At 36.1% G+C, this 72,089-nt stretch overlaps 1 protein-coding gene across 1 annotated transcript; it reads left to right on the plus strand.

Annotated features, from left to right (window-relative positions):
* Positions 1-13,187: 13,187 nt before the first annotated feature.
* Positions 13,188-49,834, plus strand: LOC149793907 (uncharacterized). The gene is made up of 12 exons (XM_089967853.1): positions 13,188-13,420; positions 22,956-23,143; positions 25,143-25,307; positions 26,172-26,319; positions 27,141-27,287; positions 28,418-28,774; positions 29,330-29,401; positions 43,534-43,872; positions 44,610-44,690; positions 46,374-46,470; positions 47,046-47,413; positions 48,255-49,834. The coding sequence occupies exons 1-12, from the start codon at positions 13,309-13,311 to the stop codon at positions 48,305-48,307; spliced, it is 2,127 nt and encodes a 708-aa protein (XP_089823979.1). The 5' UTR covers positions 13,188-13,308; the 3' UTR covers positions 48,308-49,834.
* The last annotated feature ends 22,255 nt before the right edge of the window (positions 49,835-72,089 follow it).

Genomic DNA, 72,089 nt, shown 5'->3' on the forward strand with positions numbered 1-72,089 from the left:
TAAAAAAAATAATAAAAATTAGAATCGGAGATTCTTGAAATTTTTTTTTTTTTTTGTTGATAGAAATTTTTAAGAATCTTCGATTCTAATTTTACTCTCATCAACCAGCTTTTTTAGCTGCCTGACGCGCGAGCTGGTAATTTTTCTCGACTCGTATTCGTCTGATAAACTCGACCTTACTTTTTCTACCAGCGTTGATAATTTAACGAAATCCTCGATTTGATCATCGCTGACAGACGCAAGCGATTGATACATCGCAATCTGGATTTTCTTTATGAACTTGTATTCAGATGGTAGCGTGTACCTGTATTCGAGTTTTCCTTGGACAATCGTTTCAAATTCGGACCGGATTTTACCTGTGTCCAAATCCGAAGGTAAATTTATATTTTTATTTTTCAGATCCTCGATGGCCTCGATGATGTTGTTTACATTTTCCTCGTTCATTTATATTATATTTGTAATTTTAATTAATTTTCTTCGGATATTATTGGAACATAATAAAATTCGAACCATGTACCAAATCGGTAGGAAAATGTCGCGTTTATTATTTTTTCTGTCGCACGTTGCACCGATGCTGGATTAATATCAAAATATTTTGCAGCGGCACTCATCGATGTGAATATAATTTCCTCGTTTGTTTCTCGATTTACTGATTTAACTGCCTTAGATGGTCGCCATACGCCACCGGTATTACCAAATTTGGAATTTTCACTCGGAGTTACCGCCCGAAGATTTAACAGTTTGTTGGTAAGTTTATCCCCGTCGATGTGGTCGATAACAAGACCGACTTTTATTGGTCCGTGAAAACATTCAAATACAAACTTATGACTGAGATAACTTGCGCATCTTTGTTTTTTGCTTTTGTTGATGGTAAAAACAAGATAGCCTGAATTACAAACCCTACCGACCCGATTCTTCGTTTTGGTATTTCTGACAACACCATCCGATGTCGCCTCGTATCCAGTGATCGTTGGGTGAGATTTAAACTCGCATGTCATTGTTGTTTCTGGAATTGCTGACTTCAGACTCATATAGTAATATCTATATGTTTAAATCGTTATTTGCTTTGAATCGATTAATATAATCTTCTTCGCATGTTATGACCGACGAGGATCTTTTTTCATAATACCGCCGCAATTCCCGATAATTTTTTCCTCCACAAGTCAGACACAATCGAGTTTTTCCTCGCGTGCCAACTTGACAAACTAAACATCGCTGTGGTCCTTTACTGCCACGCCGAATCGCATGTATGTGAGCGCCGCAATAATCGCCTCTGCAAGATTTGTCACAATTATTTGTTGAGCCGATTAGTATCCATTTGCAATGCATATAATTTAAAAATATGTCTAAAATATAATCATGGATATATTTGATCTTGATGAGGCAGAATATATTATACCTGAAGTTGATCGGGCCAAGAAAGAGTTCTTCGATGATGGAGCGATTCACACTTGGTCGACATGGAAAACAAATTCCATCGATGCCACGATGAACCTGGAGCGAGCTAAGAAAATAATCGAGCATATAAAAACAGAACACAAAGAAGAGCGATTTATCTTTGGAATAAAATATATCGCACAAATGCCTGATGATACCTGGATTATTCGCGATAAGCGAGATCCTGTGCGTGGTGGTAAGAAAAACGTTGTTTTTGATAAAAATTCTAAACCCGGATTGTTACTGGGAATCGATGGCCCTTATTATGCTAGATCCTATCCAGCCAGCGCTGTTGTTTATGGAATTTATCGGCTTAATAACAATCCGGACGTAAAAAACCTACCTGCGATGAAAGAATCACCGATGATAAATTGCGTGGCTGAGCGCGTAATCGAACATATGAAAAACGATCGACGTGGATCTGTTTTGACCCAGTTGAGGCTAGATAAAATTAACGCGTGGGCGAAGACTGTCGCTGATGGTGCATCGGTGGACGATGTAGCTGCGTTGAGTAAAAAACTTAAATTTCCAATCACGGTGAAAACGTTATCGGGAGAAATATTATACTCGTCGCCGTATAGATCCCGAGGAGCACCAATCGAGATTGTCGATCACAATTCCCATGCGTGGTCGCAATCGGTAATGATATTTCCGCGGGATCGTATGGTCAAATTTTATCCCGTGGATGCCGCGAAAGATAATTCCGATTCCATGTTCAGATTTATCAAAAAATTAAGCGCATCTGATCCAATATCGATATGGTTGTTTTCGAGTGAAGAAAGATACGATCAGTTTATTTTGCCATGCGGTGATATTTACAGGGACGAAATATTACACGAGTCGATGAAAAAACTCGCGGTGAAATATTCGTCGAATCCCGATCAATTATTAACAAATTGCTTTACAATTCCGTCTGTTGCTGCTCACGCCGCTAGAGAGAAAAACTCGTGGAAGCCTACGAGGACCGAATTCCTCGCTGATATTCAACTTAGCTGTATCGAATACGGCCATGGCGGATTGTGGAATACCAAGTACGATTTCGAAGATATGATTTCCGTTGACATGAGCGCGTGTTATCCTGGAAGTTTCCTTGGATATGGCGATTGTGCAGATTATTTTGCTAAATTCGGCCATCCTACCAGCGAGATGACAAGAGTAGCAATTAACGGACCATTACCTGATTTTGTCATGACCGGATTCGCTTGTGTAACGTCGTTTGAGTTTGCTGAAAATTTGCATAAAATCTGCTATATTTGGTTCGGCAAGCATTTCTCCCAGCGTCGTTGGGTTCCTACGGTGTTATTGAGATATATGCTAGATTCGTCGATGTTAGTGTCGTTGACGGTGAGTGAGGCGATTATATCTTACAAAAAACAGATCGAGGTGTGGTTGCCGACAGACTGTGACAAGGCGAAAGATATAGGAAGAAAAATAATCGGTAAATTTACTCAAGGTGGATCCGTTGATCACAAACATCGACACGCTAGATTATTTATCAACGACGCCGAGATGGATTTTATAATCGCCGATACGGTATCACGAGGAATATTTTGCAACAGAGAGAATATTATCATTGATGGAGCAAAATTAGGTACCGTGATTAGCTACCTTGACGGAGAATCAGCGCAATATACGCATTTGCGGTCGTCGATGCTCGCCTATGTAAGTATAAATTTACTCTCGATGATAAATAAATTTTCTGATATCGCAGTAAGGGTCGCGACGGATTCGTTTTATATCGATAAAAAATACCAAGATAGGTTGGAAAATTTAATCACCGATGGTAGCTCATGGGGAACCTGGAGGATAAAAAACGAGGATATCCTAGATTATTGTGAAGACGCCGATGTCGAAGATTGCGATGAATTTCATCAAGGTAAATTTGGAGAATCTTCGGCGGCCGCATCTGCGTTCGATCCAATTTCACGCAGCAAATTTGTTTACCTAAATGGGCCTGGAGGTAGCGGTAAAACAACGCGAGTAATAAACTTATTTGCGAACTCCGATATGATCGTATTGACTCCGACACATAGATTAGCGCGAGAAATAAAGCAGCGCGGTGTTAATTCTTGCACGTACCATAGCTATTTCAAATACAGCGGTGGATCATGGGACTCGGCACGCATGGGCGATAAATATATCAACAAGATCATAATATTTGATGAGATTTGCACGGTGAATTTAGATATATTAAAATCGATATTAGCTTGGCTGGGAGGGAAAAATACCGCCGTAATAATGTGCGGCGATCATGGCCAACCTAATCCTATCGATGGTGAATCGCCTCACGAATGGCTCAGAAGTTTCGTTGACTATTACGAGGAAATCGACGCTGATTATAGATCGACAGATATTTTGTTGACCGAGTTTAAAAAATTAATTCGATTACAACCAAACAAGATTCAATGTGACGTCATGAGGAAAATAATCGACGAGACTCCGATGAGCGATTTTCTAAATTTGTGGCGTCCTGATCATCTGATCGTTGCTAGTAGAAAAATTATTCGTGATATTATTCAGGAAATGTTATTCAAGCTGCATTGCGAGAAATTTCCAACACTGCAGGTACCGTTATGCTACAGGCCCGCTAATACTCGACGACAAAATATTAATATTACTTTGCCATGTGGAAAGGAAAAGATTTTGGTTCTGAACGATATTATCTTTGTTGATATTAGTCTTGTTAATGAAGCGTTAAGTGCAGAAAAATCACCGTGGAAATTAGGCTACGCAACAACGATACACTCGTCGCAGGGATTGACCGTAGATGGACAAGTTTGGATCGTCGATGATATAATTTCTTGGTCAAATTTGGTATATTTAGCCGTGTCGAGAGTAAGAAAATTATCTCAACTAGGACGAATTCGAGTAAACTACATTAGTGACGCTGGCGGTAGTTGAGTATCTTCGGGTACTATTTGTAATTCTTCTTTGGTAAATCCGCGTTGTGGCGCTAACGAATCTAGGATATAAATCGCTGGTCTTCCTGACGATCTTGTTACGGCGGATATTTTGTGAGTTGTGACGCTCCAGGTTGGATCGGTTGCTCTTTTTCTGCCTCCTTCGGCCTCGCCTTCCTTATATAAATATCTGACTGTGACGCTACCTAGTACAGGCTGAATTGTGGAATCTCGCTTTAGGGGTATATTCGATTTTGTAATTGCAATTGCGGATTTCATTGCTATTGTTCGAGTCGTCTCGTTATTTAGCGCGTTAATTACATGAGGCAATCTTGATACCCAATCGTGAGATCGATTATCTTGAATAAACTCACGCGCGTATTGGTATCCAAATAATCGTTCTGCGAGAGTTTTATTGAATCTTTCGACGATAGCTTGATTGTGATGAACACCTACGATACCGCGTCGGATTTTCACATTATTTTTTTTCATCAATGAAGTAACCGCGCCGAGGAATTCTCGACCTGGATCAACCTGGAGAAGATTCGGCCATGTTAACGGGGATCGGGAATAAATTTCGCTAAACGCCTTAACGATCTCCGTTGCTGTTTTATTCGATAATGGCTCTGCTTCTTTATACCTGCTAGCGATATCAACGATGGTCAAAACGTATTTATATGTGACTCCGTCGACGGTATCGTGAGGAAGAAACATCAGATCCGCTTGATGGACCTCATTGGGGACGCTGACGGTGAAACTCGCGTACGGTATTTTCTTGGGCGGAGGGAGATATATTTGCCAAATTGCCTGTTTTGATAACCACGATTCAGCGACGGATTGTTTTACTTTAGCGGCTTTAGCGAGTTTGGCAATTGCTGATTTTCCTCGCCAAAATCCTCGCGGAGAGTAATATATTTGCTCCATATTATTTACCAGCACCGAATACTAATTTGCCTTTCATCGCGCCTTTTACCAGCCAAGTTGCCAATTTTTCTTTGAAACTTTTATTAGGAATCGCGTCTAATGCGTGAATTAGCTTGATATCAGCGAGATGTCTTTGTTGTAAATCTCCCCTGCGATATGCGAGGTCGTGGTAGTAACAAGCTTTATCGATTGCGTTTACCGGATCTTCACCTTGCTTTGGTTGGTCATTATCGTCGAGTCTGATATCGAGCCTCGTTCCGGGTCCACAATAATTATACCCTGGCAGATGCTTTTCTCCGGGATATTTTGCCCAGGGGGTCCCAGGTAGATTTGTCAAGGAGGCTGCGATATCTCCTCCGGTTCTTCTATTTTTTTTTTTACAAATCTGAACTTGCGTGTCTTACAAACTTCGCATTCTCCTGCAATTGCGTTCCTGTTGTTACGTGTAACGATTTCAGTTGGATTTATCGTAGCTGTGTGCTTACGGCACTTAACACAATATAGATCCATGTATTTTAGTAACATGAATGTAATTGATTTTTCAGCCACGAAACGACGCGAAAAGGTGAAACATCATACGGCATTACCGAATTCGATCAGAATGATAATCATTGGTCCATCTGGATCTGGTAAGACACAATTGTTATTGAATTTGATAATGCGATGGCTAAAATGGGACAAATTGTATTTGGTTGCACCATCCGTTGACGATCAACGATGTTATCAAGTGCTAAAAGAATTTAGCGACAATACCGACGAAGGCACGATCGAATTCATCACAGATATCAATGAAGCTCCATCCGTGGAAAATTTGGACGGCGATGTTAATAATCTTGTTGTTTTCGATGACGTTATGCTGGACAAGCAGACCAACCCGGCTAGGATATTCTCGCGTGGCAGACACAAGAACACCGATGTTATTTACATGACACAGAGATATACGCAGATTCCAAAGGTGATTAGGGACAATTGTAATATTTTATCGGTGTTCAATGGCGTAGACACGCACACGCTGAGAAATATTCATCAGACCTGGTGCAACGGTGATATGGATATAAATAAATTTAAAAATTTGTTCAGCCGCGCTCAGGCAACGCCGCATGGTTTTATTACGATAAATCTTCACGATCCACGAAGTCGGTATCGAATTGGTCTTGATCAAATTTATTCATGAAAAAGCAGCCCCACGTTGCAACAAAAAAAATAACACAAAAAATTATTCCCTGAATTTTATTTTTCCTGTCTCGAACGCTTTATTTACTAACACACACGGCGCGACCACCCGATGCACTTGGTCTGAAATGCATGAAAATTGATCTCCGTAGAAGGCGTTATTTTTGATTTCTGAGGCTTCTACGGAGAAAGTTCGCGTAGGAAGGTTTATTTGGTCTGGAAACAATGGTCTGTTAAACTTCCCTGCTGCTGAATTTTACACTGCATGTCGACCGATATTCATTTTCAACTATACTACAAAACATTTCCAAACCAATCCTTTATTGCTCCATATCATTCTTCAGTCACCATGGTTCCCCGGATGGCCAAGCGGTCTAAGTTGATCGAATACATCACTGACATCTCACAGATGTCCGTATGGGTTAGAGTCTTGGCTCAGCAAGAGTGGGCATGTGAGAAATGTTGACAGTAGCTTCCCCTGGGTATGTGGTTCTGCCCTGGTTTTCTCATGGTTCTTCCTCCACCAATATATACTGGCCGCCATATGTTGGTTATTATGTGATGAATCGTGGCGTGAAACCCACAAAACCAAAATGAAACCTGATTCATGATGATACAAGTGTTAATAAGTCTTCGCAAGAGCTTCATCGTGCACGACCAATACAAGACATGTTAGTATCTGGGGTTTTCAGATCAAACAATGCAATCAAAGAATTAAATCAAAAGTTCTGGATTACTTTGTGCTATTACAGTAATGCTTATAATACTTGGGACTGACCAATCTACTGATACACTTAAAAACATACCTAATAGCTATGGGTACAGAGTTCAATAAATAAAGGCACGCCGTTTTGTAAGATTAATGAGACACGGTATTAGTGACACCATCATGAATCATATAAAGAAATAAATTATAAAAGAAACAGTAACTTCGAATTCGTAGGTTTATAAATCTGATGCTAGATTCAGTGAAGATGGTTTAAATCAAACCTTGGGACTTAAAGATGTTTTAGATACATTTCAGTCAATCATGCCCCAAGATTATTCAGGTCACGTGACTACCTAAAGATAATGAGAAAATGATTACCGTATGCACTCGCTTATAAGCTGTGTCCAAATGCAAGCAACAAAAAATCGGTTCACGGCAAAATCCAAGAAATAAATGATTTGGATCTAATCTTGACCTCTTATATAGGCTACCACTTATTTCAAGCCTGTATCATTCCGCACACCTTAATCCATGGCATTTTAAATCCTTTCTTGATATCTAGAGAACATGCGTTTTGATGCGTAATATATTTAGTTAAATAGTCCGAATATTTTGCTACTAGTTGAGCTTGTCAGAGAAATAAATGTTCGCATGTAATTATTGACAAATCATCGTGAAATCACGTTTTTCAATTTCGTGTACAAGTAGTTTGACAGTTTAATTGCTGAGTGAATATAAAATATATTCTTTTCGGATGGCAGCTTTACAAACTTTCCTATGTGCCAAGTGCAAGGCTGCGGCTGAATCTGATCAGGTACTAGATGTTTTCATTAGAACATGAAGTACTTTATATTGAAGAGTACTTTGTGGTTAAAATTGAAAAATGAAGGATGGCCATCTGCCAATATAAGATTATAGTAAAATCACTTTCAGAGATGAGTCATTAGGTCGAAACTTGAGATTATGCAGGAGGTGCTAATGTGACTCACTTCCAGATTGCCGTTTTAGATGAAATGCTGAGGCTTCACCTCTAATGCCAATAGCTTGTGAGCGAGATTTCTTGCCACATGATTGTAACATGGCAAAAGGCCATATATACTCAAAACAAACAAACAAATAAAACAATGAAATTGGTGAGTGTAATGGACGAAGCCCACAGCATTTCAGGATTTTGATCTTAAACAAGCAGTGGAGAAGTTTGTGAAAGATTGTTTAATTAAAAGGTGACTACAGTATGCTGTGTTGAATAAAAGTGAATGGCACGTAATCAATATTGGCTTCATCCAGTTTCTTGGCATACGTTTTGCACCCTCTTTACAGAAGTGATTTACTTTAATCAATATTTCATGGTTCACCGACTGTAGCATATTATACGTTTTATACAAGTTTCTCGAGCTCTGCATACTCTCAAATCATCAGACTGGGTGATTACATGCATTTATATTATTTCCACATCCATACCACACAAAATAATGCCAACTTGATCTAAATTTCACATTTTAAGATTTCAGTTAGGTTTAATTTTTACATTTAGCTTATGACGAGATAATCTTTTGCATCCTGCATTAATACTATTATATCAATATACATAAAAAGTGTTGAGGAAATGCATAGTATCGAGAACTACCCTCTCACAAAAGGTAGGTCACTGTAACCTATATTTCATGCTTGACCGACTTTGCTTGATATTTTGTGTTTTTTTTTCTCAAGCTCTGTTTAAGCTAAAATTATCAAATTAGATAATTGTATGCATCTATGTCAGTACCACACCATTGATACAAACAAATGATGTGACCTACATTAGGCTAAGGTGTCACGGAATTGTATATATTTATCGTTTATTTATTATTTGGATTAAATGCATGTACTCGGGTTTCGTTTTCTTGTGTACAGATTTACCCGAGGGTGGTTTATATATATCATATATTATTTCGAAATGGTGAGTTCTGTTCACCCTTTGCTGCACAATGGGAAAACCGACATACCTAGAGCGCACAGGCAGTGTATCGTACATGGCCTGTGTATAAATTACCTCATCGTAGAGTAAAATATCACATTACGACAAGTCTTGTCAGTGAGCAGTCATCTTTATGACGCACGATCTCCATCTGTAGAGGAATGCGAGTTAAATATTAATTTCCTACTTGTATTATAAGATATAAACTGTTTTACTATCACATTTCTTTTGGTTGTATTTTAGGTAATTCAGACATGTGTTGCATAATGCCATGTTATTGTCTGTTTTAGAGTTTATCAGTGTGTCACTTAACAGAACGATTATGTTCGCAATAATGTTGTATTTATTAAGGAAGAGAAGGTGTTACGTTAAGTACTCTCAGATTCTTATCAGATACAGGTTCACTTCTGAACCTAATTATCACCTTGCACAGGCGTTCCGATAATATAATTTGTATGAAATCAACTCAAGTTTACATTACATGACGTCATTACGTGCTGTTATACATGACCGTGTTATTTGTAGTACACGGATTCGGATATTATATTTTCAGCTGACTGATTGATCACTGATGACTGATTGATGTTTGATTGATTGATGGCCGTTGACTGGTGAATGGTAACTGGTGAATGCTGAGTGTAGGGCTGAAGGAGCGAAGGAGGAACGGGTGTGACAGTGTCCGTATATGCACCGTATTGTAGGTGCTGTTTAGGCGTGGTGCTAACTTGGGTTCTGTTATACCAAGTTGTGCTGCTGTCGATGGTGACGTTGGCCCGGGAGAAGATAAAGATCACCACGTGGTAAAGAACCAAGGCTTCGGGAACAACGGGTCTGCAGATGACAGGAGATTTTACGGATCTTTAGGCAGACATGGAGGGTCAAACCGTTTGTGGTGGCTCCTCAATCATTCGACAGATATATATAATGTCCCAATGTTTCATATTATATTTCACTATTTTAGTGAAAACTCGTCAATCATGTTTCACTATTTGAATGAAAACTAATATTTGTTCACTTTTTGAGTGAAAACGTGTCATATTACATGATTTGAGTGAACTATATCATTTTCTTGTGGAAATTGTCATTGTTTACGTATTATCATTTTTTCATTGTGTGGAATCACTTTGAATCATTAATCATTGTATCTTTTTACTTTTAGTTTTTTTTTTCTTGAATAGCAGTACCCATTTAATTTAAATCGCAATATTATCTGGTTCGTGCATATTTTGTTAAATATCCAATATTTGGATTTTAGGGGCTCACGAATCGTACAAGTCTTTATTTATTGAATCATTCATCAACAAATATTTGTGTTTTTGTCACCATCAAAAGTGGTCTGCTATAACCCGTCCCCAACCCGGTTATCTTGTTACATAAGGCTTATTACACCATGTATTTCGTCAATGTGATTTCCGTTAGCATTGCATAAACTAAAGATTATAAGTAATTCTGACTGAATGCAGTACCTAGATTGCATTGTTGTAGTTAGAAATAGGTATTGCTAGTTAATCTTCTGCCAATAGAACAAGTTCTTTTTCTTTTGTTTTATAAACTTTAAGAAAAATTGACGATGTCCAAAAGATCAAGATTGTCGTTTGAATTATCTCCGGAGACAAGTTGTAAAGTTGCAGTAATTGTGATAGATGTTACAAAATTTTTATTAAACAAAATGTTTACCTATATTCACCACCGCTACAAAAATGGTCACCTATATATCGCCAGTGTCCTAAAAATGGTCACCTAATATCTCGCCAGTGTTACCAAAATGGTCACCTAATATCTCGCCCATGTTACAAAAAATGGTCACCTATATATCGCCAGTGTCACAAAACTGGTCACCTAATATCTCGCCAGTGTCACAAAAGATATGTCACTATAATTAAGATATTAAATGACGATTTGAAAAACGTATTCGTATTTAAATTCATCTTATGTATTCTCTGGAATATTATGAATTGCAACGAAAACTCAAAGATAATCTCTCCCTCTTCTCTCTCTCTCTCTCTCTCTCTCTCTCTCTCTCTCTCTCTCTCTCTCGGGGGCCCCGAGTGGCCGAGTGGTCTAAAGCGCTCTTCGTTACGGATCACTGCCATCTCACCTCTGTCTGCGGCGGTTCGAGTCTAAGATTCAGCCAATGTGGGCATGTGAGAAAGCTTGCCAGTAGCTTCTCGTGGGTCGGTGGTTCTTTCCGGGGGTTTTCCGGGTTCTTCCTCCACCATTAATACTGGCCGCCATGTATAGCCTATCGTGCTGAAAAATGGCGTTAAACCCAACAACAACAACAACTCTCTCTCTCTCTCCAGCGACTACATTTTATGGAACGTTTATAGGTGTACAAAACGGCCATAAACCGTATTTAAATCTTCACTGAATATATATTGTCTGCGACGGTCATCACTATTTGTAACATTTATTAAAATCATTGATGAAGAAGCATACTTACTGATGTGCTTAGCATAATATGCTAATAAGAGACTTGGAACTGAGCATGCTCAGATTTTCCTAAGGTAAAGGCGAATGTATGATTCTATTTAACCTATGCTGCCCGAGCGGTATGCTCGTTTTTATTCACAGTATCTTTCACTGTATCTTTTTAAATTTTACACATATTAGCTCCGCCACACATTTTCTATGTGAGCATTTCGTTAAAGTTCTAAAGGATACAATATACTTGCGAAAATAAAAATGCATATGTTGACACATATTTATTGAAAACGTTTTAAATATTATATTTATTCTTACTGGTAAACCCCCCCAACCCCCCCCCCAAAAAAAAAAAAACAGTGAGATGAAAAATATCTCTAGAATCCCAGTCCGATAAAATGGAAAACAAATGACGCAATACAATGCTTAAAAACTATAACTAATAAAAACATTTACATTTTGGGGGGTTGCAAAAAATCTGCAAGTTTTTACGTCTTTCCAAATAAACTGCTGCAAGGTTGCACAAAAATTTAAAATAAAATAGCAAATGTTTCTAAAATGTGTGTGTGCTCTTCTATCTAAATTTTTTCAGAAAACTCAACATGAATGAAAGCCAACCAACAACTAATACTTTATATAGTTTGTTTTGATTATACAAATATAGCATCACAATTTTTCATCAACTTCATTTAAGTTATTTTGTGTGGTACAAAGGTATTTTCATGTGGCCACAACATGTGATAATATAAATGGAGTTCAGGTGTCGCTGGAAACTATAACAGTAGGCACGAAATGGACAAGACACAGCGTGGTTATGATAATAATGCTGCTGGTGTTTTTTCAGTGATTTGAAGAGTTAAGTACTACAGTTACCATGCAAATGCTTTCAAGTGGCCTGCTCCCCTCACACACACTCTCATCCTCAATGTACGGAAAATCATTTTCCGTAAACAAAAGTTACTATAAATACAGGCCTCAGCCGGGGTGGGGTGGGTGGGTCTGTAACCTCATGACGTCCCACTCAGTCACATTATCCAGACACCAGGCTAACCAGTCTTAACACTAACCTCTTAATGCTGAGTGCCTAGCAAGTGAGCTGTTAGTATCATAGAAGTCTTTGGTATGACTCGGCTGGGGTTCGAACCCGCGACATCCTTCATCTGAAGCGTACGCTCTAACTAGTCCACCGGAACGGTCATGTGTACAAGCATTAGATTTATTGTTATTTATTTCGTGCATGGCGTATAATCTTATAAGGCGATATATGCAGATAATATTCGTTTAAACCTTTTAAAATGAATCAACGAAAATTACAAACATTTTCTGATGCATATACTCAAGTTTTGTGTAATAAATTGAATGTCGCCAATCACAAGTGATCACGACTTAACGAGTAGCAATCAGGATCCGTGGTGTATTTTGTCTAATAAAGTAGATATTATTACGAATTGCTTGATAATATTTATTTTCAAGGTGTCATATTTAATTTTATATTATAGCTTATCCTTAAATAGTTATTCACTTATCACACTGAAATAAATAAACCAGGATGTTGTGGAGTGGTGAAGATACAAGTGCTTTCAAATGAAAACTTTCAGGACCTAAGAACGGGTTTTCAAGTGTATATACTCGTGAAATAGACGTAACAAAGTAAGGCGACTGATGTAGGAAATATACATATAGGAACACTAACCTGGCGTACTTACGTAAAGCGACAACTGAACACTTTAGACAAATTCACACAAGCAAAACTTTCCAACAGATTCAAACGGAAGATAAATTGAATGCAGTTTGCAATGGGATTTCGACATAAATCAACAGTCTTCTTTTTATTGTGCATCTTACTCATCAAAAGGTTTCATGCCAATGATATTCCATTCACAATACCGGAACAAGGTAAACTAATGCTACTTATGAATAAGTGTTTCCTTGTTCAGTATGTACATGTATATTATGTATGTTTGTTCTGCTTTACCACATTCTTAAATTACTCAATTCTTGTCATTCGTTGTAACGAATATATTCCAGGCAGATTGTGATTTTTACGAAAGAGGGTTTTCTGTAAGAAAATCATTATCTTCTCTTAGAAAAGAACATAAACGCAATATCGACTAACCAATAATATTTCGAAAATTTTACAATGAAAGTAAATATATGGAATATTCCATTGAAGAAACGGATCACTGCATGGCAGGTTTAGCTGCAGAATTTTATTATTCATGACCCGTAACATAAGTTTTACTAGGCAGTCAACAGTACAGCTAAGTTTCTTTCTAGACTGCTTGAGCAAATATTTCTGCAAGCTAAGTGTATATGTAATTGAACCTATAACTATACAGCTGTTTCTACATGTAAGCTCAAATACAAGATCTTACTGTATGAACAGAAAGGTCTATATAACACTGGTGTCAAGTAATTCTCGGTTCCGTCTTCTTTGGACATTTTTTAGTTATACAATTATAGAGTTGTATGAGTATTTTTAAAATATTACCACTATTTCAAAAGCATTTGTGCTTTATTTCAATGCACTAAAAAGGAATCTGAGTGTGCGTTTTAATGCCATATCATGGAATGTGCGCCTTCCATGACATTATTTCTTCTTTTTTAAAAATATTTTTTCTTTTATCATGCAGTTGCTGACTGTTTAGAGCTAGTAGTAATACTTAAACAACACTTTAGTGAGTATGCTAGAGTAGTGGTTTATGTAAGCTGTCTACTACGACGTACGTGGCAACGCCGGAAACGTTTACACTATTTTAATTTTAACTTGTGAGGGAATCGTTTAGTTAACCCATTGTTTTGTGCACGAACTATGCATATATTCAATCAGAAATAAATGAAATGCCAGATATCTTGGTGGCCAACGAGTTTGATCAAAATCAGTCTTCATAATATAGACTGAAAATGGCGCCCATGGCGTAGTTTCTCAGTGATTGATATGGAAGTTTCGAGAAGAAATCCGTAGCTTCCCCATTGGTTGCGTGAGGTCATATAGTACGTCTTGACTTAATGCGTTTTTAATCAATAGTGTAAGTTGTCATATGGCGTCCATTACTAAATACAAACGCAATTTACAGTGTATATAAAGAGAAAGTGAATCATTCAGTTTCATTCCGATTTCTGGAGTCATTCACACCTTTTGTGTTCCTGATGTAAGTCTGCAGCCGTATTTTATGTTGTACTTAGATACTTTTCGAGAGGAGAAACATTTGTTTGGACTGTTCAGTGGTGATAGAAACTGCTCATTATTTGGACGATAATATTATTCTGGAACTCTTATAAATTATTCGAAATAATTCTGGACAAAGCCATCTTGACAACGTCACGGTTCTTATAGGACCAGTACATTTCCGGTATTGAACTTACATGGGACTTTTCATTCGTTTAGGACTTTCAAAGACTTTAATAAGGTCAAATTTGGATTCACTTCATTAAACTATAAATTCCTCTCACATTGTATTCATTTATCACTTTAATAAGTAAATACTTTGTTGAGTTTTACAAAATTTGGTTTTGCTTCTTTTCTGCTACTTAAGGTACACAACCAATACATATGTTAAATTAAATAGATTCTAAACACACATACACGAGATCCACAAAGGCCAATGAGATACAAAATGAATATTTAAAGTCTTCGGTTTAATAGATATTTGAGCTGTAAGTTGATCGATGTGTGATCAGATGCAAAACAAACATACTGAGCAAACAAAAAAAATTCATTATTTTTATATGACTTAAATCAATTGGCGAATAATACAAGCCAATTGTTTTTAAAGGCCCTGGTTGCATTCCAGTATCTTACGATATGTTCAGATAGAGTGTAATAAGTGTATCTGACGTAATGACAGCAAATTATAGCGCAATCTCTGATACATAGTAGGAAGGACAAAAGTGTTTCGATTTAGACGAAATTTTTCACGCAGGTAAGGGGAAATTAATAGAAAGCTTCAAGAGATAGAGAAAGGTGCGTGACAACAGAGTTAGCTCATATAAATGGCATAACATCAAAATTAACTCTCAGAAAGTCTGCAACAACGATCAATTATCTGGTGAATATTTCAGGCCTTCATGTAATAACTGCATCGAAATAAATGATTCATCCCACATTTTATTAATTACTTCTCTCGATATGTCTCATATTTGTTCGTAAAGAAGCCGGTGCATTTGGGCCCAGAGAACGATGCAGACTAATATTACTGATGAAAAATACAATTGATTCAGTCATGACTTCATAGTTGTCAAGTGTAATAAGAATAAAAGAAATACTTGTAAAAAAAACAATTAGATTCGTAGATATTTATCGCTTCGTTGGACAATCCCCTTCAGCAGATGGCTAAGAATTTAGATTACACAATAAAATGCAGAGACAACAAAACATTAAATTCCTACGAAAGGACATTTATCCTTACGGCTCCTTTAACTTATTGGAAAGATTCGCTGAGACCGCAGATTGCAATTGAGATTTGTTATTCGTCACTGTTCACTGTAATCATATCCGATGATGACGAATATGTATATAATGTACTGTCACAATGTGCACTAAACATCATATCTGACCTTCACAACCATTAAGTTATTGAGGCGAACATAGGGATCATTTCAGTATAGGAACATCAGTGCAAATATGTACTGACAAAAACTAAATATGAAAAATGCAAAACATATTCTATCACTAAATATGAAGACTTACAAAACAAGCTCTATCAATTTTCAAAATGTGATTAGTAGCTACAATCAACAATCGTATGGAGAAATAAAAATCTACTTGAATGACGAATATCTAATTTTATCAGGAAAGCTAAAAATACATAAGAACACATCAAAAAGATTACTATTAATATTATTAGAGAATTGATCGAATAGCAAAAATTCAACTTTGCAAAGTGAACTATGAAAATAATATGGAATAAATTAACAAGTCTGGAATTTAAAAAGTATATAAAAAAATAACTGAACGTAAAAAGGAAATATTTGGTTATAAGACCTGGATTTAATAGAACATGAAATCTGACCAGTTTTTTAGTATATGGCTAGAGTTCTTGAAAGTTGCATGAGAGGAAAGCATCACATGTAGATCGGTTATTGCCTCTTTCAAGTATTAATCTGTTTAGTGCAAAGGAACATAGAAATTGGTTGAATGGGATAAATTAATGTATTATGTTTGCAAAATATAAAATGTAATTCAAGAAACATTAGAGATAATAACATTCCATCAAAAATTGATAGAGATACAAAACGTCTAGCTGGTGAGTCTGAAGCGAGAAAGAATAAGTTCAGTCTATAGTAATTGCTTTGATTGTACAAGCATAACATGTACACAGTGCAAATGAACAAAGCGGCCCTACTATACACTGTAAAAATAAGATATATATCATTGACATGGTATATACGTTACCTTATTATATTTAGAGATGAAGGCTTGCAAGGTTTTGCCTCTATCAGCATAGCGGCTCAAAGTGTTTGCTTTTGAAATGTTTAATTATTAATTATGTCAACTTTTTAAAACATCAATTGCATACAAAATGTCTGCAAAGTTGATGCACCTATAGTTAAGGAAATGCCAGGAGAAGGACAAGCGAAGCAAATGTAGCTGAACAACCTTTCAGCGGCAGGTACACAATTAAAACCGTACCTATATTTATAAAAGACGAAGAAAATGAGCATAAAATCATCCACGAAATTCAAAGCTAAAAGAATCTTCCAGGATAAATAAAATGTCTGAGTTAGTTAAAATTTGCAAGTGACTAACATGTGACGAATTTATGCTTTCTGTAGCATAAAAAAATCTGAAATTTTGTAAAAGAAAGCTGAAGCATGCATGTGTGCTTTTAGTTCTGGGATAATTCATTTTATCTCCGATATGTCATATTTGTTGCCTTGTACGTATTTTGAATCTTGAGTTCACCATCTCACAGCAGATTTAAGAAAGAACTGTCGCGCTCTGTTACGTATTTAGGCTTTATAAACAGTAACAAAGAAAACGTGAAGAGAAAAAAATTTGTAAAATTTAACAAATAATTTATTTCCCTAGAAAGCAAGGTAAAAATGAGGAAAAGAACATACAGTTTTAAGAATCAAATCCAAAAATAATCCAAGAATAATCCAAGAATTAAAATTAGAAGCACTAGTAATAAAATGTTCTAATGAATTTGAGTTCAAGTCCCGACGAAAATCCTAAATGAAAGGCGATGACGTATGCTATAGCCAGTATAGTCTTGACGTGTCAACAGTTCTTTGTCGATCCACAAACAATAATAATCCGGTGTTTGAATTCTGTATGAGCACTTAAATAATATTTCCAGGGAAAAGAATTACTCTCTTAGAATCCAAATAATCTGAATAAAACTTAAAATAGTAAACTCCAACTGGTCACAACAGAAAAAAAACCACTTGACGTCGAAGTGTTTTAAAGTCCAACTAACTAAATTCTCAGAACATCCCTATTATATCTGACTACTGCTAAATTCCGGTAAAACCAGAAGTTCGAAATAAAGGCTATTCAAATGCGTAAAGTCACGTATACCCTCGATTCCACCCTAAAATTCCACACTAGGAAAATAAAAAAAGAAGTTTACTTCAATTGTTACTAATTTTGAATCAAGGTCAGGAATAAGGGCAGCATTAAGATACCAAAGTTCTAAATTTAGGTGTTTACGAAAATACAGACAGGCCAAGCTAATTTCTGGAAAATGTCAAATTCCAGTAAACAAAATTACATTACTATAACATGTTATGGAATAATAAAAGAATAACAAACAATTAGTTTTATTCATACATAAATTAAATCAACAATACATAAAACGCTGTTATACACAGTGCATAACGTATTGCGTTTAAAGTTTAAATAGGGGAAATAATATGTATACATCAGTATGTGCATGAACAGCACTTTCCTTCGTCTTCTGTGTACAAATAGCTATACGCTTAAAATAGAACAGCTCTAAAACGATACTCAAGAGTTGAATTAAGAAGGGACATAACTGTGTCAATCTGCGAAACCTCCATACACGGGTTACCTCCTTTAAATTTACGATTCTTTTTGAGGCTCTCCTCGAAACATAATCACAACTGAGGCATCGATTTCACCATGATCGACATACAAAAATTGTCAATTACATATTCAAATATATTACACGCAATAATTTTTTAATAAAAAAATCTGATATCTCGGCTAAGATCAATTGCGTTCTTTCATCTGTTAGGAAAATAGTACTCGATTCCCTTTGCCATCACACATCCACACTGACTGGTTGTCACTGGCAACTTTTATTGTGAAACTGAGTGTTACAAGATCGTTAATAATCCGCCCTCTTATGAGGTCTATCTCTTTCAAACATGGCTCTATGTTTGCTAAACTCTTCAACATGAGTGATTGATAAAATTCAAAATTACCTTTGTCGAATGTCTTATATATGTGAAATAAACTATATCTTGCTTATTAAATGCAAATTTTCTTTGAAATCTCTTGTTTTAGGACAGTTTCTTTCGTGAGCTATCAAAGTTAAGTTTTGAGGATATTGGGTCTGCAACCCTACATCAATCTCATTTTACTGGATTTTCTAGCAACTTTTAAAGGATTAATGCCGTGTCATAGGGACTTTACCTTACTGTTACATTATTTTTTAAAAGAGCCTGGATTCTGATCCTATAAAATCTGGGTGATCCCTTGTTGATTTATTATTTATGAGCTTGATTCGATTCAATATGGTTTTCAATTTATAACCTTCTTCATATAAAACTTAGTACATGATGATTTTGCTCCTGCGTCTCTCCATTGACATGATATAGCAACCATCTACATATTGGTGAACTGTGCTTATACCGTTGCGTTATATTGTTAACTAGTTTTGACCTACTATCCATGTGAGCCTTAGAGTTCAATTCAGAACAGAACCAAATCAACCGTTATGTATGACCAATCATTCTGGTCATACCGAGACGGCATACGAAAGCGCCAGCACTGTTAATTAAATTTAAATGCGATATTAGAATAAACATAGTGAATCACAAGTTGAAATATCACTTTTCGTTTAAATGTAAGGAACACAAGTACCTAGTCAAATCTGATTATTGCAAAAAGAATACTCCTAGCAATGTTTGCATATGTGGTTCTGGCACAAATTTCGTAAAGGGAAGCACAACTCTACGTACTCTATCATGTTTTCGAGAGATGCAATTAGTGTACATAATAGCCGTTATAAAGTGTACAAAAGTTGGTTGAAAACGCATTATGTAACTTATCCAATTAAATATGATTATAGTTAAATGATTGGTATTGCACAAATATTCAATTAGTTCACATTGTGTCTCCAACAATAATTTTGCACTATTATATCAATATTTAAACATTTAGCCATCATTGTTGAAGAACTTTTGCTAAATTTTTGCAAGCTGGTTACTTGAAAATTCGTTTTATAATTCTGTTTAAACAGGGACAACGAATTAATATATGTGGCGTGTCGGGGTTTGTTATGCCAACACTGTGGTAGGTGTGGGGTGGGGTGCTTCAAATATGTTTTAAAATTATTATAGAAGTCCCACCCAGGATTGAGATTGGTTGGAAGTTATATTAGTGAAAGATAGATGTAAAGCTCTGAGCCCCCAGTCAGCAATGCCGACGGTTAAATGATTGAATATACAAAAAAGTGAAATTCAACTAATAACAATTTAATGACAATTCAATAATCAAATGATTAAAATTTACCAAGTACTCTCCTTCCACCCGACCCTGTGATAGCCTATTGCATCATTTGATTCGTAGTGTGAGATAGCTTACCACCTGTCCTTGTATTCTACTCATCTGTGTATTATTCTCTCCTATTCCTCCAGTTCCTCTCCTCTTCCTCCCGACTTTCTCCAAGTTCCTTCTTCTCCTAGACTTCTCTATATTTCTCCTCCTTTTCCACTTTCCCTTCCTCGACTCCTTTTCCTCCTCCTCCTCGACTCTATACCGACTAGACATGTCGACTCCGACTGTTCTGCTAGTCTTGTTGCCGTCTCACTTCTTAGAGACTCGGGACTCACTGAACCGGAAGTTCTGTCCCCCAAAAAGCTTCCTGTGAAAACACAAGGATGGTACGATCTTTTCCTAAGCCCTCTCATCTCCCACTACACCCAGCCTATCATCAGATAACGGCTATTCAATTTTTTCGGTCATGCATTCATTCACATCGAAATACTCATACGTTCGTGTATGGTAAAACAACGTCGTAATAAAGGCAATGCATCAATTATTTTTCATACATACATCAATCAATTGCGTCACATCAGTACATATTCCAAATCCCATTATACTAAACAATATCACAGCAACCAGACACAATCCTTTAAATTGTGAATCATACAAAGTACACAAATATTCAAATATCCATGCTCTGATATATCCATGCATCCATTTTATCTAATCTTACATGCTTCAACCTTTTTCCAAATTCACTACTCAAGCATGTGTAAATTCTAACATATCATATGCATAAATGCACTAGTTTACTAAGAAGTAACCTATTAGCGAATTACAAAATTAAATCTGACTACAAGCTAACAATCTACTTAATTCTCTATAAAATACTCAAACTCTTTTCTCAAATACGCATGTAAATTAAATACTACAAAGATAATTCTACGTACTAAACGATCATAGTAATTAAATATACATACAACACATAATTACAATTACAATGCCATAAAATTCTGCAAAATCGAGGAAATAACTTACTGACCTTTACGAAGCTTTGTCTTTCCTTAGAATCTCCACTCTAAGTTTCCCCGCCAAATTACGAGTGGCTTTCTCGGAGTAATTCTATTTGCTCAACAATCTTCCAGGACAACTGAAGTTTCGCTTGCTATTTAGAAGTTATAATTCGGATCGATATTGCTATCACACCCTCCGTCTCAATGCCGGTTGGATGTCGCTTTGAATCGATCCAGTAAGACTTAGCAGACAATGTCCTTCTTGCTGTCTGTCCACGTGGGGACGGATTTAGAACACGCCCCAGTCCTCGCGGGTTCCTCTGATCTTTGTAACACATAGGAGGGAACGGCATGTTTAGACATCAACATGGCTTGTAATAATAATACTTTAGTTTATACATGACTTATAAACTGGGGTTGAGCAAACGTGAAAATATATAATCAACGAAATTAATTCGTCAGTTTTCGACATAATTTCATATTTTACAACTCCCTTAAGCTGTTTGTAATAAGTTCTTTCACTGTGTAAACTGCAACTAGATGAGAGGAAGCATGTGTTCTCGGCGTGAGGGACTGGAAGGATAATTTCATTCAAAGTTATAAAACATATAAGAGCTTCGATTGCCAAGGGTCATCAATACGATTCGATACACGCCGACCGCTGACATATGCAGCGAGTAGAAACATTATAAACTGATCCAATCAAATCGCTTATGAGTTTACCTGGAAAAGCAATTATAAATATTAATAACAGATTCCCCAGACAACAGGTATCACCCATGAGATGATCCAGATCAAACCGCTCATATTCAAGCTTTGTAATGAGTTAAGGCACGTGGACATCGCGGAAGTAATCAAATTGTATTACCAAAATGTTTATTTATACGGGGTATGTAGCACTTTTAACTGCATGACGGTATTTGTCCAAAACACTGTTAGGTACCAATTGTCGAGGTGGAACTAAGTTTATCGACGACCCTTAGCCAGCAAAGATGATAAGAGCTATAACCGGTAACCACACAACCCACAGAAAATGCTTGCATGTATAACCGGTAGAACATGCGTCGTATCGCTAAACATTCACTCCATTCTATCTAAACACGAGAAATAGAATATGTTTATCTAAGTTTATTATATACTGCCATCAGATTCTATTATATAACTTAATCCATTTAAATATATATATATATATATATATATATATATATATATATATATATATATATATATATATATATATATATATATATATATATATATATATATATATATATATGTGTGTGTGTGTGTGTGTGTGTGTGTGTGTGATTTAAATTTCTTATCAATGATACTTGCTTATATTCCACGAAGATTTTATTATGATAAGTTTACCGTCATCAACTATATTTGTAATTTAAAGAAAACTTAGCATAAGTACAACAAAAGGCTGAAGTCATTTGAAAATATTTAATTCAGATTTAGAACTCCGTCTTAAATGCTTATATATTTGCACATACGTTTGCATGCATTTTGGTTTAGGATAGGTAAATATGTAAGCATGGACTTGATGCATTAATGTATACATAATAGACTGAACGAAAAAAGAATGTATGTATGTATGTATGTATGCATGTATGTATGCATGCATGTATGTATGTATGTATGTATGTATGTACGTATGTATGTATGATTTTAGAAGTATCGCTACCAGGTATCCGTGAGGTAATGATTATTTCTTAAACGATTCCTTTTCCAAATTCAGGCTCCCAGATTTGTAACGTCTTCCTCGTTTCCGGAAAATATGGCGTGCCTGACAAACATCTTTCGGCTTCATCGGAATATGATAAGGAACATGCGGCCAAATACGGCCGAATTAATACTACATTCGTAAAAAAGTCCCACATCGGTGCATGGGCAGCTGGGAATGCAAGTAATACAGAATTCATACAGGTATCCCTGGTTTTCAATCATATACTCAAGTATAATGGAAACATTCTAGTGCTTATTAACATAACGCTCATCTATCTCTGTTAAAAGTCTTGATTGAATGCCATTGATCCATTTTATTCTTCTAAGACGTTATTTGTATACTCTTTGTTTAAGAGATAGAAACTGCATCACTTAAATCTCAAAATATTATATTTCTTTTTTTCTGGGTTTCGTTTGTTGTTGAGTGTATATTGGTTGCTATGAAGGAAAATACACATATGCATGTATATGTGTGCGTGTGTGCGTAACTGAATACGGTTTGTTTAATCGGAAACGTTCGCCTGTGGCCGAGTGATGATTTTTAAGAGAGGTATATCATTATTGTTAAAAGTCAATAACAATCCCACAATAAAGAATTTTTTAAATAATATGTATTGTTGCTGTTGTTGTTGATGATATGGTTTTAAGGCCATTTTCAGCACGTGGTTGCAGAAGATTTTGTTGTAAGAACAACCCGGGAAAAACCACCAACACAAGGGAAACTTTAAGCAAACTTTCTACGTATCTTCGTTGGCTGAGCAACTTGACTCGAATCCACGCGGACAGGCGAGCGCCTGAAAGCCACTTTGCTGCCTGAGACCCAAACAGTATATATTAATAAATGTAGCAGTTAAAAGGCTTGAATGTCAATTGTGTCGCAAGTCAATCAGAAAGCAATCATGATTCTATGAAATATGGTTAATATTTTTATCCAAAACTTGCTAATACGAAGCTCCACTGTAAACATTGAAATTAAACAAGAGCACAAACGTACAATCCAAAACGATAGTCGAAGTTAATCAAGGGCCATAACTCTGTAAAATAGTCATAATCGATTGAAATTTACGATTGTTCTAGACCTTCTTGAGACGAAGCTTTACTGCTAATTGGGTTGAGATTACACAAAGAGAAATGTAAGTGCTATAGTGTTCTCAGGCTATTGGTGTTTTGTTTTTGGTAGAGTGTTATGAAGCAAGTGGGGGTGCTATTCTAAGTGGCGTATTCTCAAGTTAATGGTGCAACCATTCCTTGTCAACCAAGAACCAGATCTGTAGAATATCGTCAAAATCGGATAATCATAAAATTCATCAAAATCCTTGCCAAATATTAGATATCACAGCAAAATAAGCAAACGCACCCCGCTCGTCTGAAAAGAAAAACAAAACCAAAACCAACGCCTCTAAATGCTGAAGTATTCATCATTTTGCCTGTAGGATGCCTATTTGAGTCGAACAAGGACCACATTCTGTACTTATTGACCAAACTTTTATCATCATCCAACTCATGCGAAACCTTGTTGTCTATAAGCTTTATGCTTTATCATAAGTTTGTGCAAGGATGAAGGGGGGATGCGGAAGAATCGACAGATTCTTGGACGAATGCTGTTCCTTTGTATTTATACTCGTATTCTGTCGACATGTGCAACTCCGGTTCATGAATCGTCCGAGGATTGCTAAATATTTTAATAAGTTTCACTGGCATCGCGCGTGTCACTGACGTGACACATCATCTACGTCACAGCGATAATACATCGTCTGTGTCACGACCGTGACACATCATCCATCTCAGGCCATTATTCATCATCCATGTTACGGTCATGATACACCTAAGAAACAATTATTTCAGTCTAACTTTTCTTGTTCATTTTACTAAAAGACAAACCAATAAAGACTTCACATAATTAATATATTCTTGGAAGCATCCAAAAACGTTTGAGGCCGTGTTAGCAATAACAGGCGAGTGTTTTGGCGTTTGTGACCAAACATATGGCTCGACTTGAACCACCACTCAGATTGTTGAGACCTTGGTCCAACTGCATTATAAACATGACTATGTTGTCTGCTTGGTTATTTTTTGTTCTAAATACGGGAGACAAAACACAATCCAGGTGATACATATTATCTCGTATTCTATATTAGGAAACTGTGTTGTATTGATCAAAAATCAATGCATTTCTAGTAATTCAATCTACATTTTACAGGTGCAACTGGGACAACTGAGTCTTATTCAAGCAATTCAAACACAGGGTCGAAACATTACCGGGGATAACAGGGACTACACTCAATATGTCAAAAGGTATAAAGTTTCTTACAGCACGGACGAGAAGAAATGGTTTTTTGTCAATGACCCCACAGGAAATCAAAAGGTAATGTTTTAAGTCAGACGCTACCAACAATATCCTAGAATTATCCTAGAATTATCTTTTAGTTTCAAATAGGATTCATCCAGTGAAATCTAAGTCCAATTGTATTCCAGTGGTATTCCAAATAAATTCCAATACTGAATGTGCTGATGTGCCTGTAGTCTCAAACTTACTAATGTGCCAATGGTCTGGAATGTGGTGATGTGTTAACAGCTTTTTTATGTATCAAAATAATATCATCTAAAATGTCCTTGTATGAAATATAAATTCACTATATTTCTAAATTAATGTTTTTATCGAAGAATAATAATGAGCGCTTGTAATTCCAATGAATAATAAATCCGCCCAAAGTAAACATTGAACACAACAATAAGAATGATTCTGCTTTGGATATTCAATCAAAAATTAATAATTTTCAAATGAACGACATGATATAAAGAGCTGCGAGAAAATAATGAACAAGGATGTGAGCCAGTTTCCTTCCTAAAACATTCAAAGTTGTCAACAAGTTTAGGAATTTCCAAGTGAAAAATAAATATCCAACATTCGGATAGATGCAAACATGTTTCCTTTTCCATTGATGATGATCAGAATAGTCAATCTATACTGACAGACAAATATTAACTATATATTATGTTGTTTACAAAGTCAGTGTCACTGGTCAGGCACACCATTAACTTGAGTTTGGAAAAAGGTCACATACCAAGTACATATATGCATAACATATAAACACTGAGGAAAGCCAACAGACTATACAAAATCAAATATACATAACACTATGTATTTATGTTTGTCATTATGAATCTCTAAATATTTGTGTTGATGAATATACATATACCAATAAGTGCTGGATAATTTTTACTTCAGCTGTTTCCTGGAAACATTGACCAGAATTCAATTCAAATCAACCAGCTTGAGTGTCCGGTTGAAGCTCGATATATCCGGATTCATACATGGGAGTTTAATATACATCCATCAATGAGATTTGATCTGGTCGGCTGTTTGTTGACCGAAGGTACTTTATACTTGAAACATCAAGATTGTTATGGTTTAAATTCATGCCTATACAGGAATTACAATTATATTTTCAGTTATAAATTTTTTTCACCAATATGACAAAGTATATCACAGTTTATACAGTTACAACCGAGAATATAACATAAATGAAAACAATACACACACACACACACACACACACACACACACACACACATATATATATATATATATATATATATATGCAAACACGAAAAACTGAACCATTTTCGCAAACTAATCCGACGAAGCAAAATCCGTCACGTACGAACAGAGTACCTCCGAAACACAACACTAACATCTTCATCGTGCTTTTAACTCGAAAACAAAATAGCGTTTTGTTTTTATAATAGTCGAACCAGTAGATTTATTTAATTTAATTCCCAAGCACTGTTTATATATGTATTAGCGAATAAAGAGGATTTCTAACAGCAGCTGCGAGAGGTAAGAACGTAGTATTAATAGGGAACAGTTTATGAGATGAAAAAAATCCGAGCCACATAAAGCGAGCACAGCAGCTGGCAAGAAGCCATTGACTTTTGTAGGTGACTACACTGCGTTGATCACACAAAGAACTACCTGTTTCATCTAGATTTCCAAGACATGTTTTTAAATACATCCAATGACGACATTCAAGTAATGTTTCTAATCAATCAAAACGTTTACACAAGGTTTGCTTTTATTTGAAATAGCCAAGTATAAGATGGTTATATTGATCAGCATAATACAAAATAAAGCAGTGTTTGTTCTGCCAGGGTAAGAGTAACCTTCCCTTCGACAACCTGTATCTTATTATTTTAGAGAACTCCACTACAGATTGTGATTTTGAGGATGGGCTGTGCGGCTGGACACAAGAAACGGGAAATGACCTTTTGTATTGGACAAGGAAGAACTACACGTGGACGGAAGAGCCTTCCATACCAGTAGAGATTCAAGAGTTCTGTGCAGGTAACACAGGAATTGTTTTTTAGGCTCAGTCATGTCTCATAATCGTAGCTTATTAAAAAAAACTAAAACAAACTCTCTCTCTCTCTCATATATATATATATATATATATATATATATATATATATATATATATATATATATATATATATATATATATATATATATATGTGCGAGTGTGTGTGTGTGTGTGTATGGACACTTTTGGCTTTGAACTCGGGCCGTCAATTATGGGATTCAATCATATCAACCATTCGACTACGCAAGCTTAATAGTACAGATTAAATTATTTTGCCTATGTGTATTGCCTGCCAGTGAAAAAATAATATTTTCAATATTATTTTAATAATATTTGTTCACTTCGGTGAAATATCAAGATTACTTCTTTCATGCAATCTTGCAATTCACGTTCTAGCATAAAATAAACTACATTATTTCTTATTTTCAGTAAAGATTTCTCCTATACAGAAAACTTTTCTATCTATCTATCTATCTATCTACCTATCTATGTATGTATGTATGTATATATATATATATATATATATATATATATATATATATATATATATATATATATATATATATATATATATATATATATATATGTGTGTGTGTGTGTGTGTGTTTGACCCTCTCAAAAATGCAGTCTTGATTCCCAAGTTATTGCCCTCTCGCGCACCACTCCAAGACAGCCATCGCTCACTCTGGCGAGTGGAATAGACTCGTAGCCTACTTTCAAGTTCTTCATTATACGCACTTTACACACTCTACGACCAAAATAAGGTTTTAAGTACGTCTTCATTGTGGTTGTGTTAACAAAGGAGAAACAAAAAACTGCCAAACTTTACATTTTTTGAACAACTATAAGAAGAAACGAAGTATCACAGTTGTAGCTATTGTTTCAAGTCAAGCAGGGTTAAGTTACCAACACAAACTGCTGCTACTTACAACACATCGTTATTCCCATCTCTAAATATAACTAGGCGTGTATATTCAGAAAACATTTCTTGCAGCATACACTCCCTCATTTCATTTGATTCCAAAATCGTCTGCTGGTTTGGCGTTTCTATTTTTAACATGGGAATGGTATTATACAGTAACCAAATGAACAAAGCCTGTTATTTATGTTTTAGATAACTGCTCGTATTTGGCACTCACTACACAGAACTATTCAAACTCTAACATCACACTCCGATCAGCAAATCTCATACAATTCATCTCGAGATCTTCCATTCCGCGTTGTCTTCGTCTCTGGTCTTCTGTCATGAACATCACCAGCGTTTTCATTAACCTGACAGTAGTTGGATGCTTAAACGAGTCGGCCATGGTTTCGTCAAAGATTGTCAATGTTTCTGAGCACGGATGGACGCCCGTAGCAGTGGATGTGAGGCATACAGATTATAAACTTTCAATAAACGGTGGTTGGAGGGCGGGAGATCAAGGTTACCTCGCAGTTGATCATACATCATTGATCGCAGGAATATGTCCAGGTGAGGGTTTGATGTATATCTAGCTTTACTATTTGTATGCCCCGCCATATTCAGTGGAGGTAAAATATTGTGTTGCCTGATGATCGAAACACATTTGGCCTTTTCTCTCTGATGCTAGAATATATGAGTCTCTTTCAACGTCGAATTTATTCTTTCTTTTGACTTTTAAGTATGGCCCCTATTTGACATAGAGTTTTGCCCATGGATATTGATGGTGCTTTCTTCCGTTGTGCGATAGGAGGGTGGGAATCCATATCGTATGTCATGTTTCCATTTACAAGGAAAGGTGAAAGGGAGAAGGAACATTTCTTTGTAGGGGTATTTCCCACAATAAAGAGGTCTTTCTATCAAACGTTATCATGGTTCTGCTATTTCCTTTGTGAAGGAAAAAATCAAATACACTGACTTCAGTCTTTTTAAAAGCATGTAAATCATTAACTACAAAACGGAATCTTATTTGTAATTCACCTTTCGAACATTTGAAGAGCATGTATAACACATGTATATAACGAAAACAGAATAATGATGAGATGTCTTTGTTCGTTTTGCATTCAGACTGTGATTTTGAAAACGATCTCTGCAATTGGAATAATACCGGCATCGTCAACTGGAATCTGACAACAGATGGTAAGACTCGAGGACATTGCTTGAAAACGAAAATTCTAGTCCTCTTCCCCTTCGTCATCATGCTTGTTGACCTCATCCTCTTCTTCCTCCTCCTTCTTCTTCATCCTCCTCTTCTTCTTCTACTTCGTTTGTGATGACGAATATAGACTACTTCACATATCCAAACCCTGATTTGCTCTAGTTTTTTTGTGGATTTGGTATGATGCATTGAATTTATTGCTAACACTACTGTCATTTAGCTAAACATGCTTGTAACAAAAGTTTTATGTTCTTAAATAGACGTTATCATATATCGATCCTTCTGATCGGTGGTGAATGCAATATCTAAAATTAGTAGTTACGAAGCGAATTCTTTTTTCATTCTATGTTTTGTTACGTAGACCTGGGAATCATTGAACATGTTCATTGTATCCATTAGAAAGTATCATCAAAGTCTAAACGGATAAATAACATGTTCATTGGACTCTGTTAACTATTGTTGAAGCTGATAATTGTAATTCGGCCATTTTGACTAAATATTCTGGTGGTAAATTTAAGTGCAGAAATGCCAAGAAACGTTGCTAATTGCTATGTTGTGTCCATATTGCTTCTTAACGAATATAGGATAGATCCGGATAAGTATTTCGTTGATGACGCTCATCACTTTAAAATTCATATATAGGAGCAGCACAGAGGGCGATCAACCTCTAATTGATTTACACTCCGTTTCGCAAATTAAGCCTTCCTCGAAAATCGCAACAACAAACAAAAAATCGCGATTGTCTTAGTACCTGGTATGAGACAATCCTGTCAACGAACTTAATAAAATCTAATTGACTTACCCAGCCTATCGCTGATACGTTTTTCTGGTAGCGAGAAATCGCAGGAAAAGTCAGCGATCGCGTCGGTGCCAAGTTGGAGACAGCGTCCTCTCTGCTGATATTATACAAAAAATGTATCCAGACCAATTCGATAACGTGTTCGAGGATCATGTAAATTTATCGTGATAAATCCATGCTGAGATAACTGAGCCTGACTAAATAAATTTCTAAACTTATTTATGTCCATATCACCGCTACACCAGGTCTAATGAATATTTCGTAATGTGTGAGTGTCAACTCCGTTAAACACAGCAAGAATATTACAATTCTCCATGATCACTTTAGGAATTTGTGTATACCGCTGGGTTACATAAATCACATCCGTGTTTTTATGTCTGCCTCGAGAAAATATTCTAGCTGGATTGGACTGTTTGTCCAGCATCGTACACGACTAAATTGTTAATAAACCCATCTATATCATCAATACCTGGTGCTTCATCGATATCAGTGATAAATTCAACAACATCGTCTTCGTTTTCATTTAACGATTTTGCATTTTCATTAAAATCCTTAAGTACATCATAGCACCGCTGGTCATGTACAGACGGAGCAACCAGGTACAACTTATCCCACTTGAGCCATCTTATTATCAAATAAAGTAACAGTTGCGTCTTGCCGCTTCCAGATGGACCTATGATAATCTTAAAGACAGAATTTGGTAGCGCAGCATGATGATTGACCGGCTCTTGTTTTCCTGTCGCTAAGAAATCAATTACATTCATGTTATAGAAATATAATAAATAAATATTGATTTATATTGTGTAAAATGCAGGGCGCGTACCCCAACAAGTGCATTAACAACTATTACAACAAAAAATAACAGATCAGCAGTTACAGGTAAGTGTGAACGATGCGGTACAAAGAAATTTAAATTTATTCCTCCTGACAAGTCAGGCGAAAGTCAGTGTAAAAAAAAAGAGGAGGTGATATTGCAGCAAAATTAGGAAAGTTACCCGGGATTCCGTGGGCTAAATACCCAGGAGAAAAACACCTCCCAGAATATAATTATTGTGGCCCTGGAACCAGACTTGATATCAGACGTGATAATCAAGATCAACCAAGACCTGGTGATTATCCAGTAAATAAAATTCATAAAGCGTGTCATCCTCATGATGTAGCTTATAATTGCAAATATATACAGCATAGACATATCGCAGATGTAAAATTAATTCATGCGGTAAATTCCATAAAAAAATAATTCTTTCAAGGAATCATTAGCTAATTGGTTAGTAAGATCCGCGATGAAAGGTACGCTTGTACTAGGAGCTGGTAATTAATCAACCGATTATTATTGTAATGGAATCAATTTATTATCCTCCATGAGGATATTGGAAAGGTTGAGCAGCGATTAGTAAACTCGCCGAAGCAGCAGGTGTCGAATGTATACTGCTGAGGCGTGGTTAGCACGACAGGCAATATGGTAAATGTATCCACCACCACCTAAACGAATTCACTTTGCACATTTTGATGTCAGCGTGCCAAATGAAGATCACAGCTGTGTTTTTCAATAACAACCAATCAAGAAATGTTTTCAATGTTTCTAACGACGCCGTGCATACCTCATTCCAAATGATGATCGTTGGAATATATTTCTCTCCCATTCGGTCAGGAGTCCATGTGCCACCGCTGTATCGATAAAGGCCGTGGTATGTACATGATTGCAATCCTCGTTGTTTCATTTTTCTCGCGAGTCTGTGTGTAGGTGTTAGCACAATCATATCATCTGAATTCTGTCGAAATAATTCGATCACTCGAGTCGTCTTACCAGAACCTCCCGGCCCGTTTAGATAAACCGTCTTGCGTCTGGATACCAGATCATACACGGACACCGCATATGATAATTCTGATATCTGATCCGTGCGACAACTATCTTTAATCGTAACATCCGCGGATTCTAAATAATCACGTAACGTTTCTTCTTTTATTCTCCACGAACCCCATGATGCATCAGTATTTGTAAAACGAGTCAGTAATTCTGAATATTGTTATCATTATAATATGAATTCGTGGCAACTCTGACCGCGGTGTCAGGAAATCTATTTATCGTTGATAATACATTTATAGAAATATAAGCAACTGACTGAACTGTAAAACAATTTTTTAATAATTGCTCAGTATTTTTAGAAAATTTTTGACCGAGTTTTCTCATCGTTTCGTGGAGAGATTCTTGACAGCATATTTCGCCTTTGGGTCGAACAAATTGGTCATATATTTTATCATATGAACTTAAAATAACCATACCGATACGGGATCGTTTTCACTTATTTCGTGAACAAAATCAAATATATTTTCTCTGGGTACAATTTTACAGTTCGATCTGGTGGAAATATTGTTACTGCGCTGGTCCACGCGTGCGCATTGCGATCAATAATTTCAATTGGTGTCCCTTTTCCTTTGTTCTTTGATTCATATAAAATCTCTCCGGTTAACGTTTCTATTACCATTGGAAATTTTAATTTACTTGATAACACAGCAACATCATTTATTGTAGCTCCGGTATCCTTAACCGATTCAGCCCGTATTTTTTTCCACATCGCTGATTAGTTAACCCTTTTCCACGTAACGCATTTGTAAAATGTTCGATTACTCGCTCGGCTCCACAATTCAACAATGAAAATCTCATTGGCGCAAGATCAGCAATTTTAGGTTTATCGTTTATATGATAAATTCCATAAACAACCGCGGTCACAGGATACGCTCGAGCGTAATATGGTCTGTCAATACCAGTCAGTGTTCCTGGCTTGGAATTTTTACTTAACACAACAGTTTTTCCATTAGCAAGGACAGGGTCACGTTTGTCACGGATAATCCATTTAGCGGAATCTGCTAGCACAATAACCTTTTTCTGAAAAAATATTTCTGATCGTTGATATAATCGGTAATCGTTTTCGCACGTGTATCGTTCATTGTAGTATCAATGACAGACTCCTTGACAGAGTCATGGCGTTCAATTTTGAAAGCCGACTACGTGTGAGATGCCCCATCATCACGAAATTCTTTTTAGCATCCCTGATAATATTAATCAGATTAATAGTTTGATCAGTCAGAGTTCGCCTCCGCATGTTAGGGGTTAGTCTGTCAAGATCGAATCTGGAAGTTTTCCAGCTCTTGATTGTAGATAATCTCGTAAACTCATCCATGTCATAATTAAAACAAGTATTTAAATAAAAAGTATTATATATAATGACTCACAAGAGAAATCAGTGCAAGTGGTTGATGATAGGGTCTGCAACTCCTTGTAACAAATCCTGCGTAAATGAATTTTGTGGACAACATTCGCCAAGTGTAAAGCGAGGAGGTCTAGGTCCGAAACCCTGCTTACGGTGTGGTGTTGGAGTTAGAGGTACAACACAGCTATGTGTACAGTTACTGTAGTACAAGATATAGAGAATTGAAGTGATATTAAAAATAACGACTCTCTCATTGATAAGTTAATAAAAACCGAAGACTACATTACCAGATTTTGTAAAGATCTAGACAAATAATATTACATATAAATGAAGCAAAAAGAATTTGTCCCACATCTCATTATCAAGAATATGAAGCACTTCGTGATGGTACAATCAGACACTGTCATCGTAAACAACCAGTTGGTGTAGTTGATAATGCTTCTTATCTTGGATTTACTGTTGGGAAAAAGAGGTATCAAAATCATAGGTTCATATTCGAGGTTTGTTACTGGGAGATCAAAGATGGTTTTGTGATAGACCAGATTGATGGCAAAAACTTAATAATAATTTATCTAACCTGCAAGCTATCACACAAAGCGAGACTTCTGCACGTGGAAATACTGGGAGATGTAAAAAGGTTCCTAGAGTAGTTAAATTGAACGCAGCTGCCAAGTATTTCGGTATTAACTCCGCGGTGGTACGAAAAGTTGCAGAAAAAATAACCAAATCAGCGTTTTCTCAAAAGTGTAAAAATCGGTTCTCATTTTCTTATGTCCCAATAGTGTTAGATACGGATAATGGAGATAACTCTGCCCCGATTGTGTAAAAAATTTGATAGAATTCTCTCCCTTGACTTTCAGAAGATTGCACAATAATGTTGAAATGCACACCATTTCCTATTTTATAAGTATTATATATTACCCAGAAAATAAATAAATTTTTAAATCTGACTTGTTAAGTAGAACTATATTCAAGTTGTATTATCTTTTTGCAATCCAAAAGTAACTGTATCATAATTTCTGAAACATATATCAATAACAAGTTCCGTGGCGCTTTGGTAGAGCTCCGAATTATCGTTCTCGACGTTTCGAATTCGAATCCAGTGACTGACATATTGTCGACGTAGGAGATGTTTCGCGATTTATTTATAATTGGGGGTTCACCCCAAGCTCGAACTTCAACAGAAAAAATTCACACTCTCCCCACGTCGTCACCACGGCGTGGTTCTCTTTTGCACCCGCGGGGTTGATTGCTTAAATCTGTTGAATGTAGAGAAGGCCTCCGTATGTTGTGCTGTCGTTACAATTAAGTTATAGTTAAAAAGTACATGTGGTGCTGTCCTTAGGATAAGTTAGAATTAAGATTATATGTTACCCGTCAAACCTACTAGAATGTCATAAGGTAATCTAGGAGAGGTACGGTAAATAGTGTAAATAGATATGTTGTGATGTCCTTATGATAAATTAAAATTAAGAGGATATGTACTCGTTGAGTCTCCTAGAATGTCATTAGGCAATCTAGGAGCTTATATGGGGAATGTGCCATCGTTATATATGCTACAAGCTGTGCTCTCCTAAGATGTATCCCTCCTGAGCCTTCTAGACTGTTGTTTGACAGGTTAGGGGTTCACATGGGAGCAGTGTTTCTGTGTCCCTAAGCCTGCTAGAATGTCATAAGGCAATCTAGGTGTTCACATGGGGTTGTGTCGACTTTAGTATAAAGAAACAAACACCACTCTGGGCTTGCTAGGATGTTATATGGGCAACCTAGAAGTTCACATAATGGTGTAAAATATTTTTCTTTTATATATATATTTAGCACATAGTAAATTACGACAATATCAATGATATTATTTCTGCTATTAAAAAATTGGAGCGTGATGGCATACATTTATCTGATAAACTAATTCCTGAAAAATTATTTCTGATTTTGAGACACTACAGGAAAGAAAAGAAGACGGAGCATACACGCTGCCATCTGAGTACAGATTTGTAAAGAAAATTCAGACGGCTATGTGTCAATCGCTGGCTACAATAAAAGAAAGTGAAGTAAAGGAATTTCTCTCTCTCTCTCTCTAGCCATTGAAAACATTAGATCAGAATTATCTCTTGAATATGAGGCAAAAAAGACAATTGATTCTCGTGTGAGGCAACTAATAAAGATTATATCCGGAAATGAAAATGAAAGTTAGGCTCATTCGTGGAAATGAAAATGAAAGTATGTCCCTGACTGTCAGGAGAATGTTTCCTTGTCCTTCACCACTTATCAAGTTTCAGTAAAATGTGTTTTATTTTGTGAAATCTGTGTGACAGCTTGGGTCTAGTCCATTTGTCAGTGAAAAGAAATATCCACCCTGACTGTCAAGGACAAGGAGGAGAATTATGTTTATTGGTACTGTTTTCTTGATAGCGCTCTTAAAATCCTTAGATTTTACATATAAATTTATACTTAGGGTTACATTCCTTAAATCCAGCAAATGCCCGGACTGGTCAGTTAGATTGAAATTTATTCTTGATAACAGTGGATTATGAAGTCGTAGATAGACCGGATTGATCGGTTCTTGTACAATCAGATATCCGGGTGGTTCTTTCGGTGTGAACGAATAAAGAATAAATCCTTGCTGCGCTTTATTTTGATATTGTTGTGTCTGTGTTGTAACTTCCCTCAATTACATCACACACAAGATTGACCGCGACCGTCAGAGTTATATTTAAGATTTCAGGAGATACTTGATCTTATATCTTTTTAATTATTTTTTATATGAATAAACAGCATCTTCGATGAATTGTGTGATATTCCATTCCTTAAGTTCTACTCCTGTAAGGTCCTTCCAACTAAACCAACCATCGGAAATACTACGGGTAAGATTTAAATTTTTTTCTCATTATGGAACATGTTCCAGGCGGACCAAACCAAAGTGCATAGGGTTCAAGATTTGTTTTCCCCGGAACATATGACAGAGTATCTTTGTGGTATGATTGTCTGTCCGTGATGAAATCAGATTTTTTTGGTTCAGGTGGTGGTGGTGGTACTTCAGGTGGAATTTCAGGCCATCCTAACACTGTTCTGATCGATGACTGATATATATCCATGGCGTAGTCAGGGGAATTTATCTCTATCGCGGAAGACAGTGTTGGTTCATGGGCTGTTATTGTTATCTTGGATTGTTTTCCCGTTATATTTTTTATCCGACGTTGTAATTCCTCATTGATTTCTTCGATTTGATAGCACCCGGTGGATATTTATACAACGTTCCAGTCGGGTGTACCATCTGGTTTATTTTTGTTTGCAAACACCAATAATTATTTGCTGGTAATCCACCAAACGACGTTGATCTGATATTTGGCCAACTATGGTATGCTCGCAACTGTGCTAACGCGTTATCGTCGCTTACCGGAATCGCAGTTGGAAAAATAATACTAAATTCAGGCTTGGTTGAGCTTACTGTTATCATTGTTGTTTTTGCCGGAGTTGTATTTGCGGCTATCCACTAAAGTAGTTCTGTCATTATTGGTTTTATTTCCTTTCAGATGGTGGTTTTCTGCGTCGCCGCGTTTACAAAGAACTTTATTGTATGTCTTAACCATTAAGGCAAATTCGGAATCTAATATCGTTGTATCGTCGAGGCGTGATGATATCAGAGACGATAATTTCGAGTACGCGGCTGTGGCTGTGTTTAATTTTACAACTTAGTCGTTGAGGTTTGTGCTCGTGCAAGTGGATATCTTTGTCGCGATAATATTAAAAACACCTGCAAACGCCGCTGATGATGAAACGGATATTGTTACTGCTACTGCTGTTGTTCCTGGCGTTAGCGCTGATAATACTATCCCGGTGGACGCAACTAACGCAGATACTGAATAAACGATAACATCCAAACCAACTTCACGCCGCTTGTATTTTTTTACTTTCAACGTATACTGGTCAATGATGGTTTTTAACGATGATTGCCATTCACGTACCTGATCATATCTATATTGTTGAAGATTTGTTGACGCTGTCAACGCCATTATTATTTTACGCAGTAACCAATTGAGGCGTTCAGCAACAAATTCCAGACCCCACCAGTAAGATGCTGCAGTTAATTTCTTATCAGCTGCTTCCAGTATAAATATTTTTTCGTTTCCTTTATTTAATATGATAGACACAACTCCAGAAAACTTATAAGTTGAATAACGCCATGGATACGTTGTAAATATCTCAAATTTTGCAGCACTGAACACAAACAGCCTATATACACCAGTGACTGTTGCGGTATGCTTGAGAGTTTTATTTTGCTGTGACCATGTTGCGAATCCAGATGATACTGTGTATACTATGTTAGTAATCTGTCCCGGAGTTACTCCGGGTGGGATTTTAATCAGATTAATTTTTTTAACTATCTCAGGAATTCCACTTACGACATCTTCGAGTGTTTTTTTTTTAATTGTGTCAATGTTTGTCTTGACATCAAAGAGTTTTGCATCAACGGTCAATGGGATACCAAAGAATTCCTCTGCGGTTTCATTAATTGTTCTAAAATTTCTACGGAGATTCGTAAACATGTTTACGTGAACGTCATACTTGGCCCGCAGCGTGGATAATTTACCATCAACGGTGCTGTAGTTAACGTCAACATATTTCTTTGTTGCGGCATCTTCATCAGATGTTGGATCTGTTACGGCTACTATTTTATTTCCGTTCATGCTGAATTCACCTGTCATTGTATCGCCAGTTTATTTTAAACGATTAGCAACACTTTTTGTGATTTCATCTCTGATGGTTGTAAATGATATACTTGAGTCTCTGATTTTTCCACTGTCAGTAAACACAGGGATGTTATCCGTGACTGCACCGAGTACTCGTCTAACTATGTCATTCCATTCGATATTGCTGGTTTTTAACACACCACATCGGTCCTGAAAAACAACAACCTCATCTCGGTCAACCCCGGAGAGGTTCATGAGATTGTCGATTTCATGTTTAGTCGCATATTTTGATAAATCAATATCATCGCGTTTATTTGTCTTTACTGTTACTGAGAGATCTTCCGTAAATATCAGCCATATTATCTTTAAGGGTTGTTTAAAGGGACGACCTACCTGCGGTATACTCGTGCACGACTTTGTGAGGTGGTTTGGTTGATTTTCATAACGCGTCAAGTACATTAATTACTTCACGGCCACATATTAGTGGATCGCTTCTTGTTTGTGTTGGTGGCGTTGAGTACCAAACTGGAATTTGAAATCCATTGATGTATTTTAGAAATTCAACTGGTGGTGCTAACCCATACGAATCGAAATAAACGATTCCACGTGGATCAATCACGTAGGCAACCCAATGAGTTCCTGGACCATCGCTGTTATCAAGATTAATAATTCCTGTTTCAACGCTGTTTGGTTAACATGGTAACTGATCTCGCATAAAAACACCGCTAATTTTTTTTTTTGAGTTGTTTAGCAGCATCGAGAAAATCAAAATTTGACAACGGCGTCAAAAACGTTTGGCGCACCATGAAGGCGGAGTTCATGGTAGTCTTAGACCCGCTCCTTTTTGTTTATAACCTTTCCCAGTTGCTTTCTTTAATGCCATTCCAGTAGCGGTTCCAACGGCTCCTAACACAGATGCTTTTGCAACAGCTGCGGTCTCAGCTGCAATTAATGCTGATATTGTTGCGAGAAGTGAAAATAAACCACCAGTTTTAACCATTTTTGTGGACAGCACTTGGAGCTAAATTAAGTTGAACTCCAGTTTTTGCTTCTCGTCCCATTATTGAAATATTTTAGTTGAGTTTTAGTCAACGGCAACTTGTTTGGACCACAATTAGCAATTTGATCTCGCTTTAATGTTATTGTTGCCCCACATATACTTGCGTTTTTTTATTATAATCTTTTCACCTGACCAGGAGTCAAAGTGACATCGACGTTAGTATATGACATTTTTATAATCAACATGATTGGTCTAATTGTCTACATATTTTCTACTGGCGCGTCAACAACTTGCATTCGTCCACCAACACCTTCAAGTAGCATTGCTTTATCACTGAGTATGACCGCGATTGCTCTACCACCGCCACCTATGGCATTTAAGCGAGCTCGAAAGGTTACATCAACGACAGATTGCTTAACTAAATCCAAATGTTCCAACGAAAAGTAATAGATACAACTTTGTAAAATCAAATTGAGATATCTGCAACCCAGTGTCAATATTTTGATCACGCCCCAAATAAGACATCAATCGACAGTATGCACGTGAAACATCATTATCTGCAAAATTTAGCGTTACATCTTCAGAGGGTTATTGCTATCCGTCTATCCTTAAAGAGACTTCAGGAGCCCCAAATGTGTCAAATGCCATTGAATTACTTTCTTGATTATCTCTTCTGTTAGCTTTCTGAAATGCACCAAATATATGTCGTGATGCTGAAACTCCTCGTTGTGTTGATAATTGCCACGTGAACAAATTAGTGTTAACTGCGACGCTATCTGTGCTCATTGCCAACCATGATAATGCTGATTTACCGCAATTTTCCATAAAAGCAAGTAATCGCTGTTCTACATCGATTGATGGAGTCAATTTTGGCATCCACAAAGATATTTTGTTAGTACTACTTTACCAACTGCATTATCTCGCCATATTGCATCATTGCTAGTGCCTTTCCTAACAAGCGATACTTCGTGCTTAGCGCCAAATATAACCTTTCGGACATCTCTACAAAATCCAAAAATATGAGACAATGTAATCGTGCATGAAAACTTCCTCTCATCACCTTTTAACATTGACTTACGTGATGAAAAACCAAAGTTAAAATTTTCATTCATTGATACTACTACAGACGTTGCTGCAGTTCCAGCCTCGCTTCTCACATTACCTAAGGTCACATTTTTGTGTTCTGGATAATCAGCTGTGTCTTTTGCAAACATTAACGCTAGACCAGACGATCTTGTGTAGTCGTCGGAATATCCTGCAAGACCTAGGATTGTCATGGCAGCAGCGACATTTTCAAGGCATGATTCAATCTCCTTTCCATCAATAGAGTATGTAGCTTTGCTAAATAACGCCATTATACTGTTATTAACAAAACCAATTTTATCATCACCTGCGTAATTAGTATTATCTGTCTTTACGATTCGAACCACGATTTCAGTAAATGTTTCAAAAGGCAAACAATATCTACTTGTATCATGAACTTGTAAGTCAATTTTTCCTTGCTTGTCGGGTGAGCGCTCAATATAAGAGTAATGTTGATAATCACGCACAGACCCAACTTTTTTGACTGGTGCGTCCATGTCAAATGCTGTATCAGATACACGCGTAAACATTTTTATTATTATTACCATGGTTTAATACGAAGACCACTTCCTGCTATCAATCTCGAAGTTATATTTTTTTTCTATTTGTTCACCAGCCAGTGCTGCTAATTTTTTTATTTGCGGCTTGATTTATTATTTTATTGACATTTGCCGGCATAACTTCAGTGCTTGGTAATTTCACTGGTTGAACCGCTTTTGGTCTGCGTATTAATTATACTAATCTGTCTTTGATTGCCGAGGGTGCTTTACCAGCAACATCATGATTGTACTAGGAGCCTTTTCACGAACACTATCCATGGCTTTCATTGATAATTGTTTTACAATTGGGCCTACCTTTGGAGCTATCCATGTAAACAATCCCTGAATAACATTACCGAATCCATCCTCGTAATACGTTGTGTAAACGGGGTATCGTGAGTTTATTACTCTAACTATTCGGACTTTGCGGTGAGAGTCATGTACTATCGTCTTATTTGGTAGTTATTAGCTTAACAATTAGTCACTATAGTATCCGTCCGCGATTTCATCAACAAGTTTCCGGTAAATATTAATATCCATGATTCCACCTTGAAATAATCGTTGGCAAATATCAGCAGCTTCATTAATTATTTCCGGAGAATTATTTCCAGCACGTACTCCTCCTATGAGAACTTCTAATCGTTGCACGACCCCGAGAATATTATAAGGACAGTCAATAAGACCACTTCCAGTAAAACCACTTCCGGTTACACCTTCAGGTGATGGTTGTCTCCGTGGTCGAAATCGCTGTTTTCTTGGCGTTGAAATACCCTTTTTCATTTCATTAACTTTTTCAGCAAAATGATCATATTCGCGCTTGTATCTTTTTCTGATTTGTGAAATATCCTTGTACTCACCAAATACTTTAGCAGTCCACTCGTATTCTGGAGTGTTATAAAATTCTGGCTTTAGAAGCTGATGCCGTATTTGATATACACCCACAGCAACCTTAACAGGATTGGCTCTAAATTGTTTATAGCCTTGCTCAATAAAATATCTAGTTTTTGATTTTGGTTTAGATAGATCATCGATAATATTTTTAACATCCTTGATTTCAGCACGTGTTTTATCGGCAGACTCCATAACTTCGCTAATTTATTTTCGTAATGTTTCGATAAACTCCAGTGATGCTGTTGTAGCCTTAGCTATCATTCTGGTTGGTTCAACAATTGGTTTAAATAATTGTTCTGTAGCTGTAGCAAATTCAGCTTGAGCTTCCTGACGTGCTTGTAATTTTTGTCTGACAGCATCTTTTAAAGGTATATACTTTTTCAGTGTTTCTAGCCGCTCTCGAGCTAATCTAGCGGAATAAGGGTCTCCGATGTTTGCCATTATTGATATAATAATAATTTAATTTATAGCAGCAGAGAGGTCGCTGTCTCCAACTTGGCACCGACGAGATCGCTGACTTTTCCTGCGATTTTTCGCGATCATAAAAACTTATCAGCGATAGGCTGGGTAAGTCAATTAGAGTTTATTAAGTTCGTTGACAGGGTTGTCTCATACCAGGTACTGAGACAATCGCGATTATTATTTTTTTGTTGCGATTTTCGAGGAAGGCTTATTTTGCGAAACGGAGTGTAAATCAATTAGAGGTTGTTCGCCCTCTCTGCTGCTACAGGCAATAAATAAAAAAAAATGATAATTAAAGCAGGTCACTGTATCTAATTTCTAAAAATACATGAAAACGTTCTACTGGACACAACAGTAAAGCAGGCATTCTGTCATTGATGCCTCATAAACCAAATGAGCACAATACAAAGTAGTGGAGCCATTATCCCGTACATCATCATAAGCACACACACACACACACACACACACACACACACACACCTTATCAAGAATGAAATGGTCCAGTTATGAACAGAATCCTAGGGTAACGTGATAGGTCTCGATCTACCGGGTGCATGTAAAGGCAGAAGATGAACTTATTTTGAGATAATGATGTGTACCGAACTTAAAGCAAGAAGTTTAGACAAAGGCTAGAAAGTCAAGATGATCGTGAGGTAACTGTTTAATTTTGTTGGATAGCGTTGAAGTGCCTGAAAATGTTTTCCACTACTCTAGTGACATTAATGGTGATAAATGGAACAGTTTTGTTGTTGTTGTTGTTATTGTTGTTGTGTGGGTTTTTAAAAAAATCTTATTTGCAAAGACAAGAATATAAAGATTTACAGGCGTCGATATCTGTCTTTGGAAAAGCAGAGTACAAAGAACAAGAAGATGGGTTCAACGCCAAAGCTGTAAATACTTGCTTGTGCGCGTCCCCGTAAAAATCACAGTAGTGTACATGAACATGCTAATGGCCAATCTTCCGACTAAATTGTAATTCAATTCTTGTTAAGCACTGGCATTATCCTTGACATTGTCAGATTCAAACAAGCAAATCAAGAATATTACTTTCCTTCATATTTATCGGATTAAGCTAAGTCCTGCAAAATGTGAAAATGTTCATAACTTATTTTTCTCCAGACAGGAGTAACCTTCTTCTCTCTCTCTCTCTCTCTCTCTCTCTCTCTGACAACAAGGACTAATTTTAAAGACTGTCTTAATGAAACTTCTGGGAAATAGTTCTTCCCGCATTCTTTTGACTTGGATGTTATTTTGTCCTATCACTGTCTTTACAGAAGGAAGACCTATCAATGTCTTTTCCAGTAAATATTTTGCCACGGATAGAATCATATGAATTTTCTGAGATACTGTCCTTCTTTAATCCATGATCTTTTTCTCTTTTATTTAAGCTTTTCATTAAAATCTTTTTTATTTCATTTACTTAATTATATTCATTTCAGGATCGAGGAAGTTTATTTCGTCTGAAGTTTCTCACAATGGGACAGGTCCAGCGCGGCTTATAGGGCCAGTTATAAATGTTTCTCTTTCCAAGAAATTCCAAACATGTCTTCGCTTTTCCTACAGTATCCAGGGTGCTGCTAATAACACGCTGTGTGTATTCTTGAATATAAGCGGACTAAAGAGTCATTTGTGGTATTGGGCAGGTAGTTCCCAGGGGTGGATCACTCAGTATATAAACATATTGAACGGTTCTGACTTTCAGATTGAATTTGAAGGAAACGTAGAATATGGTACGGTGAATGTTGATGACATTTTGGTGCTCTATAAAACATGTCCAGGTAAGTCATTTTATGGATCGTATAGCAGTATGACGTATAGAAAGCATTTATATACGTCATTCTATCTGGATCGTATTCTAGTATAAAGTCAAGGCAGTATAATAGTGTAAAGCATTAATATGCCATTTTTATCTAGATAGTTATACTAATTAACATAAAGTTTAGGTAGGATACAATAATAAAGCATTTATATAAATCATTTTATTTAGTATAGTAGTATGCATTCTAGACAGGATAACAGTATAAAGTATTTATATGTCATTTTATCTGGATCGTACAATATTATAAAGCATATATAGTATAAAAGTATAAAGCATTGATACCAGTCATTTTATAGAGATGCATACTAGTATACATTCTAGATAGGATAACAATATACATTATTTATTTTAGCAATTTTATCTGCATGATATAATAGTATAAGGTCTAGATAATATAGTGTGTATCGTGTGTACCAACTTAATACGTAAGAAAGTTAGTAAGTGATCGGACTGCATGTGATGTGTTTACGTAGGTGGGTGGATTGTGAATTATCTTGAGATAGATAGATAGATAGATAGATAGATAGATAGATAAGAATGTCGTGCATACTGACGTAACTACCACTCAAGTTACATATATTTCCCTATGGAATGGATTTACCAACCTCACCTTCCTACAATTAAATATTTTCCCAAAATCAAGTTTAGATTTGCAACCATCTCAAATATAATTTGATAGGTACTAAAACTTTGCAGAGTTACCAACTACTACAGCAGCGCCAGTTGAAACTATTTTGACAGTCACACCGGGAAGTAATGACAGAAAACAGATCGATTGTGAGTTAATAGTTTAATACCTCAGAGAATTTAAACATCTATACCATCGATCCCATTCTATCTATATCTACGTATGATTTACACATGCTTATGTGCTTTCCTACTAATATGTGGATGTATGCATGCATGTATATAATCTATCTGCAAAACATTAGCGCAGTCACTGTGGTCGGAACTATTGGGCAACGTGACCTGGTTTTTACCGAAGGTCGTAGTATACCTCTCGATGCATCATTAATCCAAGCTGCATTACCTTGCGACCGCTCGGATGGCTTAGAGCGTCAGCCTCGGATGCGGGAGGTCGTGGGTTCAAACCCAGGCCGAGTCATACCAAAGACTTATACCGATGGTACTAGCAGGTGCCGCTCTTGGTGCTCAGCATTGAGAGGTTAGTCTTCGGAATATTCGTCATGGTGTCAGGGTAGTGTGACTGGGTGGAACATGATGCTACATGTCTGCGGCATGATGCCCCAGTGCTAAACATCACTATAAAACTGTCAAACTGCCGACATCGTAGCAATATGACTGAATTTGTTTTTAACGATACGTTAAAAATCTAAATCACAGACACTCACACATCACTGTATGTATGTATGTATGTATGTATGTATGTATGTATGTATGTATGTATGTATGTATGTTTACAAGCCAAAGAGAACATTTTTCTTTTGCTAAAATATGTTGCTATTGATGACAGTGAAATCAAGCGAATATGCACCGTATGTTGTATTTGATTATTGATAGTTGTTTTGTGGGGGATGTTTTTCGGCTTATTATAATCCCGCCATATCTGCAGAGGGAGCATATATTATCTTTCCGATTTCAGTCTGTCCGTTACAAATTTCTTTTCCACTTAATAACTTTGACGGACTTTATGAATTACCATCAACTTTAGTAACGGTTTTATTTTAAGACGATCTAGTAAACATTTTCTTTGTATTACTTTCCTACAAAATTTAAGGGAGTTAAAGCCTCGGTTTGACTCTGACATTTGCACTCAGCTGCACTAAATCAGTGCGATTATTATCGTGGTATGGGCACATTTATGTGTGTGTGTTTGTGTGTGTGTGTGTGTGTGTGTGATATCTATTATTGTGGTTATAGCAACGGGGGGGGGGGGGGTCTCACATTAGCAGTATTAACCAACTTCTTTCTACCACTCGAAAATTAGTTTGTAACTAGCTTAACCAGCTGCAGCATTCCACAATTGTCTCTACCACCTGTGAGATGACTGGGACGCAAATTCTGCACCCTGCCAGAATTATTCTCTAACGTAGTCTGTAACAGGTCCACGGCTATGTATTCCTTTTACATGACCTAAGTTAATGAAGACACATCCTTTATTTATTTAGAGGAGAGAATAAAATCATTTACACCGGATAATATCTTTTTGCATTACTGGTGAAGGCATTTATAATTGAACATAAGCATGTATTTGTCTCAATTTATTTATTTGTTCTTCTCTTATACGAGAGTCAAGTTCCGTAACTTAACCGATGGTAAACAGCTGAAAAATTTAAATTGCAATTTCTGGCTGGTTTCAGGTGTGTGCATTTGTATAGATGCATGATACCTTTCTAGGCTTTACATCATAATAAAATTTTTGCATTCCTACATGTCCACATAGATTCAGAATTATTACAACTTTCTTTTTTATGAATTTCCATTAACAACTGTGATTAGATGATCAAGCTGATTATATGCGGATCTACCTTGGTTTCGTTGCCGGTTTCTTTACAGTGCTTGTTGCCTTGACAATCGCAGTGGTATGCGTAATAAGGTAAGCTATATTGACTATTGAGATGATTTCTGTCATTCAAATTGTATCATAGAGATCTCCAGGACATTCCTAAGGGGCAACGTTTAAGGCAGTGGTTCTTAACCTATGGATCGCCACCTAAAATTGGGCCGCAGTGCTGTTTTGAGTGTGTCGCCGAGATCAACTTTAATAAATTGAAATTTCCGACCCAAGTGGTTTCTTGGTATTTGATGGGTGGCAAGATTAACACCACAGTCCTAATCTGAGTCACAAAAAGGTTATGAACCGCTGATTTACTGAATCGAAGTAACGAAAACTGTCGAACGGTTAAGCTTAGAGGCAACTCTAACATTCACGTAATTTCTGCAGGAATAATTTTTGTTTTGTCGTAAATGTAAAATAATGAGAAGAAATATATAAATTTTATTTTTAAATCGTTGGGAGAGGGCTCAAAATATTATGCTGAGGCTATGCATGTTATTAAATGTGTGAAAAAAGATAAAATTATGTAATGATTAAATAAAATTTAGATTTGACATATGTCATCTTGCCCTTCATAATATATATAAACTTCTAATATATTTACAAAATTACAGGCGAAAAAGGAGGACAACACAATCTAAAATGGGCGTCATTCAACTCGATGAAGTGAAGGAAGCCAACAATTTGGAAGAAGTCGAATACTCAGCCGTAATAGAGAAATTTGATAATCTAACTACAGACAAAATAGAAACAGATTTCGGTCAGATCTATGAAAATCAATGCAAACCAGAAGCTTTTCAAATTAATAACCATTTTACACCGGAAGCTTATCAGACGTATGATCATATTGCTCCGGACGAAAAACAACCAAATTTAAATGATGCAACATACGATCATACTACTTTTGGAAGAAAATTATATGGACAAAATGCCAATATGCCATCTATTCTTCCAAATGCATCTTTACATCAAATGGAAGATGGTAAGATAGTGTCATAAAGTATTACATATCAGCTACTGTATTACGAGTCTGCATACATGTAATATAACATGGGTAAAACACATAATAAAGACCGCATCTTGTTAACCCGTGTTAAATGCTGTACATGTATAGACATAGATGCACTTGTGTGTGTGCGTTGGTGTGTGTGTGTGTGTGTGTGTGTGTGTGTGATCTGAAATTTGCAGCTTTGCTGAAATACTTCATCGTAATTAGACATCAAGTCAGAACCAGGCATAAAAAAAAAATTTTCATTTCTATTGTTCCAATTTAAAGGTACTATCCATTATCGTACTATATAGTTTCACTGCAGTTAGTATTGAAGTGCATATGTTTTATCCAAGACTCAACCTCAATAAGGTTACTAAAGCACTTTATCTTCGTATTGAACAACTACCCCACCTAAGCAATGTTTTTTATTTAATGTTCTCTGAGTACATGTTCTGAACCAATACTGCTTTAATAATTGCACGAGTAAGTTCTAAATGGATGATATTTCGTAATTGTTATCGATGTTGTGTTATTTTGGCGTGGCTATTACTATGTCTTGTTTATTAAGCACTTCATCATGACATCTTTGGAATCATTAGACCAAAACCAGGAAACTATCATTGCAGGACGACATGAAAAAAATAATGAAAAATGCCTTAAACAAATACGTCTTTTATATTGGTTTGTAATAATTATGGGTACCATTATTTCATAAAATTACCCCGGAAAATTATATACATATATACATTTGCCTATCCATCCTCTACCTTCTCTCTCTCTCTCTCTCTCTCTCACAGTTTAATTTTGAATTATGCTTTTTTCTTTACTACAGGTGATGGAGAGAACGAGGAAACTTACAGCAATGTTCCTATATGCAGAAAATAGCATATAGTTCAATATAAGAGCTGATCGTATTCCAACCTCGAAGCGTTGTGTGGAAAAGGACGTATATGTTCCTAATAATGAAGTGTTAGCTCCGCGCACGAGAAGATGAATCAGAATATAGTCACACACACACACACACACACACACACACACACACGTATATAATACAGTGTAATATGTGGTAGTGGATATAGCTTTCTCTATGTCGCTCTGTTGTTTTTTTTTTCTGTCCAGAATCATTTTCATTTCCAGAGTGTAATTCGTAAACCGTTTCAACCAATCTATTTACACGTCATGCAAGTTGTGTTGAGGTTCCTTTTCATACTTAGAAATTTTCTATTTAACATTAAGAATGTTACCGTGGTAAGAAAGTGTAGAAAAGTAATATATAGTGTAAAGTTCTTGACATACACGTTGCAAGCAGTACACCCAATGTTACGAAATCTAGAGATGACTTCGTTCTCAACATCATTGATAAAGCTAGCATAAACATACTAATAAAGTCAGAAAAAGTGACAATTCGTGCAATGATATAAAGAAAGACCAAGTGAATTAAGTACTTTACACAATTTTATTTTCTCCTTTAATGTGTTAATTTGGAGAAAGATTTTGGGACTGCGAAGGAAAGTTCACGATAACACATTATACACACTGGATTGCTCTATTTAAAAAAAAAAAAAACCTTTGTTATGCTATGAAAGATAGTCAGAAAGTCTGTTGTCATGTTTAGTGTCGTTTTAAGAGGTGTAGCCGTCTATGAAGTGTGTAATTACCTTCAGAATTTTTCAGCTATCAAACTAGTTGCCCACTCCACAATCGGTTGGTCTTCGAAGACAAAGGACTTTGCACTAGCTCACTTTTACAACGTTCTGAATAATAATACATTAGCTTGATGCATCCCATTATTTTAAATCGCTATATTAAATACAATATCAATACACTACAATTAAGCAGGTATACGAAATTTGTATTAGCTCCGAGTGTAAATTAGACAATACCTGCAGACAGTTTGTACCTTTCTAACTTTAAAAATTGGTATAAACGTAGAATCGTAATTTTTACGAAATTATGCAGTTTTTTTTATATTATTTATGCTTATTCTGTTCAATTAAACGTTACATTAGTGACCAGTTTTGGGACTAATTATTTTCTTTTTTCAAATTATTTGGCTTCCAAGAGATTATTTTTCCCTGGAAATACTTGTGCTCTAAATTGATTCTTGGACAAAGACAGTTATCGAAATTTATACAGAATTCAAATACTGGAATGTTATTTTCTGTGATTCAACGCTGAACTGTTGACACATCATTACGACGCTGACCACAACATACGTCATCGCTTTCCATTTTGAATTTCATTGGGATTAGAACTCAGTTTCGTTAGGACTTTTTATAATTAGAATTTTATTTTTTAATTCTTAGATTATTCTTGATCTATTTTTGGATTTGATTCGTAAAACCGTAAGTTCTTTTTCCCATTTTTAATTTGTTTTTCTAGGGAAATAAATTCTTTGTTAAATTTTACAAAGCTTGTTGTCATTCTTTTTTTTGTAAGTGTTTGAAACGGCCTAAACACGTAAGAATGACAATTGGCTTGCTTGTCCTTGGGATATATGAATTTTGGCTACAATATTTCAGAAAATATTGTTTTTCGAAATTTAAATTCTCCTACTTTTTGAATTTTTTAAATCCCAATTATTATTTTACATTTTAGAAATTTTTAGTGAAATCAGCAAGCCTTTTGTACAATATCATCAAAGGTGGAGATCCTTCTTTCAAATCCTACCAAGGAACAGTTGGACTGTTTGAACAAAGATGAATTGATTCAACTTGCCAGAAAATATCTTTCTGAGGCAAAAGCTTCCTTAACGAAGGAAGAAATAAAAAAATACTCTGGTCAAATATTTGGTGAAAAGAATGTTTTGGATAAAAGTGCTTTGGTTTCGATCAGTATGTCTGTATCAGACTCTGACATAAAAGTTAAGGAGTTAAAATTAAAATGCAAGATAGAATTGGAGTTAAGAAAGCTTGAGCTTCAGAAAGAGGAAAAACAAATGCAGTTACAGTTACGGAAAGAAGAAAAACAAATGTTATAAGAGAAAGAGGAGAGAGAGAAACTTAAACAAATACAGTTAGAAGCAGAGAAAGAGGAGGGAGGAAGACAAATGCAGTAACAAAAAGAACAAATGTAGTTACAATCGGAGAAAGAGGAGAGAGATAAAATCGGAGAAAGAGGAGAGAGAGAGAGAGAGAGAGTCAGGTGCAAATGCAAAGAGAGAAGGAACACAGGAAATATCAGTTTAGAATAAAAGAAATAGAGCTGGCAAGTAAAAAGCACATTCCCACTTTAGATACAAATTCAATTTGACGCTACAAGGAATATTAGGATAGTGTCCCCTTTCAGAGAAAAAGAAGACTAATATTTTCTTCGTTTTGAAAAAATTGCGGAAAAATACGGAATGGCCAAAGGGAGCATTGTACTCTGTTATTACAATGTGCCCTTGCTGGTAAAGCTAGTGATATTTACCATTCACTGTCACTACAGCAAAGTGCTGACTATGATGTGGTTAAGGAATGCATCTTAAACGGTTATGAGTTAGTCTCTGAGGCTTATCGGCAAAAATTCTGAAACTAATGAAACTGGACAAACACATTTCGAATTTGCAAGAGAAAAAGAGCAGGTTTTTGATAGTTGATCAAGATTATGAAAGTTGAGCCAAGAAAGTTGATCAAGATTATGAAAGTCTCAAACAACTTGTATTACTTGAAGAGTTCAAGAATTGTGTCCATACCGAAATGACATCTTATCTTGGTGAGCATAAGGTCGAAACCTTGGAATATTCTGCTCGTTCTGCCTACGAGTATTCTTTAACTCATAAAGTTTCTTTTGTACGCACGTCTTCCACTCAGCAGTCTTCCGGCAGAAAAGTATTTCAGCCAGATACAAGCCCTTCTAAATCTAAAACTGGCACAACGTTTAAAAATCAAACTTCTAATAAGCTTGATCGAAAATCCTTTTCTCTTCCTACGTGTTACCATTGCAAGAAAAAAGGACACCTTATTTCTGATTGCTGCAAATCGAAAAAATAAGCATCAGAATCAAGACGACCTATTCCAAATGCTCTTATTTCTAAGAGGTCAAGGACACAGTCATGTTTTGAAAGCAATACATTTCTTATTCAGGGATTAGAGTGCGACTTTGTTAATGTTCCTCTCCATTGTGTATATTTGTCACCAGACTTAATCTAAGGATCCGTGACAGTTGAATTAGTATATGTTTTACCCGTTGCGGGCATTCATTTGTTACTAGGCAACGACCTAGCTGCAGATAAGGTTGTGGTAAATCCACCTGTAACTGACAAGCCTTGTTGGATCAGTAAGTCGATCCTATTGGAAAAAAATTCCCTGATTTATACCCAGCTTGTGCAGTTGCTAAATCTATCGCAAAGAAAGCTCTTGAGAATGATGTTGATCAGGAAAGTATTCCTTTAGCAGACACATGTATTGGTCAGGCCTTTGGTGAGGTCACTTTCACTCCTGGGATGTAAATAAACTAATGGAGTATCAGTATGTTGAGAGAGAGCCAGATTAGTCATGTAATTAGTTTAGTTGCACCTGTCCCACTAAGTGAGGATTTAAGCGAAGAAATGCAATCAGACTATATTGATTTTGGAGTAACAAATCTTACGAATTCAGATATTAGGAATAATCCGGACCAAAAACTTTCACATATGCAACAACAAGAAAGGAGTGAACTCAAAGAGTTATTACTTGAATATGAGCAATTATTTCCAGATGTTCATAGAAGAACAAACAAAATTTACCATGACGTTGAAATTGGAAATTCCACACCTATGAAACAACTTCCGTACAGGATGAACCTGCTCAAACAGGAATGCTTGAAAAAGGAAGTTCAGTATTTGTTGGAGAATGATTTTATTGAACCTAGTAAAATTTTCTGGAGTTCACTATTTTTACTTATTCCGAAACAAGATAATACTTTCTGCATGTGCGTTCATTATAGAAAGGTGAAACGTTTGACTAAAACAGATTCATTTCTTTTATCAAGAATCGGTGACTGCATTGATAAAATTGGAAATGCAAAGTATGTCACCAAATTTAACCTTCTGAACGGATTTTGACAAATGCCACTAACTGAAATGGAAATGGCAAAGGAAATTTCGGCATTCAGTGCTCCAGATGAACTTTATCTATATAAAGTGATGCCATTTGGGATGAGAGGCTGGCCTATTACTTTTCAAAGTTTAATAAACATGATTACTCCTAGTCTAGATAAATGTGATGTTTACATCGACGATGCCATCATCTACAACAACACCTGGAAATATCTTTAGCGACAATTCACAAAATCTTTGACAGACTCGTTGATGCAAGATTGACAATTAATTTATCCAAAGGTGAGTTTTGCCGTGCTTGTGTAACATTTCTAGCACATATGGGGGATATAGAGAAGTTAAATCTATATGGGATTTTGTCAAGGGTATCTCTGAATTCCAGGGGGCCCCGAGTGGCCGAGTGGTCTAAAGCGCTCACCGTTACGGATCACTGCCATCTCACCTCTGTCTGCGTGAGTTCGAGTCTCAGGCTCGGCTAACGTGGGTACGTGAGAAAGCCTGCCAGTAGCTTCTCGTGGGTCGGTGGTTCTTCCCGGGGTTTTCCAGGGTTCTTCCTCCACCAATTATACTGGCCGCCATGTATAGCCTATCTTGTGCTGAAAAATGGCGTTAAACCCTACAACAACAACAACAACAACAACAACTCTGAATTCCATATGCCTATCAGTAGCAACTGATGCAATTTTTGGGGATATCTGGATACTGTCGGAAATTTGTTCCAATTCTTCCATAAATGCTGAACCCCTGACAAGTTTATTGAGCAAGAAAAACAAGTTTCATTGGTCTGATAAATGTCAGGAGGCTTTTACTAAGTTAAGGCCATATTTAAGAATGCGCCAGTTCTTACAGCTTCAAATTTCAATCAATCATTTAAGCTGTATGTTAATGCAGGTGATGTTGGGGTTGGAGCAGTATTGATTCAAGAAGACACAAATGGCATTGATTATCCAGTGTGTTATTTTCCTAAGAAATTAAATAAGCACCAAAGAAATTATTCCACAATCGAGAAGCAATGTTTGGCTTTGATAATGGCATTACAACATTTAGAAGTTTACATTAGTTTACAGCTCCTTCTCCGATTATTGTGTTTAGTGATCACAACCCTCAATACTTTCGTCGGCAAGGTGTAAAACAAAAATCAGAGATTATTAAGGTGGATAATTTTTTGTTGCAGGAATATAATATTGACATCTGGCACATCAAGGGAATATATATTTTAACACCAGGTCAATCTTCCCGTGTATATAAATATATTGTTTCATGTATACTTTGTATTATTCGGAAGATTTCATCTTATATTTTGTTATTAAATGTATATTTGACTTCTAGTCAAAAGAAAGCTTTATTGTCTAAATCTTTCTTATTCTTTATTAGGGGAAGTGTATTGTATATTCAATTAAATAATTTGTTTGTTAGTTCTAAATGTTGTTATTTCATTACATGTCATTGTAACGTAACATAGTTTGCTGGACTTGAACTTCTCCGAAATTGAGTTTCTTTCTGCTTGACCTGATTGACTTTTTTATTTTTTATTTCATTTATATAAACAACAAATATTAGGTTCGTTATTCCTTATGTGTAAGAGCTTAGTATCTGGAGTATTATTCAGGTAAACAAAGAATGAGTACATATGTTGATCAGGGTCAGGGTTTTGGAGATTCCTAAGTGAATTATGTAAGCTGTTGTGTTGTAAATAAATAAGGCTCATTAGATCATTCAAGAAGGTTATTATCCATTAGGTAATGGTTAATTTTAGAAAATTATATTTGTGACCTGAGGTCAAACACAGAACTACATTATCTTTTGACTGTGAGGATTTTACCAGTCATTCTTTAACATCTAGCACTTTAAGTTGCGTTATGTTGTGACCAGTTTGAGCTGAGTTTTATTTTCATCAAATTATTGAATTCAAGTGTTTTTTTTCTCTGAAAATACAAAGTGCTCTGATTAAATTCTTGGATAAAGGAATTTATACTGAATTCAAACCTGGAATAGTATTTCTGTGATTCAGCAAGAGAATGTTGACACATCAGCACTTCGCACGCCATAACAACACGTCATCGCCTTCAATTTTGGATCTCTTCGGGACTTGAACTGAGTTATTTCACGATTTTTTATTATTAAGACTTGTGTCTTTAATTCTTAGATTATTTTCGGATTTGATTCGCAATACCCTAAGTTTTTTTTCTTTTATTTTTCACTTTGCATTCCAGAGAAATAAATTATTTGTTAAATTTTACAGTACATGTTGTCTTGACTCTTTTCTGTTTCTTATTGTAAGAGCAGAGATTGGTAACAATATGTGGTATATGATTATCGTTATGTTCTTTAACATCACATTTAACATCATTTATGAGAAATCTAACCAGCAAAACCTAAACATTGTATGTTTATTTTGCCCATGCGCTTGAAAAATTCTGTCAAATGACAAAATAATAATAAATAAATCAATAGAGTTAAAAGTAACATGGCTTTAAACTGTTGTTATAAATCAATTTGATAAACCAACAGTCCTGGTATATGATTTTGTTTTCCACCATTGGCAAACTAATACGCATATATAAACGAAGTTGCTACTGCATGCTATCGATTGATCAATGATGAAATCCCACTGATTAATCATTAACAACGTATGCAAATAACGATACAAATATTAAAAATCCCCGTTTTCTAAATGAATATAAGATGGTGCACAATTTCATCGTAATCTTTTCTGCTCTCTCTCTCTCTCTCTCTCTCTCTCTCTCTTACATACATAATGGACAAAAACCACAGAAATCTGAGTGAAACAGCAAAAGAATCTTGGTCTTGATAAAACCCTTGAAACTGAGCATAACCAAGTAAGCTACAAGAAACTGGTTCGGTATACGCACACTTTCCGTGGGATTTATCAAGCGTTCATAATATTAATGATAATAAGTTCTAATAGCCTATCGAGACTAATACGTTACATTTCTTGCTCACGATGCATGCATACTGTTACCATTGTATCGCTTTTTTTTGTTTTTTTTTTCTTGGCTGCTTTTTGTTTTGTTTCTTAAGGACCTAAAAACCGATTTTATTTTTTAAGAATGAAAATGTCAGAAGGCCTCCCATCACCCCTACCCCAGCACTTTCTTCCACTCGGATGGTCAGGAAGAATACTAATCGAACAGAGGGACACATTAGAATTGACAATAGTATAAAAGCCCTTATGGCATTCTCCCTTCACCCTTAATAACATTTATATCTCCTTCCCTCCTCTCTCTCTCTCTCTCTCTCTCTTTCTTTCATACATACATACACACACACATATACACGCATAAAGGACACAATACGCAGAAAGATAAAGTGAGACACAAAAAGAATTTGGCCGTCATGAAAACCTTGAAACTGAACTTAGCCAAGTAAACTACAAGAACCTGGTTCACACTGCTCCGGTGGCCAAAATGGTTAGAGCGTCCGCCTCGGATAATCGAGGTCACGGGTTCATATAAAAGACTTCTGAAAATGTTAGTAGCAGTTGTCTCGCTTGGCACTCAGCATTAAGAGGTTAGTGTTAGGCCTAGTAGTCCTGGTGTCAGGATAATGTGAATGGGTGGGACATTATCCTACATGTCTGCGGCATGATACCCCACTTCTAGACATCACTATGAACTGCAACGCTGCATATATCGCAGCTATATGACTGAAACATTGTTAAAGCTACGTTAAAAATCTAAATCACACACACACTCACATGCACACAAAGAACCTGGTCCGTCGTAACGACATGTGCACACTTTCCGTGGGATTTATCAACTGTGTTCGTAATATTAATACTCATTAGCCTATCGACACTAATACTGTAAATTTATTGGTTACGATGCACACATACTGTTATCCATTTAACGTTATGTTTGTTTCTTTTATTTTTTCTTTTTTGTTTTGTTTTGTTTAAGTTTTGTTTTGTTTCTTCTCAAACCTATAATATGGTTCTAAAAGCTGATATTTTCGAATATGAAACTGTCCGAAGGACGCGCACCACCCACAATTTCTCCCTCTCGGTTTTTCCTGGCAGCAGTCTAAACGACCAACAGGGACAGTTTGGGATTGACTAACAAAAAATCCCTTATGACAATTATACCTTCACACACCCAGCTAAACTCACTCTCTCTCTCTCTCTCTCTCTCTCTGGTCCGTCGGATCATTTTTCACATGTGAAATGCGATGATGTCTAGTTACTGGTCAATGATAGTAACATTTAAGAATTAAACCGAAAATGGAAAGGGAAAGAGAAATATGTACGTAAAAATAAATGTTAATTATAGTAGAATATTGATTTAGATCACATGTAAATACATTAAAAATATTTGAATTACCTCGTGCTGGTTTTCTCCTTAGATTATATTCCACACTCATTTCCATGCATTCGCTGGTATGGCTGAGCATACAGTTTTCAATAAGATACACATGCGTTTGTAGTATTCTAATTTCTTCATTAAAACCATCTTTCATGTTTAAATCAAAAGTGGCTTGTATGTATTACTCAATATGAATGAAAATAACAATATATGAGTTTGCTAAGGGAATTGGCAATAAGTACAAAAGGCATATAACTGCATTTTTGGAGGACACACTGGGCAGGAACGTGAAGTGTTTATTCGCTCAGTCATTACACATTTGCCTAAAGTAAATTGTAACTCCGTTTAATGGAGGGTATTAAACTTGTATGTGACATAAATAAAATATATATAGCATTTATGTACCACTCGGTGTATGAATGTTTCATTACAAGGAAACTCGACAAGCTGGTTTCCCTTTCAATGAAACAATTATACTTTTGATGGTATATCAATGATACAGCGTATATACTATATATATAGAGCGGACGTTTAGGGATAGCAGTTTAACGCGCCATGACAAACTGGATTGAAAATAAATTTGCCAATGTAAGTTTATTTTGTACTTGCGACGTGGTCTTTCCTTCCAATATACTTGTCAGGGCTTTTCGACAAACTCGAAAAACTGGTCACCTTTCAATGAAACATTTATTTTATACTTCTGATGGTATAACAATGATACAGCGTATATATTATATATATATATATATATATATATATATATATATATATATATATATATATATATATATATATATATATATATATATATATATATATATATATATATGTATATAGAGCGGAAGTTTAGGGAAAACATTTTAACGCACCATAACAAACTGGATTCAAAATAAATTAGTCAGTATGAGTCTATTTTGTACTTGCGACATGATCTTTCCTTCCAACATACGTGTCAGGGCTTTTCGACAACGATAGTATTCAATACCTCTTCTGGGTATAGTTCTTATCTATTTGTACTGAGACATTTGTGTGCTACATTAATATGGCATTATTGTATTTTATGCTATTATTAACTAAGACATGCATTAATAGATTTTACGAGTGAATCTCAGTAACTATAGTGGACACTGCAGATAAGCCACATATGTCAGAATCCTTCCGATTATAGATGGCAAAAGCTCCTTCTTAAGCGGCCCATTATTCAACTAAAGCGGAAAGCCGGTTTAAATTAAACCTCCATTTTATTCCACTGAACAGACATTTGTTCTTTTCCAAGAAACAACATTCCAAGGCAGTGTATACGCCTTAAAATGTAGGCAGCCACTTCAGTGTATCAGGGTGAGTACACTGGCGGATTTTCCGAAAATTGAGGATATTTGTGTTGAACTTCATCATTTGGTTATATTTTCTTTATCCAGTTTTGGACTTTGTTTTAGCTTCGTTGGTTTCTGTAAATAAGAAGCAAAATGTTGATAATGCTAGGTCCCATTTGAATTTAAATTTGGAAATGGCAGATGGAAGAGACGTCATTAAGAACGCCATCCTAGATGTTAAGAAATTGAGATTTGCATTTTAAACTTTTGTTCCCAGCGATGTTGACGATATTTAATATTGTTATTTTGCTGGTATATTGTGGACACTGAATCAGGTGTAGTGCGGGTATGGTGTTTTTTGCATCAAAACGAAAAGAAGCAAATGATGCTTTTATTTTAAAAGAAACTTCTGTAAATTTGCAAAAGAAAAGGTCCATAATTTACATAGATGAGATATTTGTCACCAATAACTGAAATTCAGGGAGGAATATTTAACCATTTAGCCAGGTTTCCATTTTATTGTGTCGTTCTTTTCATGTGTTGTCTTCCTTTGTAGAATGTCATTTATTTACAGACAAGAAACATTACAGTGAATGACATCTGTTGTTCATATATTTAACAACGTCTCCTAGAGGAGAAAAGAAAATAAGCAGAAATAATAATGCTGGAAAGAAAGAGCATATCAAATGTTGTTACGAAATACCTGATATAATGCGTCTGATGTACCCTAACATCAGATAATCAATGTGACGTAGGTTTTATTTAACTTCCCTCTTCTTCTAATGTGTGCATGAAAAAAGAGACGGTTTAGTTATCCGCGTGCGGATTACAGAACCCGGCTACATGATTAGGCAATATGTATATATTGCAGCAAACACAACACGGAATGGTCATTTTACTCCTAGCTTTTAGAGTGTGACTTTTGTTATGGTGGATGACTTTTTTTAATTGTTTTGACACAAAACGTTGGGTGAGATATGTTTTATATTTTATATTTTAAATTTAATCGAATGATATTAAGTTTAGTATTATGAAGCATTGTTGTAATGTAGGCTTGCGCTGGTGTTTTATTTCAAACAATTACTATCGTATTTTAGCGTAATTCACTAAGAATATGTGGTTTATGTAATGTGGCTATGGGTGATATGTATGGTGCTATTAGTCATAAATATCGATATGCGCACCTACGCAGTACACCTGAAAATAGTTCAATTTGTTACAATGTTAACAAATAATTAATAAGATGTTATATGTATTAAATTGTGACATGGCATGTGTTAGGCTTTATCAATAATACATCTAAGTGTCATTCATACATTGTTGGGATTGATACGGATGGTAGTGTTGCAGTATGTACCGATTAGTATTCTTGGACCTGTATTGTAGAACGCACACTGATTTAAGTAGCAGGTTATTTGTATTCTGATAATTTGCTAACTCGATGGAATTAGGAGTGTTGAAGCTGAGAGTTGCAATGAAGAACTACAAGGAGTTCCTATGAGTGCAGTAATTTGCAGCAAACTTGGCGATGTATTTACGAGGGATTGAACCTGAGGTAGACGGGTGAGTGTTAACCAGTTTTACCGATCCATATGTTTGGAAGCCATACCGTTATACAAGAGGGAACGAGCCACCAGTGGGACCCAGGCACTGGACTATTTTTTGATGGCAACATTATATCAATAACACTGATTATCACGTGATAACTAGTTGTATTATATTTTTACACAGCCGTTTTTGACTAATGTTTAGCACAGTAATATTTGACTACTAAAATCAATCACCGTAGTATTTCGACTACTTAAACCAATCATGGTGGTATCTGACTGCTAAAATCTGACACAATGGTATATGACTACTAATGTTAATCATTGTAGTACTGAGTGCGATGTATCACATTGGATGTTTCGCCTCTATACTCATACTGGTGGCAGCTGTGGGATTTTCCTTTCAAAGAGATATTTTCGGTCCTTGATATTATCCCTGAAAGTGTTGTCTCCATATGGTTTCACCCATCCACCAGGGTCGGGAGAATGCTTTTAAGACAGGAAGGTCATACAGAATAACCTATTTTCTATGGTATTGTAAAAGACACTTAATTTGTTTGAGGTGACTAGTTGTATTTAGTATTGTTTGCGTCAGACTGGTACCCTGAGTGAAATCATGTCGTCCATTAAAGAATTGGTAGAGCTTAGTAAACAATTATTATATCGAGGGGAAGCCTTACGGCAGTCTCTTCGGGAAGAACACATTAGGGAATGAGACCAACGATGCAGGATGTGAGTTCCTGATCTGAGATAAATTGCTGGCAGGATGTAATAAGGATTGCTTCAGTACTTAAAAAGAGAAAACTATCGATGGTGCAAATGGTATGGCAACGCAAGCAGATCTTTTTGCAGATGCACGAGGAGGGGTTCTCAGTGTTGTAGCTCGGGACCCAATGAAAATAAACAGATCGATTGGAATAGGAGCGGCTTAAGTAGAATTCATCCACGATCACCTAAAGAGGAATTTGGCAAGTCACATATTCTTAGACCTAAGAAACATATTACACAGAAATGGCAATGTTTAAGTTGCGTGGAGTGGGGACATGTTTCCAGTTCATGTTCGAAACGTAAGAGAGATTCACATAATTCCGCAGATGCATCGAGTCTGACAAGTTCGTCCGAATGTATAAAGAACAAGGGCGTTAGCCTCAGTCGGCGAGTGTTAACAGAACAGAACATGAACAAAATCTTATTTAACTGGGTCTAAGTGTCAGATCTTGGCAAAACTGGGTGTAATACAGTTGTAGCGAAGCAAAGTTTAGTCAGGCCGAATCAATTTCTAGGTAAAATAGGGTCGGTTTAACTGATGTATAACATTGCAGTACAAGTGCCGACAGCACGTATCCACGTCGAAAGACCCTATTGGACAGGTGCAGTTAAAGTGTCGTGTCAAAAATCCGTTATAGGATTTGATCGTAGGGAACATAAGAGTTGCGAATCAAGTAACGTCTGGCAAGTTAAGGTTAGATACCCCAACTTCCATGGTGGTTGAGATTAGACCAAATACGGAGTCCAAGAAACCTTTTCTAAAATTAAAAGTGCCGAACGCTACACCAGATATAAATAAAAATGAACCGGTAAGAAACAAGCTGAAGATAAGTCAAGACTGCCATGGCCATTTCAAATTCTCAGCAACCTTTTCAAAATAAGGAAAATACTGGCCTACATCTTTTTCTCTAAAAGGGGGCACTAACTTAATATTCTTTGCAAAATCGAAACTTAAATTTGCATTTGAAGTGGAAAATGCATTTCACTTGTCCGCTCCATTTCTTTATTCTAATTTGATATTCCCTCTCTTCCTTCTCTTTGCATTTGCATATCTCTCTTTTTCCCTTATCGAATTGAATTTGCATTTGCATTTCTTTTTCTTTTTCTCTTTCTCTTTTTTGTCTCTCTCTCTCTCCTCTTTCTCATATTGTAACTATATTTGTTTTTTTTTGTAACTGCTTTGTCTTTCTTTCTCTCGTTCTTCAAATTGCATTTGTTTTTCTTGTAACTGTATATTGCGTTCTTTTTCTTTTCTTCTTTCTGAAGTTAGAGCTTCCTTAACTCCAATTCCATCTTTATTTTAATTCTAATTCCTTTACTTTTATGTCAGAGTCTTTTACAGATTTACTGATCGAAACCAAAGCACTTTTATCCAAAACATTCTTTTCTACCAAGTACTGGACCACAGTATTTTGTATTTTGCTGCTTCCTTCAGAAAGCATTTATCTCAAAAAGATCATATCTTCTGGCAAGTTTAATTAATTCATCTTTTTTTGTAAAGGTCTAATCAGTTTTGGGTAGAATTTGAAAAAAATGTTCCCACTTTCGATGACATTTTAGAAAAAGCTTGCCTATTTCACTAAAGATTGAAAAAACTAATGGAAAACAAATTTCAAAAAAGAAACTTTTCTGAAATATTCTAGCCACAATTTAAAAAAACCGGACGAGCAACCCAATTATCTTACGTTGCGTGTTTAGTCTAGACTAAACAGCAATAAAAAAAGCGAAAACATCAAGCTTTGAAAAAAATTAACAAATAATTTATTTTCCTGGAAAAACTCCGTTAAAATGAAAAATATAACTTACAGTTTTAAGAACCAAATCCAAAAATAAACCAAGAACAATCCACGAATTAAATTTAAGAATTCCTATAAATGAAATGCTCTAATGAATTCAAGTTCGACAAATCCAAAAAGGAATGCGATAACGTATACTGTATCCTTTGCAATGTTGCAAACCTTGCAGTTCTATGTTATTCACAGATAATAATCCGGTATTTGAATTTCCCGATAAAATTGAATGAAATGTCTTTGTCCAAGAATTCTGTATGAGCACTCAAATGTTTCCTGGAAAAAGAATTAATCCTTTTGAATCAAAATAACTTGAATAAAACTTAAAATAACTCCAAACACAAACCAAAGAACACCTTTACGTCCCAGTGTTTATAAGCCCGACTAACTAAATATCTCTATAAACAATGATTATACAGTAACTTGAAACGGAAAACAAACTCCCGGATGAGGGTCACCTTTCCAGTACCTTCGAGAAGTATTTACGTATAAAGCACGTAGTCTGACCTTGACAAAAACCAATCATTTTATTCTAAGAATAGGATAAAACTAAAGAGTTGTTTACTTCTCTCACTGACGTTCAAATAAAGATCGGGAACTAGGTCAGCTTTGGTTGTTTACAACTGAAGAGTCCAGGTTAAACTATTTACTAAACAAAATATCAGTTCAAAGTAAACAAAACTAAATAAAAAGATCATAAAACTTACAAACAATTAAATTAATCAAATATACATCAAATCAAATATGCATAACAGTATAGTATTCACCAAGTCATTGATGAGCTAATTTCTGAGGATTCGGAACCTGAGGATGGCGCTGAGGAAAAACTCCGCCAAGGCAATATGTTGGAGACACTGGGCTATATCAAGGATCTGGACAAAGGAGACAAATCAAGCAGAAGAACCACTGATAGACGATTAACCTGCATCAACCTTTTGAAAGGACGGAATGATACTCATATCCAAGAAGGTGAAGTAACATTAGACTAAATACAACCTGTCATTTTGGAAATGTTCACGAAGGACATTCGCGAGAGCCACATGAACATTCAATTAGGACAGCATGTTACAATCAGCAACAGGCAGATAGAGTGAAAACTTTACAGGGCGACGCAAGAATATGAACACGAGCTCGTTGTTGTAAATGCCGTTCATATAACTGTTAGAAGCAACGCGAACTATACGATTAGAAACGACGAAAATACGATTAGCCAAAACCGAATATGTAAGGCTGAGCCTGAAACGTTGGGTGCGTCGACTGAAATGTCTTTCTAATATGGAATTTTCTACCCACCCATAAATATAGATATGTAGACTTTACATCATTGCAAGCTCGTGAGTTGTCTGTATTGATATTCATGATCCAGTTTGTGGGATATGTTGTAGCCTGAACATTTCAGATTGTCGGTGTTCAAGGCGATGAATCGCCATCGAAAAACCAATGTGGGTTTCTCCTTTAAAAACGAGGTGCACGCCAATGTCAGTCAGCATCCTTGTTTCTCTGAACGATTTTAATATAAGCGCATTGGTAACCAAGTCAAAGTCGTAATAGTCGAAATGGTTTCGACAAGCAAACGCTTCTCAAACTGTTTGGGCTCGCGGATAAACACTGCCGCAAAGGTTTCATCGCAAAATAGCTCTGGCTCTTTCGCGACGTTATCAGATCGCACAACCATATTGCAGAAACCTCATGGAACCTAGCCAGATATATTTTGTTTGTTGCCATGTACCGGGTTATAGGCAGGTCCTCCCATCAGTATGTTCAGCGCATCCAAGTCAGAAAAGATAACGTATGCTTTTGTTATGTCGGAAACACCAGAATCTTCTTGCACGGCTGTATTGTAGGACACTGGAACGTTCTGGTTATTAATTCACAGCTTTTACTGTAAACCTCGATATAGTTTATCTTGCAGGTGTTGAGTCTGGTACAGCTTTATGTATCTGTGCCTTCAGTACCATCACGATATTCAAGCCGCCAAGTCTTCTTAGATCAACTCCAATGACGTTTCAAATGTCAAGCGCCAGTGTGTTTAAGACTGTTAATGCATCTGCTTCGAGTTCATGCATGTGATACGCTGTATGTAGAATACCCACATCAGTCGCGTCGGGTCTTGTCGATAGCTGTGGTACCAATGGTAAAGGTTCTTTAGTCGATGCATGGTGTAGCAGTTCATCAGAATAGTCCACCTATTAATAAGGCTCAGCTGGTGCATGCCTCCCTCTGCTGCTACAGGCATCATTTTTTCAGTCAAGGGTCTCCTTGATGCAGGCACATGCGTTTCGGCAGTTTGTGGTTCAACTGCCCGTAATACTGCAACTGTCGACACATATCTGCGTGGAGTAATGCGTTCAGCTAGCAGGATAAAACGTTTTTCAGAGCAATGATACGATGATGTTAGGCTCATCGTTCGTTCAGGCCTTGCTATATCGTCGTGCTCAGCAATACCTCCCGGCAACCGTCAATCCTCGCGTCAACACTGGTTTCTACACTTGTCCTGGCACTTACTATAACCTTACTCTGGGTCGGCACTGCACCCTCGGTTCAATCCTTGTGTTCCGAGGCCTCGGAAACTAGCTCATTTTTCACTTGGTAAATGCCATAATCCCATTTCACACAATCCATAGGATGCACTGGAGTTGGTAACACTGCTTGTTCCAGTGCTGATACCGCCTGGCTCACCTCGATGAAGGCATCTGTCTCATCCATGGTGATCGCCCCTCTGTTCACACGCTCTCTGAGATTCTCGTCTAGTACCAATAGAGACTGCATCTTGAGCTATTCCAGTACGTTCATAGTTTCTAATATTCAGTATGTCTCGGTGGGGCTATTCTAGTTGGTTCTATTCTCCAAGTGTTAAGTTCTCATATATATTTGTGACGCTATTTCATGATGTTTTTACTGTCCTATTGTTATGTACTGATATGGGTCTGAGGTGTCATGTCAGTATGTCCCTATTATCTAACAGTTTGTACACACCTCTCTGGTCGCGAGTCGTACACTATGACTAATAAACCACTATGACTATGCCGAAACTGCGATTAAAAAAACCACTTGTGCTCTTTCATTTAGTCACTTAACAAAGTGTTAAATCAAGCGAGCTCTTTGTTCTTTGTTATTGTCATATTAGTAAGCAACTTTTGAATTTACAAAAAGCTTTTATTTTTTCACATGATCTGCGTAAAGATGAATTCTTGACAAGTTAATGTTATCCGAATATTTCTCAACTTACACATTGTACAATGTCAAAGGACAAATCAAAGCAAGTCGCACCCATTCAGAGAGTTTTGTTCCCCAATTTATTGATGCGAAACATAATTACTTTAGTCACGAATAAATTCAGAGTACGATTCATCCTCAACCAATCATGGTAAATAAGGACCTATACAACAGCATCTGAATCAGCCTACTAAATTAGAGTTAAATACCTTTAGATCTACAGTGAAAATGCATGTATTGCAAATTAAAGGAAACGAGAAAATACGATTAAACGATTACAATATTTTCCTTCATTCGTTATTGAAATTTAAAAAACATTATATATATATATATATATATATATATATATATATATATATATATATATATATATATATATATATATATGTGTGTGTGTGTGTGTATGTGTGTGTGTGTGTGTGTGTTATAATATGTACAACTGAACGGGCTTTGTTCAGTTCAGTGTGTAGCATCGTAGGAACGAAACATCACGAATGATAGCGAGGATGAATACATATTCTACCAAGTTAGCAAATACAAAGTCACTTACAGCTTTGATGGATTGTCTTGGAGTACTGTCATGAATCCCATCATAACCGCCAAGGTAACACGTGCCTTGACCGTAAGTTATAACAAAGAGTGAACATAGCATAGCAATATGAATGAGATTCCTCTCGCAGTTAGTCCTAAAGTGTTGTAATTGGCAGGACTGTTTTCATTTAAACTAAGGTTCCGAAACCATGGATGTCAAGGATGATACTCTGTATTGTTCCAGTACGAGACAAATCATTACGTACACTTAAAATTAATTAATATCAGTCTTCTAAGAAATCATTCCATTGTTCTTAATTCACAAGCATTTTAGATTTGTGTTGGTAAGGACAATACTGGCGGTTCTGTAGTTCAAATACATAGTCCCGTTTTTCTAAATGATGTGTAAATTTGCTAGTGTTATACGTGTATATATACTTCCCATATCGAAGATAGTTTTAATTCGAACACAAATCAAAAACACACATCATGAGTAATGGCGCATATTGCCTCGGTGAAAAGCAACAACGCCTATACCACACAATCATGCTTTTTTCTCCTCAACTACCAACCTACTTCCCTATGACAGCAACTAAAACACATATCAATGAAACAGACAGTGATAGATATAGGCGGAAAAGATGTATCTTTCTGATCAACCTGTCACAAATATAATTTATCCACTTGACCTGTAGGGAAAATGTAGTGAATATACTATGCATTCTGGATATGAATGATATGACTCCTGTAAATCAATAACGTGGTATTCATGTGCTGCAGTACCTATTTTGCAAGTTGCTGGGCGCTTGCGAATATCGAACGACGGCTAAAACGGATCTCTCATTTTTATTCGGTCTATACTCTAATTTTTATTTAATTTGTAGGCATTTCAGGGTAAAGCGGATCAGAATTCGATTCGTGTCAGCTCGTTACGGTGCATCTTTGAAGCATGGTACGTTAGAATATATCGCACGAAATGTAACACGTGTCCAACTTTCAAATTTGACATCATAGGATGTCCTGTCTTTGCAGGTAAGGAAGCAGTGGTAATAATGTATGGTACAACATACTGCACACGGTGGGGCGTAACACCTTCCCAGTGTCATCGTTTATATTTCATTTTAGTGACACCGGTTGATGGATTACTGGTGGTGGTGCTGGTAGTGGGTTAAAAGATTGAACAGATCGCAGGTTCCGCATGGTTGAGTTTTAGAACTATATCACTCAAACAGAACTTGAGTCAACACTCGGGAATTAAGTCAACAATGCAACCCTATTTTCCAGATTGAACAAAAAAAGACTAAATTTAAACCATTATTTATATAATGTTATTGCTGTCTGGTTAGTATGAAGCTATATTAAGCCAAGCGAATCCATTTTCTACACTGGATGCATCTCCTTGCGGATCCATCGGTGATGTCGCTGTTTTAATGGAGGATGTGTCGAGCAAAAGCAAGATGATGGATATTTTTTTTAGATTGTCCACATGATAAAAGCGGAACTGATAGTCGATATACTTTTCAACCTTTACCTTTTGATTTTTCTTAGCTTCGACTTAAAAATAGAATCGTGTTTTTTTTTCGCTATGTGGTTTTAACAGTTTGATATGACGACGAGATACATATAACGGGGGCTTTATATCGTGAAATCACAAATATTATTACAGTTAAATTTGTCATGGAGCATATCTGTTTTTAGTACAGAAGGCCGATTATACAAATAGTACATTCAAAATTTAGTCTCGGATAATCCGTATTCCGTAACATTTCTATTAAACGAATGGAATGCAAATTTAAGAGACATTAGCACACGCTAACACCAACTATACTTCCCACCTTGCTTTGTTCAGGCTTACAAAATGTTGGCCAGACTCTTGCAATTTCTATATATCAATCAAATTAAAGTGTGAAAGTTCTTCTTTAGTATGGCAAAATCTGCAAAATCTTAATAATATTGTATTCATGTGTTTTTAACTTTTGCTGCACTTGCGAAATCTGAAATTAAATCTGCAGGTCGGTCCACCTAATTTGGTAGCCCATGGGAACGGATAAATGTTTTGTCTTCCTATCCGTTTTGTACCAGTATATCATTGGTATATCTGATGGAAAGTTTTGTATCAACCAGTTTATAAGTATGCACAACAGTAGCCTAAAGGACTAGAAAGCTGAGACTTATTTATGACCAGTCAAGTGATAAATTTGAATTTATTTCATTATTGTTTTATTCTTTCATCATATCACACTTTGATATATCCCGTCATTATTTGTTAACTAAGCATCGAAGTGATTAGTAAACTCGACATAAACTACCAAAAAGATGACTGATCATAGAGCATGCTTTTTGGCAGCAACGATACGTCTAAAGGTGTATGTGTCTTTGTGTGTGTGTGTGTGTGTGTCTGTGTCTGTGTGTGTGTGTGTGTGTGTGTGTGAGAGAGAGAGAGAGAGAGAGAGAGAGAGAATAAGAGCAACATAATCGTTGATCGAATGAAAATTTAAATAACAGAATGTCAAGTTCAAATTACATTAACAACTCAAGACCCAAGGATGAAGAGTTTCTCAAAATAGAGAGGAAAGAGTGGAGATTTCAAACTTACTTATTCAAGTGATATAATTATTCATGATATCTAGACTGTTTAGCGGGTCAAATTATTACATCAATAGTATTTTGTCCTTTGATTTATAATTTATATTATATTTCCATAGAATGTTTAAACATGTATGCAAAATGACGTCAAACGTTTTTTTTAAATCTCAGAAACTGTGGCAGTTATCATATGCCGCATCAGTATATCACATGATAAATTTTCGTGCTTCCCTTTACTAACAAGTGTCAGCATTAGGGTGATATACAATTCCTCCTTCAATAATGCATATTATCTCGTCGACATGCATCACTTTATGCGAAATACACCCACTAGCCAACACCAAAGAAGGCAATAGTAAAATAATAATGTCAAATATTCATCATATCCATCCTAAGTCAATAACAAAATTCGTGGTTTAGGTCAGTGAATTAAAGTAAACAACTGTTTCATGTGCAACAATAATGTCACTACGTTTGCAACGTGGCCTACATACTCTGTTGACGGGCTTGTTTTAGAAAACTGCATATATATATATATATATATATATATATATATATATATATATATATATATATATATATATATAGAGAGAGAGAGAGAGAGAGAGAGAGAGAGAGATCTGCCTGCGTAGTTTATTTACGCTTTAATGTGTGGTCCTGATTATAAAACGACGTCATGGACGCTGGAATGAATATTTAATTGGAAGGGTCTTCTCTAATTTTATTTTGAACAAGAAGGCAAAATCCATTAAATTGAATGAACAAGTGTGCGTGTGTCCTATGACAGAAAAGATATTGTAGGTGGTGAAAATAATTCGCGTTATATAATATATCTTGTCAAAAGCAAAATATTCCAGAATCAATCAATATGCATAATTGAAATGACCAGTTGGCAATTTCTTCCTCAGCTTCATGTTGGACAGGATGACAAAATCATTTTTAATGGAACAAACAAGACTGGTTGTGTGCTCACAAATTTCGCAAACCGTAAAATATGGCTGAGAAAACATTGCAGAAGGAGATAATAATTCATGTAATATCACTTATCCTGTCAAAATGGAAAACACTTACTCGTTTAGTGATGATAACTGAAGAGTTCGAAAACTCGACATTCAAAAAATAAACTATTTATTCTGTTTTGACATTCGTGCAAAGAAATACAGAGTTATTGTTCGAATGAAATTTTGCTAATTTGTCTTTATTTAGCAAATGATTCCTCAGACTACGGTTTTGAGGATGGAATACGTGTACGGAACTGAAAACGAAACTGCAGTATGGAAACTTCTTAACAGCTTTAATGTGTCATTAGTGGGCATACGTGTGAGGATGGCAAGTAACCACACACATGAAACACCTAATTTGATAATGTCTCCTGCAGAAAATTAAAATTACTGATACAGAACTGTTTGAAAGTAATTTGGTTAGAAATATTTTATTCCCTTTTACAGGCAAATGAATTACGTATACAGCATCATTTCCGTACGACACCTGTGTAATACGTATACATGCATATATTCTTGCGACTGTATATATTTTCTGGTAACTGATGCATGTTAGGGAACTGCACGTATGTAGTAACAAAAAATCGGAGACATTCTTGAAAAACTATTATGTCAAAATACCATTAGTTCGCATATATATTTTCTTGGAGTGGAAAAATGGGGACAATTATACTAATGTATGCCAAAAATGGTATTAACTGTCTGACAGTGTTTACTTTGCTCAGTATCTCAACACAGAATCATCTAAGGATTCTTGAAACATACATTAAATCCGTCTATAACTTTATATCTCTTTTTGTACTTATTTTTCAAACTCCCGTTTGATAGTTGCAGAAAATCAGTTTGGCCTATCATGAAAATTTATGAAAAAGATCACCAAGTAAACTTTATTAAGCCACAGATAAAATATAAATTAAAAGAAAAGTTTGATAAAATATATTACACGAAATACATTAATTGTGTAGTGTATTACTGTCGTTACTATGATGAATGATATGACAGTGGGTTTTAGCCTAATTTTCAGGAACGTGAACATCCGCCTACCAAAGTCCTATAAAGCAGACTGGGAAAGCTGCGCTTTGGAGGATTATAAGAGAATTCAGTGCCAATGATGCCAGCGTGTCTGGTCGATTGGTTTGCCTCAGTTGAATGGGATACTGAATGTCTCGGTTATCAGGTGTGAGAACCAAACGGATAGAGCGGAATGTAGGCTGGTACGTAGCTTCAGTATGAACTGGATACTTACTTCGATAAATGTTGCAGAGGCAGACCATCAATTAATTATAGAGGGAACTGCGCGGAATGACGGAAATGCATATATGTCCATGACATTTGCTTACAGCCAGGAAGTGTACGGGTAATCAACTATTGACTATTTTATCGGACATATTTTTTTAAACACAATCAATATTTTATTCTGTTTTAATGTAAAGAAACCATTGATTAAACATTTGAATACCTGTTTATTTTGTCAAAATATTGGTATGATACTAATGACTTCGTCGGTAATATGAATCAGCTATCACAACTAGAATCACCATATTTGTTTTTTTATATATTGATGCATCCAAACGTTTGTCAAAATTGCGTCAGAATTTTTTTTTTTTTTAAACTAATCAAATAATAAAATGGGGAATTGGAGGTATATAGGTGGCCTCGAACTATGTCAACATGATGCGGAAGATCATGCATAAATAAGGTTTAACCCAACTCTGGAGAAGCTTTACTCACAAACGATTATGTTTTTGAGAATTAAGCGTATGAAAAACGATCTTTATAAAATAGTTGTCGTGTAAATTTTACGTTTAGTAAAATGTTTTAAATATGTTATAAACATTTAAAATCGATTGATGGTTTGTTACTACAGGAGAAGGTAAATCGTACCTTAAAGACCTTGCTTATCGTAAATGAGAAATGACCCAAAAGCCAGTAGTAATGACAACAGCGTAGGAATTTACCTTTTGGGTATTATGTTGAAATTTACACGGACTTGGGCGCTGAATTCGGTTATTTCTTGATCTGTTTGTTATTCGATCCAAACCAAACAGTTCCTTGTTCACTTACGTATAAGTAATATTACGATACCGATATAACGTAACAAACTGTGTGTTAAGTATTACATATGTGAGTCATATTTTATAGTGGCTCATAGTTAAACAAGTTAGATGTCATAACTGAGCATGAAAACTGTATGAATTAAAATAGTAAAAAAATGTTTCATCTATGTGAGTTGCGATATGTTTTGTTCTATGCATGTTCTACATATGTGATGAATGTAAGTTGAATGTTGCTATTATACTTGGTTTAAGACCATTTTTTCGGCGCATGATATGCGATACATCGCGGCCTGTATAGTTGGGTGAGGAAGGACCCGGGAAACCCGGTAAATACCACCAACGCACAGCAAGCTACTGGCAAGCTTCTTCACTAACCGACGTTGTCCGAGCCAGAGACTCAGACCCACTCAGACACAGGAGAGATGGCAGTGAGAAGTCAAGCATTTCAGCACAGTAGACTATTCAGGCCTCCAACTTTAATGTATTTAGAAAAAAACATTTCAAATGAAAAAGATT

The sequence above is a fragment of the Sinohyriopsis cumingii genome, chromosome 8 (assembly GCF_028554795.1).
Source record: "Sinohyriopsis cumingii isolate HCF-2022 chromosome 8, ASM2855479v2, whole genome shotgun sequence".
In the NCBI taxonomy this organism is placed as follows: domain Eukaryota; kingdom Metazoa; phylum Mollusca; class Bivalvia; order Unionida; family Unionidae; genus Sinohyriopsis; species Sinohyriopsis cumingii.

Excerpts from the sequence above, each read along its gene's own strand:
- LOC149793907 (XM_089967853.1), top strand. The coding sequence starts at position 13,309 with ATGCAGTTTGCAATGGGATTTCGACATAAATCAACAGTCTTCTTTTTA. Across the intron at positions 28,775-29,329 it reads GATCGCAGGAATATGTCCAG|ACTGTGATTTTGAAAACGAT; the intron begins GTGAGGGTTTGA and ends TTTTGCATTCAG. Across the intron at positions 43,873-44,609 it reads GCTCTATAAAACATGTCCAG|AGTTACCAACTACTACAGCA; the intron begins GTAAGTCATTTT and ends AAAACTTTGCAG.